Here is a 72089-nt window from a genome sequence, read left to right on the forward strand (position 1 = left end):
GCTTAATGATGGCTAATCATTTGAATCAGGTGTGTTGTAAGAAGGAAACATCTAGAACATAGAGGCTAGTGGACCTCCAGGAACTGAGTGAGACACCCCTGCTTTAGAGTAACTCCAATCCAAATGTTGACCAGGTGAGATCTTCCTGTCTTTCCCTTTCAAAATAAAAGCACAGCACAATTTTAAAATAAAAGCCTGTGACGGACTGGAAACGCCAGTTAAACCTCTCAGCTTCACACAGCCTTTACAATAACTCCAGTCCAAATTTTGACCAGGTGAGATCTTCCCATCTCTGCCTTTCAAAATAAAAGCACAGCACAATTTTAAAATAAAAGCCTGTGACGGACTGGAAACGCCAGTTAAACCTCTCAGCTTCACTCAGCCTTTAGAGTAACTCCAATCCTCTATGTTTTAGATGTTTCCCTGTTCCAAATCACCTGATTCAAATGATCAGGCTTGTTATAATGCTTCTGCAGAGCTTCATGATAAGCTGATCATTTGAATCAGGTGTGGTGGAAGAGGTAAACATCTAAAACACAGAGGATAGTGGACCTCCAGGAACTGAGTTTGACACCCCTGGTTTGGGGTAACTCCAATCCAAATTTTGACAGGGTGAAATCTACCTGTCTTTGCCTTTCAAAATAAAAGCAGAGCACAATTTCAAAATAAAAGCCTGCGACACACTGGAAATGCCAGTTAAACCTCTCAGCTTCACACAGCCTTTATAGTAACTCCAATCCAAATTTTGACCAGGTGAGATCTTCCTGTCTCTGCCTTTCAAAATTACTTTAAAGCACAATTTGCCAGTTAAACCTCTCAGCTTCACACAGCCTTTAGAGTAACTCCATTCGAAATTTTGACCAGGTGAGATCTTCTTGTCTCTGCCTTTCAAAATAAAAGCACAGCACAATTTCAAAATAAAAGCCTGTGATGGGCCTGAAAAAGCCAGTTAAACCTCTCAGCTTCACACAGCCTTTACAATAACTCCAATCCAAATTTTGACCAGGTGACATCTTCCTGTCTCTGCCTTTCAAAATAAAAGCACAGCACAATTTCTAAATAAAAGCCTGCGACAGACTGGAAACGCCAGTTAAACATCTCAGCTTCACACAGCTTTTACAGTAACTTCAATCCAAATTTTGACCAGGTGAGATCTTCCTTTCTCTGCCTTTCAAAATAAAAGCACAGCACGATTTCAAAATAAAAGCCAGTGACGGACCGGAAAATGTCACCAAAACCTCTCAGCTTCACACAGCCGTTAGAATAAACACGCCTCTCCGGACATGCACACATCCCGAGCCCCTCCCACGATTTCCGCACCAGCGGGAATTGTCTAGTTATTATTCCGTTTTATTCTTAACGTTTCCGCCGTTTTTTCGGTCGCTAACTCGTCCTAGGGCTTTGAGAAAACCACAATAAATTATATATCAAAACGTGCGGCTTCTTCAGGAATCGCGGGCTATGACTTTTCTAAGAAATTCGTCATTTTTTCGCAGAATTATTCGCAAAAAACTGCGAAAAAAGTCCCATAGAAAATGAATGGGGAGTGAAAAAAATCGGCACAAAAAATCCACTATTTTCAAAACGCCACTCCTTCGCCATACGTTCACCTAGAAACTTCATTTAACCATCAAAACGCAGTGATTTTTCTTGTCTCCGCAGGAATGTATTTTATGTCAGGCTGAGATTTACAGTTTTTGATCAGTGAGTCCTCAAAAAAGTGAAAATTCTCAAAATCTGCTCTGGTTAGAGTGCGGCATGTCAGTTGGTAGAGTGGAGGAGAGGAGAGAAATCCGCCTGAAAATTTCCAAATCGCATTGCCCTCACGACCAAACCATAAAAGTTAGGGGAATGAAATTTGGTCAGATCGTAAACAATTTTCCTGGGATTCAAATGAATCCAAGTTTGAAGACCTAGCTCTTTCTGAAGTGAAATGGCAGGCAGCAGTTTAGACAAAAGTCGCACCGTTCTCTCCATAAGAACCAATGTAAACTGAATCATCTGCCTCATGGAGGGACAGTGTTTTTTAAATCGCTGTAACTCGGTCATTTCTCACAATATTTGGAAAATAATTACATTTATGGAAAGCCACGGCCTTCCTCTCGCTCACGGTCATTTCGGTTTTCAGCCAGCATTCACGGTTAGCCCACAATTAGCGCCAGAACGAGACGTTGCGCGCTGCTGCTGAGAAGCACTTTTCTGCTGTCTGTGGCAGGCACCGTTGCTATGGGGCCCATAGCAACCGCCCTTACACACGCGCAGGCATGCTCCCACGCACACACACAGACTCATTGGTGTGCCACACCCACCTTCACGCCCAATACCTACACAGAAGCTGAATTTCAGCCTGAAAATCAGTTCAACCTCTCAGCTTCACACAGCCTTTACAGCAGGGGTGTCAAACAAAGTTCCAACACACCTGATTCAAATGATCAGGCTCGTTATCAGGCTTCTGCTGAGCTTCATGATAGCTAATCATTTGAATCAGGTGTGTTGTAAGAAGGAAACATCTAGAACACAGAGGATAGTGGACCTCCAGGAACTGAGTTTGACACCCCTGCTTTAGAGTAACTCCAATCCAAATGTTGACCAGGTGAGATCTTCCTGTCTCTGCCTTTCAAAATAAAAGCACAGTACAATTTCAAAATAAAAGCCTTCGACGAACTTCAAATGCCAGTTAAACCTCTCAGCTTCATACAGTCTTTACAGTAACTCCAATCCTCTATGTTTTATGTGTTTCCCTCTTCCAACACACCTGATTAAAATGATCAGGCTTGTTATAATGCTTCTGCTGAGCTTAATGATCAGCTGATTATTTGAATCAGGTGTGCTGGAAGAGGGAAACATATAAAACATAGAGGATAGTGGACCTCCAGGAACTGAGTTTGACACCCCTGCTTTAGAGTAACTCCAATCCAAATGTTGACCAGGTGAGATCTTCCTGTCTTTCCCTTTCAAAATAAAAGCACAACACAATTTCAAAATAAAAGCCTGCGATGAGCCTGAAAACACCAGTTAAACCTCTCAGCTTCACACAGCCTTTACAGTAACTTCAATCCAAATTTTGACCAGGTGAGATCTTCCTGTCTCTCCCTTTCAAAATAAAAGCACAGCACAATTTCAAAATAAAAGCCTGTGACGGACTGGAAACGCCAGTTAAACCTCTCAGCTTCACTCAGCCTTTAGAGTAACTCCAATCCTCTATGTTTTAGATGTTTCCCTGTTCCAAATCACCTGATTCAAATGATCAGGCTTGTTATAATGCTTCTGCAGAGCTTCATGATAAGCTGATCATTTGAATCAGGTGTGTTGGAAGAGGTAAACATCTAAAACACAGAGGATAGTGGACCTCCAGGAACTGAGTTTGACACCCCTGGTTTGGGGTAACTCCAATCCAAATTTTGACAGGGTGAAATCTACCTGTCTTTGCCTTTCAAAATAAATGCAGAGCACAATTTCAAAATAAAAGCCTGCGACACACTGGAAATGCCAGTTAAACCTCTCAGCTTCACACAGCCTTTATAGTAACTCCAATCCAAATTTTGACCATGTGAGATCTTCATGTCTCTGCCTTTGAAAATAAAAGCACAGCACAATTTCAAAATAAAAGCCTGTGACGGACCAAAAAATAACCCTCTCCTGCCCAGCTCCGGACATGCACACATCCCGAGCCCCTCCCACGATTTCCGCGTGCGGGAATTGTCTAGTTATATTTTCTTCACGTTTCCGCCGTTTTTCGGTCGCTAACTCGTCCTAGGGCTTTGAGAAAATCAAAACAAATTATATATCAAAACGTGCGGCTTCATCGGGAATCCCGGGCTATGACTTTTCTAAGACATTCGTCATTTTTTCGCAGAATTATTCGCAAAAAACTGCCAAAAAAGTCCCATAGGAAATGAATGGGGACCGAAAAAAATCGGCTCAAAAAATCCCCTTTTTTCCAAACGCCACTGCTTCGCCATACGTTCACCTAGAAACTTCATTTAACCATCAAAACGCAGTAATTTTTCTTGTCTCCGCAGGAATGTATTTTCTGTCAGGCTGAGATTTACAGTTTTTGATCAGTGAGTCCTCAAAAAAGTGAAAATTTTCAAAATCTGCTCTGTTTAGAGTGCGGCATGTCAGTTGGTAGAGTGGAGGAGAGGTGAAAAATTCGCCTGAAAATTTCACGATCGCATCGCCCTCACGACCAAACTATAAATGTTAGGGGAATGAAATTTGGTCAGATTGTAAACAATTTTCCTGGGATTCAAATGAATCCAAGTTTGAAGACCTAGCTCTTTCTGACGTGAAATGGCAGGCAGCAGTTTAGACCAAAGTCGCACCGTTCTCTCCATAAGAACCAATGTAAACTGAATCATCTGCCTCATGGAGGGACAGTGTTTTTTAAATCGCTGTAACTCGGTCATTTCTCACAAGATTTGGAAAATAATTACATTTATGGAAAGCCACAGCCTTCCTCTCGCTCACGGTCATTTTAGTTTTCAGCTACCATTAACGGTTCGCCCACAATTAGCGCCAGAACGAGATGTTGCGCGCTGCTGCTGAGAAGCACTTTTTTGCTGTCTGTGGCAGGCACCGTTGCTATGGGGGCCCATAGCAACCGCTCTTACACACGCGCAGGCATGGTCGCACGCACACACACAGACTCATTGGTGTGCCACACCCACCTTCACACCCAATACCTCCACAGGAGCTGCATTTCAGCCTGAAAATCAGTTCAACCTCTCAGCTTCACACAGCCTTTACAGCAGGGGTGTCAAACTCACTTCCAACACACCTGATTCAAATGATCAGGCTCGTTATCAGGCTTCTGCTGAGCTTAATGATAGTGTATCATTTGAATCAGGTGTGTTGTAAGAAGGAAACATCTAAAACATAGAGGATAGTGGTCCTCCAGAAACTGAGTTTGACACCCCTGCTTTAGAGTAACTCCAATCCAAATGTTGACCAGGTGAGATCTTCCTGTCTTTCCCTTTCAAAATAAAAGCACAGCACAATTTCAAAATAAAAGCCTGCGATGGGCCTGAAAACACCAGTTAAACCTCTCAGCTTCACACAGCCTTTAGAGCAGGGGTGTCAAACTCAGTTCCAACACACCTGATTCAAATGATCAGGCTCGTTATCAGGCTTCTGCTGAGCTTGATGATGAGCTGCTTATTTGAATCAGGTGTGTTGTAAGAAGGAAACATCTAGAACATAGAGGATAGTGGACCTCCAGGAACTGACTTTGACACCCGTGCTTTAGAGTAACTCCAATCCAAATGTTGACCAGGTGAGATCTTCCTGTCTTTGCCTTTCAAAATAAAAGCACAGCACAATTTCAAAATAAAAGCCTTCGACGGACTGAAAGCGCCAGTTAAACCTCTCAGCTTCACACAGCCTTTTGAGTAACTCCAATCTAAATTTTGACCAGGTGACATCTTCCTGTCTCTGCCGTTCAAAATAAAAGCACAGCACAATGTCAAAATAAAAGCCTGCAAGGTACTGGAAATGCCTGTTAAACCTCTCAGCTTCACACAGCCTTTACAGTAACTTAAATCCAAATGTTCACCAGGTGAGATCTTCCCATCTCTTCCTTTCAAAATAAAAGCACAGCACAATTTCAAAATAAAAGCCTGCGATGGACGGACTGGAAAACGCCAGTTAATCCTCTCAGCTTCACACAGCCTTTACAGTAACTCCAATCCAAATTTTGACCAGGTGAGATCTTGCTGTCTCTTGCTTTCAAAATAAAAGCACGGAACAACTTCAAAATAAATGCCTGTTATGGGCTGGAAAACGCGGAAATACGCCTCTCCGGACATGCACACATCCCGAGCCCCTCCCACGATTTCCGCGAGCGGGAATTGTCTAGTTAGGGGCTCGGGCTTCGACACGAGCCACTATTGTTCTCCTGTGAAAAAAGCGTTTATTATTAGGGGCTCGGGCTTCGACACGAGCCACTCTCCTCTCCATTGCAAAGCAATGGGAGGAGAGTGGCTCGTGGCGAAGCCACGAGCCACTATTGTTCTCCTGCTGCGTTTATTAGGGGCTCGGGGCTGCAGTATGCAGCCCGAGCCACTATTGTTCTCCTGTTGCGTTTATTATTATTTTTCACGTTTCCGCCGTTTTTCGATTCGTAACTCGTCCTAGGCCTTTGAGAAAACCAAAACAAATTATATATCAAAACGTGCGGCTTCATCGGGAATAGTGTGCTATGACTTTTCTAAGAAATTCGTCATTTTATCGCAGAATTATTCGCAAAAAACTGCGAAAAAAATCCCATAGGAAATGAATGGGGACTGAAAAAAAATGGGCTTGAAAAGTCCACTGTTTTCCAAACGCCACTGCTTCGCCATACGTTCACCTAGAAACTTCATTTAACCATCAAAACGCAGTGATTTTTCTTGTCTTCGCAGGAATATATTTTATATCAGGCTGAGATTTACAGTTTTTGATCAGTGAGTCCTCAAAAAAGTGAAAATTTTCAAAATCTGCTCTGGTTAGAGTGCGGCATGTCAGTTGGTAGAGTGGAGGAGAGGAGAAAAATCCGCCTGAAAATTTCCCGATCGCATCGCCCTTACGACCAAACCATAAATGTTAGGGGAATGAAATTTGGTCAGATTGTAGACAATTTTCCTGGGATTCAAATGAATCCAAGTTTGAAGGTCTAGCTCTTTCTGAAGGGAAATGGCAGGCAGCAGTTTAGAGCAAAGTCGCACCGTTCTCCCCATTAGAACCAATGTAAACTGAATCATCTGCCTCATGGAGGGACAGTGTTTTTTAAATCGCTGTAACTCGGTCATTTCTCACAATATTTGGAAAATAATTACATTTATGGAAAGCCACAGCCCTCCTCTCGCTCACGGTCATTTCGGTTTTCACCAAGCATTCACGGTTAGCCCACAATTAGCGCCAGAACGAGACGTTGCGCGCTGCTGCTGAGAAGCACTTTTTTGCTGTCTGTGGCAGGCACCGTTGCTATGGGGCCCATAGCAACCGCCCTTACACACGCGCAGGCATGGTCCCACGCACACACACAGACTCATTGGAGTGCCACACCCACCTTCACACCCAATACCTCCACAGGAGCTGCATTTCAGCCTGAAAATCACTGAAACCTCTGAGCTTCACACAGCCTTTAGAGCAGGGGTGTCAAACTCAGTTCCAACACACCTGATACAAATGATCAGTCTCGTTATCAGGCTTCTGCTGAGCTTAATGATAGCTAATCATTTGAATCAGGTGTGTTGTAAGAAGGAAACATCTAGAACACAGAGGATAGTGGTCCTCCAGGAAGTGAGTTTGACACCCCTGCTTTACAGTAACTCCAATCCAAATTTTGACCAGGTGAGATCTTCCTGTCTCTGCCTTTCAAAATAAAAGCACATCAAAATTTCAAAATAAAAGCCTGCGACAGACTGGAAACGCCACTTAAACCTCTCAGCTTCATACAGCCTTTAGAGCAGGGGTGTCAAACTCAGTTCCAACACACCTGATTCAAATGATCAGTCTCGTTATCAGGCTTTTGCTGAGCTTAATGATAGCTAATCATTTGAATCAGGTGTGTTGTAAGAAGGAAACATCTAGAACACAGAGGATAGTGGTCCTCCAGGAAGTGAGTTTGACACCCCTGCATTACAGTAACTCCAATCCAAATGTTGACCAGGTGAGATCTTCCTGTCTCTGCCTTTCAAAATAAAAGCACAGCACAATTTCAAAATAAAAGCCTGCCACAGACTGGAAACGCCAGTCAAACCTCTCAGCTTCACACAGCCTTTAGAGTGACTCCAATCCAAATTTTGACCAGATGACATCTTCCTGTCTTTCCCTTTCAAAATAAAACCACAGCACAATTTCAAAATAAAAGCCTGCGATGGTCCTGAAAACACCAGTTAAACCTCTCAGCTTCACACAGCCTTTACAATAACTCCAATCCAAATTTTGACCAGGTGAGATCTTCCTGTCTCTGCCTTTCAAAATAAAAGCACAGCACAATTTCAAAATTAAAGCCTGCAACAGACTGGAAATGCCTTACACACGCGCAGGCATGGTCGCACGCACACACACAGACTCATTGGAGTGCCACACCCACCTTCACACCCAATACCTCCACAGGAGCTGCATTTCAGCCTGAAAATCAGTTCAACCTCCCAGCTTCACACGGCCTTTAGAGTAACTCCAATCCAAATTTTGACCAGGTGAGATCTTCCTGTCTCTGCCTTTCCAAATAAAAGCACAGCACAATGTCAAAATAAAAGCCTGCAAGGTACAGGAAACGCCACTTAAACCTCTCAGCTTCATACAGCCTTTAAAGCAGGGGTGTCAAACTCAGTTCCAACACACCTGATACAAATGATCAGGCTCGTTATCAGGCTTCTGCTGAGCTTCATGACAGCTAATCATTTGAATCAGGTGTGTTGTAAGAAGGAAACATCTAGAACATAGAGGATCGTGGTCCTCCAGGAACTGAATTTGACACGACTGCTCTACAGTAACTCCAATCCAAATTTTGACCAGGTGAGATCTTCCTGTCTCTGCCTTTCAAAATAAAAGCACAGCACACTTTCAAAATAAAAGCCTGTGATGGACCAGAAAACGCCGAAATACGTCTCTAAGGACATGCACACATCCCGAGCCCCTCCCACGATTTCCGCGAGCGGGAATTGTCTAGTTATTAGGGGCTCGGGCTTCGACACGAGCCACTCTCCTCTCCATTGCAAAGCAATGGGAGGAGAGTGGCTCGTGGCGAAGCCACGAGCCACTATTGTTCTCCTGTTGGCGTTTATTATTCTTCCTCACGTTTCCGCCGTTTTTCGATTCGCTTCTCGTCCTAGGCCTTTGAGAAAACCAAAGCAAATTATACATCAAAACGTGCGGCTTCATCGGGAATAGTGTGCTATGACTTTTCTAAGACATTCGTCATTTTGTCGCAGAATTATTCGCAAAAAACTGCGAAAAAAGTCCCATAGGAAATGAATGGGGACGGAAAAAAATTGGCTGAAAAAATCCACTTTTTTCCAAACGCCACTGCTTCGCCATACGTTCACCTAGAAACTTCATTTAACCATCAAAACGCAGGGATTTTTCTTGTCTCCGCAGGAATGTAGTTTATGTCAGGCTGAGATTTACAGTTTTTGATCAGTGAGTCCTCAAAAAAGTGAAAATTCTCAAAATCTGCTCTGGTTAGAGTGCGGCATGTCAGTTGGTAGAGTGGAGGAGAGGTGAAAAATCCGCCTGAAAATTTCACGATCGCATCGCCCTCACGACCAAACGATAAATGTTAGGGGAATGAAATTCGGTCAGATTGTAGACAATTTTCCTGGGATTCAAATGAATCCAAATTTGAAGACCTCGCTCTTTCTGAAGTGAAATGGCAGGCAGCAGTTCAGAGCAAAGTCGCACCGTTCTCCCCATTAGAACCAATGTAAACTGGATCATCTGCCTCATGGAGGGACAGTGTTTTTTAAATCGCTGTAACTCGGTCATTTCTCACAATATATGGAAAATAATTACATTTATGGAAAGCCACAGCCCTCCTCTCGCTCACGGTCATTTCGGTTTTCAGGTAGCATTCACGGTTAGCCCACAATTAGTGCCAGAACGAGACGTTGCGTGCTGCTGCTGAGAAGCACTTTTCTGCTGTCTGTGGCAGGCACCGTTGCTATGGGGCCCATAGCAACCGCCCTTACACACGCGCAGGCATGCTCCCACGCACACACACAGACTCATTGGAGTGCCACACCCACCTTCACAGCCAATACCTCCACAGGAGCTGCATTTCAGCCTGAAAATCAGTTCAAACTCTCAGCTTCACACAGCCTTGAGAGCAGGGGTGTCAAACTCAGTTCCAACACACCTGATTCAAATGATCAGGCTCGTTATCAGGCTTCTGCTGAGCTAAATAAAAATCTGAAACACAAACATGTAAAACTGCAAAGAAAAATAAATCTAATGAATAAAACTGAAATATAAATGCTAAATATTAATTTCCATCAGAAATACAATAACAAAATACATAAATAAATAAAATATATTAAAATGATAAAACAAATCCAAAATGCATATAACAGAAATGAAATAAAATAAAGCTGAAAATGCAATAACTTTTATAAAAATCACAACAATACACAAAATAAAAGTAAGAAACAGTTCAAAAAAACACAATAGTGCAACATAAAAATACTAATTACTTTTATAATTAAAAATAACTACAATAAAATATTCACAATAAAATCAAAAATAGGAAAATTAAAAAATCCAAAAGTCAAATATTGAATCACAAAAAATAAAATGAAAAATGTAAAGAATGAAATTAAAGCAAAAAATATAAATGCTAAATATTAATTAAATATTTTTAAAACTGTCATTAAATTAATCATTAAATAAAACAGCAAAAAATGGTATAGTAAATAAAATGCATCAAAATAATAACATTAATAAATAAAAAATACACTTAATTAAAATAATAATAAAGTCAGTCTGAAAACAAAAGGTGATGTTAAATGTGTTCGATCAGCCCCCAGGAGAGCAACGCCTGTTTATGGAAGTTTAATAATTGAATTGGTATTTTTGTCAATTTTATAATTACATTTAAGTAAAAAATGAATTCCTCCTATTTTTTTGAGTACATAATTTGGTATTGCATTCCACATTTTAACATTTTCTCTTTTGAGGCAACATAACCAATTAATTTTGAACATATTATTCATATTATTAATAGATAGAGATAGATAGATAGATAGATAGATAGATAGATAGATAGATAGATAGATAGATAGACAGATACTTTATTAATCTCCAAAGAGAAATTCACAGTTCCAGCAGCATGAAAGGTAAGAAGAAAAACAAAAACAAAAACATGAGAGCATGCAAGTTGCAAATAAGACTGTGAAAAGGAGAATCATCATCACTGAGTGGGCTTGAACCACCAACCCTTCAATTTACAGCCAAACACATTAACCAATTGCACCACAGATACCATATATAAACTTGTTCATGTTATTAGTCATTAGTTCATTTCATCCTCTTCTGTTCACGTATGGTTGTAATACTCTTTCTATGACTCTTTGCCTGTGTCCGAAATGGCATATTTATGTACTCCATAATACATACTCAATGAGTATATACTGTATACTATGTACTATAAGTATGATTAGAATGCCAACCGTTCACACTGTAGTATACTACTACGTTTCCCATAATGCATTTCAAACCTCCAGCGACAATAACCGGAAGTACGGCTATCTACTGACACACACACACACACACTGCAGACAGAACCTTCTGGAAAAAATGCCTCTCCCGACAGGCGCCCGGCAACAGCCTAGCAACACCAATCAGCGGTGGCATGGAGGCCACTCATTGGAGTGCCACACCCACCTTCACACCCAATACCTCCACAGGAGCTACATTTCAGCCTGAAAATCAGTTCAACCTCTCAGCTTCACACAACCATTGTTGCAGGGGTGTCAAACTCAGTTCCAACACACCTGATTCAAATGATCGGGCTCGTTATCAGGCTTCTGCTGGGATTAATGATGAGCTGATTATTTGAATCAGGTGTGTTGGAAGAAGGAAACATCTAAAACATAGAGGATAGTGAACCTCCAGGAACTGAGTTTGACATCCCTGCTTTAGAGTAACTCCAATCCAAATGTTGACAAGGTGAGATCTTCCTGTCTTTGCCTTTCAAAATAAAAGCACAGCACAATTGCAAAATAAAAGCCTGTGACAGACTGGAAACGCCAGTGAAACCTCTCAGCTTCACTCAGCCTTTTGAGTAACTCCAATCCAAATGTTGACAAGGTGAGATCTTCCTGTCTTTGCCTTTCAAAATAAAAGCACAGCACAATTTCAAAATAAAAGCCTGCAACAGACCAAAAAATGCCAGTTAAACCTCTCAGCTTCACACAGCCTTTGGAGTAACTCCAATCCAAATTTTGACCAGGTGAGATCTTCAGGTCTCTGCCTTTCAAAATTACTTTACAGCACAATTTGCCAGTTAAACCTCTCACCTTCACACAGCCTTTTGAGTAACTCCAATCCAAATTTTGACCAGGTGAGATCTTCCTGTCTCTGCCTTTCAAATTAAAAGCACTGCACAATTTGCCAGTTCAACCTCTCAGCTTCACACAGCGTTTAGAGTATCTCCAGTCCAAATTTTGACCAGGTGAGATCTTCATGTCTCTGCCTTTGAAAATAAAAGCACAGCACAATTTTAAAATAAAAGTCTGTGACGGACCGGAAAATGTCACCAAAACCTCTCAGCTTCACACAGCCGTTAGAATAAATACGCCTCTCCGGACATGCACACATCCCGAGCCCCTCCCACGATTTCCGCACCAGCGGGAATTGTCTAGTTATATTTTATTAATCACGTTTCCGCCGTTTTTCGATTCGCTTCTCCTCCTAGGGCTTTGAGAAAATCAAAGCAAATTATATATCAAAACGTGCGGCTTCATCGGGAATAGTGTGCTATGACTTTTCTAAGACATTCGTCATTTTTTCGCAGAATTATTCGCAAAAAACTGCGAAAAAAGTCCCATAGAAAATGAATGGGGAGTGAAAAAATTCGGCTCAAAAAATCCACTTTTTTCCAAACGCCACTGCTTCGCCATACGGTCACCTAGAAACTTCATTTAACCATCAAAACGCAGTGATGTTTCTTGTCTTCGCAGGAATGTATTTTATGTCAGGCTGAGATTTATAGTTTTTCGTCAGTGAGTCCTCAAAAAAGTGAAAATTCTCAAAATCTGCTCTGGTTAGAGTGCGGCATGTCAGTTGGTAGAGTGGAGGAGAGGAGAAAAATCCGCCTGAAAATTTCACGATCGCATCGCCCTCACGACCAAACGATAAATGTTAGGAGAATGAAATTTGGTCAGATTGTAGACAATTTTCCTGGGATTCAAATGAATCCAAGTTTGAAGACCTAGCTCTTTCTGAAGGGAAATGGCAGGCAGCAGTTTAGACCAAAGTCGCACCGTTCTCCCCATAAGAACCAATGTAAACTGAATCATCTGGCTCATGGAGGGACAGTGTTTTTTAAATCGCTGTAACTCGGTCATTTCTCTCAATATTTGGAAAATAATCATATCTATGGATAGCCACAGCCTTCCTCTCGCTCACGGTCATTTTAGTTTTCAGCTCGCATTAACGGTTCGCCCACAATTAGCGCCAGAACGAGACGTTGCGCGGTGCTGCTGAGAAGCACTTTTCTGCTGTCTGTGGCAGGCACCGTTGCTATGGGGGCCCATAGCAACCGCCCTTACACACGCGCAGGCATGCTCGCACGCACACACACAGACTCATTGGTGTGCCACACCCACCTTCACACCCAATACCTCCACAGGAGCTGCATTTCAGCCTGAAAATCACTGAAACCTCTCAGCTTCACACAGCCTTGAGAGCAGGGGTGTCAAACTCAGTTCCAACACACCTGATTCAAATGATCAGGCTCGTTATCAGGCTTCTGCTGAGCTTAATGATGAGCTGATTATTTGAATCAGGTGTGTTGGAACAGGGAAACATCTAAAACATAGAGGATAGTGGACCTCGAGGAACTGAGTTTGACACCCCTGCTTTAGAGTAACTCCAATCCAAATGTTGACCAGGTGAGATCTTCATGTCTTTCCCTTTCAAAATAAAAGCACAGCACAATTTCAAAATAAAAGCCTGTGATGGGCCTGAAAACACCAGTTAAACCTCTCAGCTTCACACAGCCTTTACAATAACTCCAATCCAAATTTTGACCAGGTGAGATCTCCCTGTCTCTGCCTTTCAAAATAAAAGCACAGCACAATTTCTAAATAAAAGCCTGCGATGGGCCTGAAAACACCAGTTAAACCTCTCAGCTTCACACAGCCTTTACTCCAATCCAAATTTTGACCAGGTGAGATCTTCCTGTCTCTGCCTTTCAAAATAAAAGCACAGCACAATTTCAAAATAAAAGCCTGCAACAGACCAAAAAATGCCAGTTAAACTTCTCAGCTTCACACAGCCTTGAGAGTAACTCCAATCCAAATTTTGACCAGGTGAGATCTTCTTGTCTCTGCCTTTCAAAATAAAAGCACAGCACAATTTCAAAATAAAAGCCTATGACGGACCAAAAAATAACCCTTTCCTGCCCAGCTCCGGACATGCACACATCCCGAGCCCCTCCCACGATTTCCGCGAGCGGGAATTGTCTAGTTAGGGGCTCGGGCTTCGACACGAGCCACTCTCCTCTCCATTGCAAAGCAATGGGAGGAGAGTGGCTCGTGGCGAAGCCACGAGCCACTATTGTTCTCCTGCTGCGTTTATCTTTTATTATTAACGTTTCCGCCGTTTTTCGGTCGCTAACTAGTCCTAGGGCTTTGAGAAAACCAAAACAAATTATATATCAAAACGTGCGGCTTCATCGGGAATCCCGGGCTATGACTTTTCTAAGAAATTCGTCATTTTTTCGCAGAATTATACGCAAAAAACTGCGCAAAAAGTCCCATAGAAAATGAATGGGGACTGAAAAAAATCGGCTCAAAAAATCCACTTTTTTCCAAACGCCACTGCTTCGTCATACGTTCACCTAGAAACTTCATTTAACCATCAAAATGCAGTGATTTTTCTTGTCTTCGTAGGAATGTATTTTATGTCAGGCTGAGATTTATAGTTTTGATCAGTGAGTCCTCAAAAAAGTGAAAATTCTCAAAATCTGCTCTGGTTAGAGTGCGGCATGTCAGTTGGTAGAGTGGAGGAGAGGAGAAAAATCCGCCTGAAAATTTCACGATCGCATCGCCCTCACGACCAAACGATAAATGTTAGGGGAATGAAATTTGGTCAGATTGTAGACAAATTTCCTGGGATTCAAATGAATCCAAGTTTGAAGACCTAGCTCTTTCTGAAGAGAAATGGCAGGCAGCAGTTTAGACCAAAGTCGCACCGTTCTCCCCATTAGAACCAATGTAAACTGAATCATCTGGCTCATGGAGGGACAGTGTTTTTAAAATCGCTGTAACTCGGTCATTTCTCACAATATTTGGAAAATAATTACATTTATGGAAAGCCACAGCCCTCCTCTCGCTCACGGTCATTTCGGTTTTCAGCTAGCATTCACGGTTAGCCCACAATTAGCGCCAGAACGAGACGTTGCGCGCTGCTGCTGAGAAGCACTTTTTTGCTGTCTGTGGCAGGCACCGTTGCTATGGGGCCCATAGCAACCGCCCTTACACACGCGCAGGCATGGTCGCACGCACACACACAGACTCAGTGGACTGCCACACCCACCTTCACACCCAATACCTCCACAGGAGCTGCATTTCAGCCTGAAAATCAGTTCAACCTCTCGGCTTCACACAGCCTTTACAGCAGGGGTGTCAAACTCAGTTCCAACACACCTGATTCAAATGATCAGGCTCGTTATCAGGCTTCTGCTGATTATTTGAATCAGGTGTGTTGGAAGAAGGAAAGATCTAGAACATAGAGGATAGTGGACCTCCAGGAACTGAGTTTCACACCGCTGCTTTACAGTAACTCCAATCGAAATGTTGACCAGGTGAGATCTTCCTGTCTTTGCCTTTCAAAATAAAAGCACAGCACAATTTCAAAATAAAAACCTGTGACGGACTGGAAACGCCAGTTAAACCTCTCAGCTTAACAGAGCCTTCATAGCAGGGGTGTAAAACTCAGTTCGAACACACCTGATTCAAATGATCAGGCTCGTTATCAGGCTTCTGCTGAGCTTGATGATGAGCTGATTATTTGAAACAGGTGTGTTGGAAGAGGGAAACATCTAAAACATAGAGGATAGTGGACCTCCAGGAACTGAGTTTGACACCCCTGCTTTAGAGTAACTCCAATCCAAATGTTGACCAGGTGAGATCTTCATGTGTTTCACTTTCAAAATAAAAGTAAAGCAAAATTTCAAAATAAAAGCCTGTGATGGGCCTGAAAACACCAGTTAAACCTCTCAGCTTCACACAGTCTTTATAGTAACTCCAATCCAAATTTTGACCAGGTGAGATCTTCCCGTCTTTGCCTTTCAAAATAAAAGCACAGCAAAATTTGCCAGTTAAACCTCTAAGCTTTAGAAAGCCTTTTGAGTAACTCGAATCGAAAGTTTGACTAGGTGAGATCTTCCTGTCTCTGCCTTTCAAAATAAAAGCACAGCACAATTTCAAAATAAAAGCCTGTGATGGACCAAAAAATAACCCTCTCCTGCCCAGCTCCGGACATGCACACATCCCGAGCCCCTCCCACGATTTCCGCGTGCGGGAATTGTCTAGTTATATTTTCTTCACGTTTCCGCCATTTTTCGGTCGCTAACTCGTCCTAGGGCTTTGAGAAAATCAAAACAAATTATATATCAAAACGTGCGGCTTCATCGGGAATCCCGGGCTATGACTTTTCTAAGAAATTCGTCATTTTTTCGCAGAATTATTCGCAAAAAACTGCGACAAAAGTCCCATAGGAAATGAATGGGGAGTGAAAAAAATCGGCTCAAAAAATCAACTTTTTTCCAAACGCCACTGCTTCGCCATACGGTCACCTAGAAACTTCATTTAACCATCAAAACGCAGTGATTTTTCTTGTCTTCGCAGGAATGTATTTTATGTGAGGCTGAGATTTACAGTTTTTCATCAGTGAGTCCTCAAAAAAGTGAAAATTCTCAAAATCTGCTCTGGTTAGAGTGCGGCATGTCAGTTGGTAGAGTGGAGGAGAGGTGAAAAATTCGCCTGAAAATTTCCCGATCGCATCGCCCTCACGACCAAACCATAAGAGATAGGACAATGAAATTTGGTCAGATTGTAAACAATTTTCCTGAGATTCAAATGAATCCAAGTTTGAAGATCTCGCTCTTTCTGAAGTGAAATGGCAGGCAGCAGTTTACACCAAAGTCGCACCGGTCTCTCCATAAGAACCAATGTAAACTGAATCATCTGCCTCATGGAGGGACAGTGTTTTTTAAATCGCTGTAACTCGGTCATTTCTCACAATATTTGAAAAATAATTACATTTATGGAAAGCCACAGCCTTCCTCTCGCTCACGGTCATTTTAGTTTTCAGCTAGCATTCACGGTTAGCCCACAGTTAGCGCCAGAACGAGACGTTGCGCGCTGCTTCTGAAAAGCACTTTTTGCTGTCTGTGGCAGGCACCGTTGCTATGGGGCCCATAGCAACCGCCCTTACACACGCGCAGGCATGCTCCCACGCACACACACAGACTCATTGGTGTGCCACACCCACCTTCACACCCAATACCTCCACAGGAGCTGCATTTCAGCCTGAAAATCAGTTCAACCTCTCAGCTTCACACAGCCTTTAGAGCAGGGGTGTCAAACTCAGTTATAACACACCTGATTCAAATGATCAGGCTCGTTATCAGGCTTCTGCTGAGCTTAATGATGGCTAATCATTTGAATCAGGTGTGTTGTAAGAAGGAAACATCTAGAACATAGAGGCTAGTGGACCTCCAGGAACTGAGTGAGACACCCCTGCTTTAGAGTAACTCCAATCCAAATGTTGACCAGGTGAGATCTTCCTGTCTTTCCCTTTCAAAATAAAAGCACAGCACAATTTTAAAATAAAAGCCTGTGACGGACTGGAAACGCCAGTTAAACCTCTCAGCTTCACACAGCCTTTACAATAACTCCAGTCCAAATTTTGACCAGGTGAGATCTTCCCATCTCTGCCTTTCAAAATAAAAGCACAGCACAATTTTAAAATAAAAGCCTGTGACGGACTGGAAACGCCAGTTAAACCTCTCAGCTTCACTCAGCCTTTAGAGTAACTCCAATCCTCTATGTTTTAGATGTTTCCCTGTTCCAAATCACCTGATTCAAATGATCAGGCTTGTTATAATGCTTCTGCAGAGCTTCATGATAAGCTGATCATTTGAATCAGGTGTGGTGGAAGAGGTAAACATCTAAAACACAGAGGATAGTGGACCTCCAGGAACTGAGTTTGACACCCCTGGTTTGGGGTAACTCCAATCCAAATTTTGACAGGGTGAAATCTACCTGTCTTTGCCTTTCAAAATAAAAGCAGAGCACAATTTCAAAATAAAAGCCTGCGACACACTGGAAATGCCAGTTAAACCTCTCAGCTTCACACAGCCTTTATAGTAACTCCAATCCAAATTTTGACCAGGTGAGATCTTCCTGTCTCTGCCTTTCAAAATTACTTTAAAGCACAATTTGCCAGTTAAACCTCTCAGCTTCACACAGCCTTTAGAGTAACTCCATTCGAAATTTTGACCAGGTGAGATCTTCTTGTCTCTGCCTTTCAAAATAAAAGCACAGCACAATTTCAAAATAAAAGCCTGTGATGGGCCTGAAAAAGCCAGTTAAACCTCTCAGCTTCACACAGCCTTTACAATAACTCCAATCCAAATTTTGACCAGGTGACATCTTCCTGTCTCTGCCTTTCAAAATAAAAGCACAGCACAATTTCTAAATAAAAGCCTGCGACAGACTGGAAACGCCAGTTAAACATCTCAGCTTCACACAGCTTTTACAGTAACTTCAATCCAAATTTTGACCAGGTGAGATCTTCCTTTCTCTGCCTTTCAAAATAAAAGCACAGCACGATTTCAAAATAAAAGCCAGTGACGGACCGGAAAATGTCACCAAAACCTCTCAGCTTCACACAGCCGTTAGAATAAACACGCCTCTCCGGACATGCACACATCCCGAGCCCCTCCCACGATTTCCGCACCAGCGGGAATTGTCTAGTTCTCTTTTCTTCACGTTTCCGCCGTTTTTCGATTCGCTTCTCCTCCTAGGGCTTTGAGAAAACCAAAGCAAATTATATATCAAAACGTGCGGCTTCATCGGGAATAGTGTGCTATGACTTTTCTAAGAAATTCGTCATTTTATCGCAGAATTATTCGCAAAAAACTGCCAAAAAAGTCCCATAGGAAATGAATGGGGACCAAAAAAAATCGGCTCAAAAAATCCACTTTTTTCCAAACGCCACTGCTTCGCCATACGTTCACCTAGAAACTTCATTTAACCATCAAAACGCAGTGATTTTTCTTGTCTTCGCAGGAATGTATTTTATGTCAGGCTGAGATTTACAGTTTTTGATCAGTGAGTCCTCAAAAAAGTGAAAATTCTCAAAATCTGGTCTGGTTAGAGTGCGTGATGTCAGTTGGTAGAGTGGAGGAGAGGAGAAAAATCCGCCTGAAAATTTCACGATCGCATCGCCCTCATGACCAAACGATAAATGTTAGGGGAATGAAATTTGGTCAGATTGTAGACAAATTTCCTGGGATTCAAATGAATCCAAGTTTGAAGACCTAGCTCTTTCTGAAGTGAAATGGCAGGCAGCAGTTTAGACCAAAGTCGCACCGTTCTCTCCATAGGAACCAATGTAAACTGAATCATCTGCCTCATGGAGGGACAGTGTTTTTTAAATCGCTGTAACTCGGTCATTTCTCACAATATTTGGAAAATAATTACATTTCTGGTTAGCCACAGCCTTCCTCTCGCTCACGGTCATTTCGGTTTTCAGCTAGCACTCACGGTTAGCCCACAGTTAGCGCCAGAACGAGACGTTGCGCGCTGCTGCTGAGAAGCACTTTTCTGCTGTCTGTGGCAGGCACCGTTGCTATGGGGGCCCATAGCAACCGCCCTTACACACGCGCAGGCATGTTCGCACGCACACACACAGACTCATTGGTGTGCCACGCCCACCTTCACACCCAATACCTCCACAGGAGCTGCATTTCAGCCTGAAAATCAGTTCAACCTCTCAGCTTCACACAGCCTTTAGAGCAGGGGTGTCAAACTCAGTTCCAACACACCTGATTCAAATGATCAGGCTCGTTATAATGCTTCTGCTGAGCTTAATGATGAGCTGATTATTTGAATCAGGTGTGTTGTCAGAAGGAAACATCTAGAACATAGAGGATAGTGGACCTCCAGGAACTGAGTTTGACACCCCTGCTTTGGGGTAACTCCAATCCAAATTTTGACCAGGTGAGATCTTCCCATCTCTGCCTTTCAAAATAAAAGCACAGCACAATTTTAAAATAAAAGCCTGTGACGGACTGGAGACGCCAGTTAAACCTCTCAGCTTCACACAGCCTTTAGAGCAGGGGTGTCAAACTCAGGTCCAACACACCTGATTCAAATGATCAGGCTCGTTATAATGCTTCTGCTGGGATTAATGATTAGGTGATTATTTGAATCAGGTGTGTTGTAAGAAGGAAACATCTAGAACATAGAGGATAGTGGACCTCCAGGAACTGAGTTTGACACCCCAGCTTTTGAGTAACTCCAATCCAAATGTTGACCAGGTGAGATCTTCCTGTCTTTCTCTTTCAAAATAAAAGCACAGCACAATTTCAAAATAAAAGCCTGCGATGGGCTAGAGAACACCAGTTAAAACTCTCAGCTTCACACAGCCTTTACAATAACTCCAATCCAAATGTTGACCAGGTGAGATTTTCCTGTCTCTGCCTTTCACAATAAAAGCACAGCACAATTTCAAAATAAAAGCCTGTGACGGACTAGAAACGCCAATTGAACCTCTCAGCTTCACACAGCCTTTAGAGTAACTCCAATCCAAATTTTGACCAGGTGAGATCTTCTTGTCTCTGCCTTTCAAAATAAAAGCACAGCACAATTTCAAAATTAAAGCCTGCGATGGGCCTGAAAACACCAGTTAAACCTCTCAGCTTCACACAGCCTTTACAATAACTCCAATCCAAATGTTGACCAGGTGAGATTTTCCTGTCTCTGCCTTTCACAATAAAAGCACAGCACAATTTCAAAATAAAAGCCTGTGACGGACTAGAAACGCCAATTGAACCTCTCAGCTTCACACAGCCTTTTGAGTAACTCCAATCCAAATTTTGACCAGGTGAGATCTTCCTGTCTCTGCCTTTCAAAATTACTTTACAGCACAATTTGCCAGTTAAACCTCTCAGCTTCACACAGCCTTTAGAGTAACTCCAATCCAAATTTTGACCAGATGAGATCTTCCTGTCTCTGCCTTTCAAAATAAAAGCACAGCACAATTTCAAAATAAAAGCCTGCGACAGACTGGAAATCCCAGTTAAACCTCTCAGCTTCACACAGCCTTTACAGTTACTCCAATTAAAATGTTGACCAGGTGAGTTCTTCCTGTCTGTGCCTTTCAAAATAAAAGAACAGCACAATTTCAAAATAAAAGCCTATGATGGACTGGAAACGCCAGTTAAACCTCTCTGCTTCACACAGCCTTTAGAGTAACTCCAATCTAAATTTTGACCAGGTCTGATCTTCTTGTCTCTTCCTCTCAAAATAAAAGCACAGCACAATTTGCCTGTTACACTTCTCAGCTTCACACAGCCTTTACAGTAACTCCAATCCAAATTTTGACCAGGTGAGATCTTCTTGCCTCTCGTGCGCTGCTCCGGACATGCACACATCCCAAGCCCCTCCCACGATTTCCGCGAGCGGGAATTGTCTAGTCTTTTTTTCTTCACGTTTCCGCCATTTTTCGATTCGCTTCTCGTCCTAGGCCTTTGAGAAAACCAAAGCAAATTATACATCAAAACGTGCGGCTTCATCGGGAATAGTGTGCTATGACTTTTCTAAGAAATTCGTCATTTTTTCGCAGAATTATTCGCAAAAAACTGCGCAAAAAGTCCCATAGGAAATGAATGGGGAGTGAAAAAAATCGGCTCAAAAAATCCACTTTTTTCCAAACGCCACTGCTTCGCCATACGTTCACCTAGAAACTTCATTTAACCATCAAAACGCAGTGATTTTTCTTGTCTCCGCAGGAATGTAGTTTATGTCAGGCTGAGATTTACAGTTTTTGATCAGTGAGTCCTCAAAAATGTGAAAATTCTCAAAATCTGCTGTGTTTAGAGTGCGGCATGTCAGTTGGTAGAGTGGAGGAGAGGTGAAAAATTCGCCTGAAAATTTCCCGATCGTATCGCCCTCACGACAAAACGATAAATGTTAGGGGAATGAAATTTGGTCAGATTGTAGACAATTTTCCTGGGATTCAAATGAATCCAAGTTTGAAGACCTAGCTTTTTCTGAAGGGAAATGGCAGGCAGCAGTTTAGAGCAAAGTTGCACCGTTCTCCCCATAAGAACCAATGTAAACTGAATCATCTGGCTCATGGAGGGACAGTGTTTTTTAAATCGCTGTAACTCGGTCATTTCTCTCAATATTTGGAAAATAATCATATCTATGGATAGCCACAGCCTTCCTCTCGCTCACGGTCATTTTAGTTTTCAGCTCGCATTAACGGTTCGCCCACAATTAGCGCCAGAACGAGACGTTGCGCGGTGCTGCTGAGAAGCACTTTTCTGCTGTCTGTGGCAGGCACCGTTGCTATGGGGGCCCATAGCAACCGCCCTTACACACACGCAGGCATGCTCGCACGCACACACACAGACTCATTGGTGTGCCACACCCACCTTCACACCCAATACCTCCACAGGAGCTGCATTTCAGCCTGAAAATCAGTTAAACCTCTCAGCTTCACACAGCCTTGAGAGCAGGGGTGTCAAACTCAGTTCCAACACACCTGATTCAAATGATCAGGCTCGTTATCAGGCTTCTGCTGAGCTTAATGATGAGCTGATTATTTGAATCAGGTGTGTTGGAAGAGGGAAACATCTAGAACACAGAGGATAGTGGACCTCGAGGAACTGAGTTTGACACCCCTGCTTTACAGTAACTCCAATCCAAATGTTGACCAGGAGAGATCTTCATGTCTTTCCCTTTCAAAATAAAAGCACAGCACAATTTCAAAATAAAAGCCTGTGATGGGCCTGAAAACACCAGTTAAACCTCTCAGCTTCACACAGCCTTTACAATAACTCCAATCCAAATTTTGACCAGGTGAGATCTCCCTGTCTCTGCCTTTCAAAATAAAAGCACAGCACAATTTCTAAATAAAAGCCTGCGATGGTACTGAAAACACCAGTTAAACCTCTCAGCTTAAAACAGCCTTTACTCCAATCCAAAGTTTAATCAGGTCTGATCTTCCTGTCTCTGCCTTTCAAAATAAAAGCACAGCACAATTTCAAAATAAAAGCCTGCAACAGACCAAAAAATGCCAGTTAAACCTCTCAGCTTCACACAGCCTATAGAGTAACTCCAATCCAAATTTTGACCAGGTGAGATCTTCTTGTCTCTGCCTTTCAAAATAAAAGCACAGCACAATTTCAAAATAAAAGCCTGCGACAGACTGGAAACACCAGTTAAACCTCTCAGCTTCACACAGCCTTGAGAGTAACTCCAATTGAAATTTTGACCAGGTGAGATCTTCTTGTCTCTGCCTTTCAAAATAAAACACAGCACAATTTCAAAATAAAAGCCTGCGACAGACTGGAAATGCCAGTTTAAACTCTCAGCTTCACATCGCCTTTTGAGTAACTCCAATCAAAAGTTTGACCAGGTGAGCTCTTACTGTCTCTGCCTTTCAAAATAAAAGCACAGCACACTTTCAAAATAAAAACCTGTGACGGACCGGAAAATGCCGAAATATGCCTCTCCGGACATGCACCCATCCCGAGCCCCTCCCACGATTTCCGCACCAGCGGGAATTGTCTAGTCTTTTCTTCTTCACGTTTCCGCCGTTTTTCGGTCGCTAACTCGTCCTAGGGCTTTGAGAAAACCAAAACAAATTATATATCAAAATGTGCGGCTTCATCGGGAATAGTGTGCTATGACTTTTCTAAGAAATTCGTCATTTTATCGCAGAATTATTCGCAAAAAACTGCGCAAAAATTCCCATAGAAAATGAATGGGGAGTGAAAAAAATCGGCTGAAAAAATCCACTTTTTTCCAAACGCCACTGCTTCGCCATACGTTCACCTAGAAACTTCATTTAACCATCAAAATGCAGTGATTTTTCTTGTCTCCGCAGGAATGTAGTTTATGTCAGGCTGAGATTTACAGTTTTTCATCAGTGAGTCCTCAAAAAAGTTAAAATTCTCAAAATCTGCTCTGGTTAGAGTGCGGCATGTCAGTTGGTAGAGTGGAGGAGAGGAGAGAAATCCGCCTGAAAATTTCCCGATCGCATCGCCCTCACGACCAAACGATAACAGACAGGAGAATGAAATTTGGTCAGATTGTAGACAAATTTCCTGGGATTCAAATGAATCCAAGTTTGAAGATCTAGCTCTTTCTGAAGTGAAATGGCAGGCAGCAGTTTAGACCAAAGTTGCACCGTTCTCTCCATAAGAACCAATGTAAACTGAATCATCTGCCTCATGGAGGGACAGTGTTTTTTAAATCGCTGTAACTCGGTCATTTCTCACAATATTTGGAAAATAATTACATTTATGGAAAGCCACAGCCTTCCTCTCGCTCACGGTCATTTTAGTTTTCAGCTACCATTCACGGTTAGCCCACAATTAGCGCCAGAATGAGACGTTGCGCGCTGCTGCTGAGAAGCACTTTTCTGCTGTCTGTGGCAGGCACCGTTGCTATGGGGGCCCATAGCAACCGCCCTTACACACGCGCAGGCACGCTCCCACGCACACACACAGACTCATTGGTGTGCCACACCCACCTTCACACCCAATACCTCCACAGGAGCTGCATTTCAGCCTGAAAATCACTGAAACCTCTCAGCTTCACACAGTCTTGAGAGCAGGGGTGTCAAACTCAGTTCCAACACACCTGATTCAAATGATCAGGCTCGTTATCAGGCTTCTGCTGAGCTTGATGATGAGGTGATCATTTGAATCAGGTGTGTTGTAAGAAGGAAACATCTGGAACATAGAGGATAGTGGACCTCCAGGAACTGAGTTTGACACACCTGCTTTAGAGTAACTCCAATCCAAATGTTGACCAGGTGAGATCGTCCTGTCTTTGCCTTTCAAAATAAAAGCACAGCACAATTTCAAAATAAAAGCCTGCGACGGACTGGAAACGCCAGTTAAACCTCTCAGCTTCACACAGCCTTTAGAGCAGGGGTGTCAAACTCAGTTCCAACACACCTGATTCAAATGATCAGGCTCGTTATCAGGCTTCTGCTGAGCTTAATGATAGCTAATCATTTGAATCAGGTGTGTTGTAAGAAGGAAACATCTGGAACACAGAGGATAGTGGACCTCCAGGAACTGAGTTTCACACCCCTGCTTTACAGTAACTCCAATCCAAGGTCAGATCTTCCGGTCGTTACCTTTCAAAATAAAAGCACAGCACGATTTCAAAATAAAAGCCTGCGACAGACTGGAAACGCCAGTTAAACCTCTCAGCTTCACACAGCCTTTACAGTAACTCCAATCCAAATGTTGACCAGGTGAGATCTTCCTGTCTCTGCCTTTCAAAATTACTTTAAAGCACAATTTGCCAGTTAAACCTCTCAGCTTCACACAGCCTTTAGAGTAACTCCAATCGAAATTTTGACCAGGTGAGATCTTCCTGTCTCTGCCTTTCAAAATTACTTTAAAGCACAATTTGCCAGTTAAACCTCTCAGCTTCACACAGCCTTTAGAGTAACTCCAATCGAAATTTTGACCAGGTGAGATCTTCTTGTCTCTGCATTTCAAAATAAAAGCACAGCACAATTTCAAAATAAAAGCCTGCGACGGACTGGAAACGCCACTTAAACCTCTCAGCTTCACACAGCCTTTTGAGTAATTCCAATTCAAATTTTGACCAGGTGAGATCTTCCTGTCTCTGCCTTTCAAAATAAAAGCACAGCACAATTTCAAAATAAAACCCTGCAACAGACCAAAAAATGCCAGTTAAACCTCTCAGCTTCACACAGCCTTTAGAGTAACTCCAATTCAAATTTTGACCAGGTCAGATCTTCCTGTCTCTGCCTTTCAAAATAAAAGCACAGCACAATTTGCCAGTTAAACCTCTCAGCTTAACACAGCCTTTACAGTAACTCCAATCCAAATTTTGACCAGGTGAGATCTTCCTGTCTCTGCCGTTCAAAATAAAAGCACAGCACAATTTGCCAGTTAAACCTCTCACCTTCACACAGCCTTTTGAGTAACTCCAATTCAAATTTTGACCTGGTGAGATCCGGACATGCACACATCCCGAGCCCCTCCCACGATTTCCGCGAGCGGGAATTGTCTAGTTAGGGGCTCGGGCTTCGGCACGAGCCACTCTCCTCTCCATTGCAAAGCAATGGGAGGAGAGTGGCTCGTGGCGAAGCCACGAGCCACTATTGTTCTCCTGCTGCGTTTATTATTATATTTTCTTCACGTTTCCGCCATTTTTCGGTCGCTAACTCGTCCTAGGGCTTTGAGAAAATCAAAACAAATTATACATCAAAACGTGCGGCTTCATCGGGAATCCCGGGCTATGACTTTTCTAAGAAATTTGTCATTTTTTCGCAGAATTATTCGCAAAAAACTGCGACAAAAGTCCCATAGAAAATGAATGGGGACTGAAAAAAATCGGTTGAAAAAATCCACTTTATTCCAAACGCCACTGCTTCGCCATACGTTCACCTAGAAATTTCATTTAACCATCAAAACGCAGTGATTTTTCTTGTCTCCGCAGGAATGTATTTTATGTCAGGCTGACATTTACAGTTTTTGATCAGTGAGTCCTCAAAAAAGTGAAAATTCTCAAAATCTGCTCTGGTTAGAGTGCGTGATGTCAGTTGGTAGAGTGGAGGAGAGGAGAAAAATCCGCCTGAAAATTTCACGATCGCATCGCCCTCACGACCATACGATAAATGGTAGGGGAATGAAATTTGGTCAGATTGTAGACAAATTTCCTGGGATTCAAATGAATCCAAGTTTGAAGACCAAGCTCTTTCTGAAGTGAAATGGCAGGCAGCAGTTTAGACCAAAGTCGCACCGTTCTCTCCATAGGAACCAATGTAAACTGAATCATCTGCCTCATGGAGGGACAGTGTTTTTTAAATCGCTGTAACTCGGTCATTTCTCACAATATTTGGAAAATAATTACATTTATGGTTAGCCACAGCCTTCCTCTCGCTCATGGTCATTTTGGTTTTCAGCTAGCACTCACGGTTAGCCCACAGTTAGCGCCAGAACGAGACGTTGCGCGCTGCTGCTGAGAAGCACTTTTCTGCTGTCTGTGGCAGGCACCGTTGCTATGGGGCCCATAGCAACCGCCCTTACACACGCGCAGGCATGCTCCCACGCACACACACAGACTCATTGGTGTGCCACACCCACCTTCACACCCAATACCTCCACAGGAGCTGCATTTCAGCCTGAAAATCAGTTCAACCTCTCAGCTTCACACAGCCTTTAGAGCAGGGGTGACAAACTCACTTCCAACACACCTGATTCAAATGATCAGGCTCGTTATCAGGCTTCTGCTGAGCTTCATGATAGCCTATCATTTGAATCAGGTGTGTTGTAAGAAGGAAACATCTAGAACACAGAGGATAGTGGACCTCCAGGAACTGAGTTTGACACCACTGCTTTACAGTAACTCCAATCCAAATTTTGACCGGGTGAGACCAATCCGTCTCTGCCTTTCAAAATAAAAGCACAGCAAAATTTCAAAATAAAAGCCTGTGACGGACTGGAAACGCCAGTTAAACCTCTCAGCTTCATACAGCCTTTAAAGTAACTCCAATCTAAATTTTGACCAGGTGAGATCTTCCTGTCTCTGCCTTTCAAAATAAAAGCACAGCACAATTTCAAAATAAAAGCCTGCGACGGACTGGAAACGCCAGTTCAACCTCTCAGCTTCACACAGCCTTTACAGCAGGGGTGTCAAACTCACTTCCAACACACCTGATTCAAATGATCAGGCTCGTTATCAGGCTTTTGCTGAGCTTAATGATAGTGTATCATTTGAATCAGGTGTGTTGTAAGAAGGAAACATCTAGAACACAGAGGATAGTGGTCCTCCAGAAACTGAGTTTGACACCCCTGCTTTAGAGTAACTCCAATCCAAATGTAGACCAGGTGAGATCTTCCTGTCTTTCACTTTCAAAATAAAAGCACAGCACAATTTCAAAATAAAAGCCTGCGATGGGCCTGAAAACACCAGTTAAACCTCTCAGCTTCACACAGCCTTTAGAGCCGGGGTGTCAAACTCAGTTCCAACACACCTGATTCAAATGATCAGGCTCGTTATCAGGCTTCTGCTGAGCTTGATGATGAGCTGATTATTTGAATCAGGTGTGTTGGAAGAAGGAAAGATCTAGAACATAGAAGATAGTTGACCTCCAGGAACTGACTTTGACACACCTGCTTTAGAGTAACTCCAATCCAAATGTTGACCAGGTGAGATCTTCCTTTCTTTGCCTTTCAAAATAAAAGCACAGCACAATTTCAAAATAAAAGCCTTCGACGGACTGAAAACGCCAGTTAAACCTCTCAGCTTCACACAGCCTTTTGAGTAACTCCAATCTAAATGTTGACCAGGTGACATCTTCCTGTCTCTGCCGTTCAAAATAAAAGCACAGCACAATGTCAAAATAAAAGCCTGCAAGGTACTGGAAATGCCTGTTAAACCTCTCAGCTTCACACAGCCTTTACAGTAACTTAAATCCAAATGTTCACCAGGTGAGATCTTCCCATCTCTTCCTTTCAAAATAAAAGCACAGCACAATTTCAAAATAAAAGCCTGCGATGGACGGACTGGAAAACGCCAGTTAATCCTCTCAGCTTCACACAGCCTTTACAGTAACTCCAATCCAAATTTTGACCAGGTGAGATCTTGCTGTCTCTTGCTTTCAAAATAAAAGCACGGAACAACTTCAAAATAAATGCCTGTTATGGGCTGGAAAACGCGGAAATACGCCTCTCCGGACATGCACACATCCCGAGCCCCTCCCACGATTTCCGCGAGCGGGAATTGTCTAGTTAGGGGCTCGGGCTTCGACACGAGCCACTCTCCTCTCCATTGCAAAGCAATGGGAGGAGAGTGGCTCGTGGCGAAGCCACGAGCCACTATTGTTCTCCTGCTGCGTTTATTATTAGGGGCTCGGGCTTCGGCACGAGCCACTCTCCTCTCCATTGCAAAGCAATGGGAGGAGAGTGGCTCGTGGCGAAGCCACGAGCCACTATTGTTCTCCTGCTGCGTTTATTATTATATTTTCTTCACGTTTCCGCCGTTTTTCGGTCGCTAACTCGTCCTAGGGCTTTGAGAAAATCAAAACAAATTATATATCAAAACGTGCGGCTTCATCGGGAATCCCGGGCTATGACTTTTCTAAGACATTCGTCATTTTTTCGCAGAATTATTCGCAAAAAACTGCCAAAAAAGTCCCATAGGAAATGAATGGGGACCGAAAAAAATCGGCTCAAAAAATCCCCTTTTTTCCAAACGCCACTGCTTCGCCATACGTTCACCTAGAAACTTCATTTAACCATCAAAACGCAGTAATTTTTCTTGTCTCCGCAGGAATGTATTTTCTGTCAGGCTGAGATTTACAGTTTTTGATCAGTGAGTCCTCAAAAAAGTGAAAATTTTCAAAATCTGCTCTGTTTAGAGTGCGGCATGTCAGTTGGTAGAGTGGAGGAGAGGTGAAAAATTCGCCTGAAAATTTCACGATCGCATCGCCCTCACGACCAAACTATAAATGTTAGGGGAATGAAATTTGGTCAGATTGTAAACAATTTTCCTGGGATTCAAATGAATCCAAGTTTGAAGACCTAGCTCTTTCTGACGTGAAATGGCAGGCAGCAGTTTAGACCAAAGTCGCACCGTTCTCTCCATAAGAACCAATGTAAACTGAATCATCTGCCTCATGGAGGGACAGTGTTTTTTAAATCGCTGTAACTCGGTCATTTCTCACAATATTTGGACAACAATTACATTTATGGAAAGCCACAGCCTTCCTCTCGCTCACGGTCATTTCGGTTTTCAGCTACCATTCACGGTTAGCCCACAATTAGCGCCAGAACGAGACGTTGCGCGCTGCTGCTGAGAAGCACTTTTCTGCTGTCTGTGGCAGGCACCGTTGCTATGGGGGCCCATAGCAACCGCCCTTACACACGCGCAGGCATGGTCCCACGCACACACACAGACTCATTGGTGTGCCACACCCACCTTCACACCCAATACCTCCACAGGAGCTGCATTTCAGCCTGAAAATCAGTTAAACCTCTCAGCTTCACACAGCCTTTCGAGCAGGGGTGTCAAACTCAGTTCCAACACACCTGATTCAAATGATCAGTCTCGTTATCAGGCTTCTGCTGAGCTTAATGATAGCTAATCATTTGAATCAGGTGTGTTATAAGAAGGAAACATGTACAACACAGAGGATAGTGGACCTCCAGGAACTGAATTAGACACCCCTGCTATAGAGTAACTCCAATCCAAATATTGACCAGGTCAGATCTTCCTTTCTCTGTCTTTCAAAATAAACGCACAGCACACTTTGAAAATAAAAGCCTTCCACACACCGGAAAACACCAGTTGAACCCCTCAGCTTCACACAGCCGTTACAGTAACTCCAATCCAAATGTTGACCAGGTGAGATCTTCCTGTCTTTGCCTTTCAAAATAAAAGCACAGCAAAATTTCAAAATAAAAGCCTGTGAAAGACTGGAAATGCCAGTTAAACCTCTCAGCTTCACACAGCCTTTACAGTAACTCCAATCCAAATTTTGACCAGGTGAGATCTTCCTGTCTCTGCCTTTCAAAATAAAAGCACAGCACAATTTCTAAATAAAAGCCTGTGAAAGACTGGAAATGCCAGTTAAACCTCTCAGCTTCACACAGCCTTTACAGTAACTCCAATCCAAATTTTGACCAGGTGACATCTTCCTGTCTCTGCCTTTCAAAATAAAAGCACAGCACAATTTCAAAATAAAAGCCTGTGACGGACCAAAAAATAACCCTCTCCTGCCCAGCTCCGGACATGCACACATCCCGAGCCCCTCCCACGATTTCCGCGTGCGGGAATTGTCTAGTTAGGGGCTCGGGCTTCGACACGAGCCACTCTCCTCTCCATTGCAAAGCAATGGGAGGAGAGTGGCTCGTGGCGAAGCCACGAGCCACTATTGTTCTCCTGCTGCGTTTATTATATTTTATTAATCACGTTTCCGCCGTTTTTCGATTCGCTTCTCCTCCTAGGGCTTTGAGAAAATCAAAGCAAATTATATATCAAAACGTGCGGCTTCATCGGGAATAGTGTGCTATGACTTTTCTAAGACATTCGTCATTTTTTCGCAGAATTATTCGCAAAAAACTGCGACAAAAGTCCCATAGAAAATGAATGGGGAGTGAAAAAATTCGGCTCAAAAAATCCACTTTTTTCCAAACGCCACTGCTTCGCCATACGGTCACCTAGAAACTTCATTTAACCATCAAAACGCAGTGATGTTTCTTGTCTTCGCAGGAATGTATTTTATGTCAGGCTGAGATTTATAGTTTTTCGTCAGTGAGTCCTCAAAAAAGTGAAAATTCTCAAAATCTGCTCTGGTTAGAGTGCGGCATGTCAGTTGGTAGAGTGGAGGAGAGGAGAAAAATCCGCCTGAAAATTTCACGATCGCATCGCCCTCACGACCAAACGATAAATGTTAGGAGAATGAAATTTGGTCAGATTGTAGACAATTTTCCTGGGATTCAAATGAATCCAAGTTTGAAGACCTAGCTCTTTCTGAAGGGAAATGGCAGGCAGCAGTTTAGACCAAAGTTGCACCGTTCTCCCCATAAGAACCAATGTAAACTGAATCATCTGGCTCATGGAGGGACAGTGTTTTTTAAATCGCTGTAACTCGGTCATTTCTCTCAATATTTGGAAAATAATCATATCTATGGATAGCCACAGCCTTCCTCTCGCTCACGGTCATTTTAGTTTTCAGCTCGCATTAACGGTTCGCCCACAATTAGCGCCAGAACGAGACGTTGCGCGGTGCTGCTGAGAAGCACTTTTCTGCTGTCTGTGGCAGGCACCGTTGCTATGGGGGCCCATAGCAACCGCCCTTACACACGCGCAGGCATGCTCGCACGCACACACACAGACTCATTGGTGTGCCACACCCACCTTCACACCCAATACCTCCACAGGAGCTGCATTTCAGCCTGAAAACCTCTCAGCTTCACACAGCCTTGAGAGCAGGGGTGTCAAACTCAGTTCCAACACACCTGATTCAAATGATCAGGCTCGTTATCAGGCTTCTGCTGAGCTTAATGATGAGCTGATTATTTGAATCAGGTGTGTTGGAACAGGGAAACATCTAAAACATAGAGGATAGTGGACCTCGAGGAACTGAGTTTGACACCCCTGCTTTAGAGTAACTCCAATCCAAATGTTGACCAGGTGAGATCTTCATGTCTTTCCCTTTCAAAATAAAAGCACAGCACAATTTCAAAATAAAAGCCTGTGATGGGCCTGAAAACACCAGTTAAACCTCTCAGCTTCACACAGCCTTTAGAGCAGGGGTGTCAAACTCAGTTCCAACACACCTGATTCAAATGATCAGGCTCGTTATCAGGCTTCTGCTGAGCTTGATGATGAGGTGATCATTTGAATCAGGTGTGTTGGAAGAGGGAAACATCTAGAACATAGAGGATAGTGGACCTCCAGGAACTGACTTTGACACACCTGCTTTAGAGTAACTCCAATCCAAATGTTGACCAGGTGAGATCTTCCTGTCTTTGCCTTTCAAAATAAAAGCACAGCACAATTTCAAAATAAAAGCCTTCGACGGACTGAAAGCGCCAGTTAAACCTCTCAGCTTCACACAGCCTTTTGAGTAACTCCAATCTAAATTTTGACCAGGTGACATCTTCCTGTCTCTGCCGTTCAAAATAAAAGCACAGCACAATGTCAAAATAAAAGCCTGCAAGGTACTGGAAATGCCTGTTAAACCTCTCAGCTTCACACAGCCTTTACAGTAACTTAAATCCAAATGTTCACCAGGTGAGATCTTCCCATCTCTTCCTTTCAAAATAAAAGCACAGCACAATTTCAAAATAAAAGCCTGCGATGGACGGACTGGAAAACGCCAGTTAATCCTCTCAGCTTCACACAGCCTTTACAGTAACTCCAATCCAAATTTTGACCAGGTGAGATCTTGCTGTCTCTTGCTTTCAAAATAAAAGCACGGAACAACTTCAAAATAAATGCCTGTTATGGGCTGGAAAACGCGGAAATACGCCTCTCCGGACATGCACACATCCCGAGCCCCTCCCACGATTTCCGCGAGCGGGAATTGTCTAGTTAGGGGCTCGGGCTTCGACACGAGCCACTCTCCTCTCCATTGCAAAGCAATGGGAGGAGAGTGGCTCGTGGCGAAGCCACGAGCCACTATTGTTCTCCTGCTGCGTTTATTATTATATTTTCTTCACGTTTCCGCCATTTTTCGGTCGCTAACTCGTCCTAGGGCTTTGAGAAAATCAAAACAAATTATATATCAAAACGTGCGGCTTCATCGGGAATCCCGGGCTATGACTTTTCTAAGACATTCGTCATTTTTTCGCAGAATTATTCGCAAAAAACTGCCAAAAAAGTCCCATAGGAAATGAATGGGGACCGAAAAAAATCGGTTCAAAAAATCCCCTTTTTTCCAAAAGCCACTGCTTCGCCATACGTTCACCTAGAAACTTCATTTAACCATCAAAACGCAGTAATTTTTCTTGTCTCCGCAGGAATGTATTTTCTGTCAGGCTGAGATTTACAGTTTTTGATCAGTGAGTCCTCAAAAAAGTGAAAATTTTCAAAATCTGCTCTGTTTAGAGTGCGGCATGTCAGTTGGTAGAGTGGAGGAGAGGTGAAAAATTCGCCTGAAAATTTCACGATCGCATCGCCCTCACGACCAAACTATAAATGTTAGGGGAATGAAATTTGGTCAGATTGTAAACAATTTTCCTGGGATTCAAATGAATCCAAGTTTGAAGACCTAGCTCTTTCTGACGTGAAATGGCAGGCAGCAGTTTAGACCAAAGTCGCACCGTTCTCTCCATAAGAACCAATGTAAACTGAATCATCTGCCTCATGGAGGGACAGTGTTTTTTCAATCGCTGTAACTCGGTCATTTCTCAGAATATTTGGAAAATATTTACATTTATGGAAAGCCACAGCCTTCCTCTCGCTCACGGTCATTTTAGTTTTCAGCTACCATTAACGGTTCGCCCACAATTAGCGCCAGAACGAGATGTTGCGCGCTGCTGCTGAGAAGCACTTTTTTGCTGTCTGTGGCAGGCACCGTTGCTATGGGGGCCCATAGCAACCGCTCTTACACACGCGCAGGCATGGTCGCACGCACACACACAGACTCATTGGTGTGCCACACCCACCTTCACACCCAATACCTCCACAGGAGCTGCATTTCAGCCTGAAAATCAGTTCAACCTCTCAGCTTCACACAGCCTTTACAGCAGGGGTGTCAAACTCACTTCCAACACACCTGATTCAAATGATCAGGCTCGTTATCAGGCTTCTGCTGAGCTTAATGATAGTGTATCATTTGAATCAGGTGTGTTGTAAGAAGGAAACATCTAGAACACAGAGGATAGTGGTCCTCCAGAAACTGAGTTTGACACCCCTGCTTTACAGTAACTCCAATCCATATGTTGACCAGATGAGATCTTTCTTTCTCTGCCTTTCAAAATAAAAGCACAGCACAATTTCAAAATAAAAGCCTGCGACAGACTGGAAACGCCGGTTCAACCTCTCAGCTTCACACAGCCTTTAGAGCAGGGGTGTCAAACTCAGTTCCAACACACCTGACTCAAAAGATCAGGCTCGTTATCAGGCTTCTGCTGAGCTTCATGATGGCTAATCATTTGAATCAGGTGTGTTGTAAGAGGGAAACATCTAAAACATAGAGGATAGTCGACCTCCAGGAACTGAGTTTGACACCCCTGCTTTAGAGTAACTCCAATCCAAATGTTGACCAGGTGAGATCTTCCTGTCTTTCCCTTTCAAAATAAAAGCACAGCACAATTTCAAAATAAAAGCCTGCGATGGGCCTGAAAACACCAGTTCAACCTCTCAGCTTCACACAGCCTTTAGAGCAGGGGTGTCAAACTCAGTTCCAACACACCTGATACAAATGATCAGGCTCGTTATCAGGCTTCTGCTGAGCTTGATGATGAGCTGCTTATTTGAATCAGGTGTGTTGTAAGAAGGAAACATCTAGAACATAGAGGATAGTGGACCTCCAGGAACTGACTTTGACACACCTGCTTTAGAGTAACTCCAATCCAAATGTTGACCAGGTGAGATCTTCCTGTCTTTGCCTTTCAAAATAAAAGCACAGCACAATTTCAAAATAAAAGCCTTCGACGGACTGAAAGCGCCAGTTAAACCTCTCAGCTTCACACAGCCTTTTGAGTAACTCCAATCTAAATTTTGACCAGGTGACATCTTCCTGTCTCTGCCGTTCAAAATAAAAGCACAGCACAATGTCAAAATAAAAGCCTGCAAGGTACTGGAAATGCCTGTTAAACCTCTCAGCTTCACACAGCCTTTACAGTAACTTAAATCCAAATGTTCACCAGGTGAGATCTTCCCATCTCTTCCTTTCAAAATAAAAGCACAGCACAATTTCAAAATAAAAGCCTGCGATGGACGGACTGGAAAACGCCAGTTAATCCTCTCAGCTTCACACAGCCTTTACAGTAACTCCAATCCAAATTTTGACCAGGTGAGATCTTGCTGTCTCTTGCTTTCAAAATAAAAGCACGGAACAACTTCAAAATAAATGCCTGTTATGGGCTGGAAAACGCGGAAATACGCCTCTCCGGACATGCACACATCCCGAGCCCCTCCCACGATTTCCGCGAGCGGGAATTGTCTAGTTAGGGGCTCGGGCTTCGGCACGAGCCACTCTCCTCTCCATTGCAAAGCAATGGGAGGAGAGTGGCTCGTGGCGAAGCCACGAGCCACTATTGTTCTCCTGCTGCGTTTATTATTATATTTTCTTCACGTTTCCGCCGTTTTTCGGTCGCTAACTCGTCCTAGGGCTTTGAGAAAATCAAAACAAATTATATATCAAAACGTGCGGCTTCATCGGGAATCCCGGGCTATGACTTTTCTAAGACATTCGTCATTTTTTCGCAGAATTATTCGCAAAAACTGCCAAAAAAGTCCCATAGGAAATGAATGGGGACCGAAAAAATCGGCTCAAAAAATCCCCTTTTTTCCAAACGCCACTGCTTCGCCATACGTTCACCTAGAAACTTCATTTAACCATCAAAACGCAGTAATTTTTCTTGTCTCCGCAGGAATGTATTTTCTGTCAGGCTGAGATTTACAGTTTTTGATCAGTGAGTCCTCAAAAAAGTGAAAATTTTCAAAATCTGCTCTGTTTAGAGTGCGGCATGTCAGTTGGTAGAGTGGAGGAGAGGTGAAAAATTCGCCTGAAAATTTCACGATCGCATCGCCCTCACGACCAAACTATAAATGTTAGGGGAATGAAATTTGGTCAGATTGTAAACAATTTTCCTGGGATTCAAATGAATCCAAGTTTGAAGACCTAGCTCTTTCTGACGTGAAATGGCAGGCAGCAGTTTAGACCAAAGTCGCACCGTTCTCTCCATAAGAACCAATGTAAACTGAATCATCTGCCTCATGGAGGGACAGTGTTTTTTAAATCGCTGTAACTCGGTCATTTCTCACAAGATTTGGAAAATAATTACATTTATGGAAAGCCACAGCCTTCCTCTCGCTCACGGTCATTTTAGTTTTCAGCTACCATTAACGGTTCGCCCACAATTAGCGCCAGAACGAGATGTTGCGCGCTGCTGCTGAGAAGCACTTTTTTGCTGTCTGTGGCAGGCACCGTTGCTATGGGGGCCCATAGCAACCGCTCTTACACACGCGCAGGCATGGTCGCACGCACACACACAGACTCATTGGTGTGCCACACCCACCTTCACACCCAATACCTCCACAGGAGCTGCATTTCAGCCTGAAAATCAGTTCAACCTCTCAGCTTCACACAGCCTTTACAGCAGGGGTGTCAAACTCACTTCCAACACACCTGATTCAAATGATCAGGCTCGTTATCAGGCTTCTGCTGAGCTTAATGATAGTGTATCATTTGAATCAGGTGTGTTGTAAGAAGGAAACATCTAAAACATAGAGGATAGTGGTCCTCCAGAAACTGAGTTTGACACCCCTGCTTTAGAGTAACTCCAATCCAAATGTTGACCAGGTGAGATCTTCCTGTCTTTCCCTTTCAAAATAAAAGCACAGCACAATTTCAAAATAAAAGCCTGCGATGGGCCTGAAAACACCAGTTAAACCTCTCAGCTTCACACAGCCTTTAGAGCAGGGGTGTCAAACTCAGTTCCAACACACCTGATTCAAATGATCAGGCTCGTTATCAGGCTTCTGCTGAGCTTGATGATGAGCTGCTTATTTGAATCAGGTGTGTTGTAAGAAGGAAACATCTAGAACATAGAGGATAGTGGACCTCCAGGAACTGACTTTGACACACCTGCTTTAGAGTAACTCCAATCCAAATGTTGACCAGGTGAGATCTTCCTGTCTTTGCCTTTCAAAATAAAAGCACAGCACAATTTCAAAATAAAAGCCTTCGACGGACTGAAAGCGCCAGTTAAACCTCTCAGCTTCACACAGCCTTTTGAGTAACTCCAATCTAAATTTTGACCAGGTGACATCTTCCTGTCTCTGCCGTTCAAAATAAAAGCACAGCACAATGTCAAAATAAAAGCCTGCAAGGTACTGGAAATGCCTGTTAAACCTCTCAGCTTCACACAGCCTTTACAGTAACTTAAATCCAAATGTTCACCAGGTGAGATCTTCCCATCTCTTCCTTTCAAAATAAAAGCACAGCACAATTTCAAAATAAAAGCCTGCGATGGACGGACTGGAAAACGCCAGTTAATCCTCTCAGCTTCACACAGCCTTTACAGTAACTCCAATCCAAATTTTGACCAGGTGAGATCTTGCTGTCTCTTGCTTTCAAAATAAAAGCACGGAACAACTTCAAAATAAATGCCTGTTATGGGCTGGAAAACGCGGAAATACGCCTCTCCGGACATGCACACATCCCGAGCCCCTCCCACGATTTCCGCGAGCGGGAATTGTCTAGTTAGGGGCTCGGGCTTCGGCACGAGCCACTATTGTTCTCCTGCTGCGTTTATTATTATATTTTCTTCACGTTTCCGCCGTTTTTCGGTCGCTAACTCGTCCTAGGGCTTTGAGAAAATCAAAACAAATTATATATCAAAACGTGCGGCTTCATCGGGAATCCCGGGCTATGACTTTTCTAAGACATTCGTCATTTTTTCGCAGAATTATTCGCAAAAAACTGCCAAAAAAGTCCCATAGGAAATGAATGGGGACCGAAAAAAATCGGCTCAAAAAATCCCCTTTTTTCCAAACGCCACTGCTTCGCCATACGTTCACCTAGAAACTTCATTTAACCATCAAAACGCAGTAATTTTTCTTGTCTCCGCAGGAATGTATTTTCTGTCAGGCTGAGATTTACAGTTTTTGATCAGTGAGTCCTCAAAAAAGTGAAAATTTTCAAAATCTGCTCTGTTTAGAGTGCGGCATGTCAGTTGGTAGAGTGGAGGAGAGGTGAAAAATTCGCCTGAAAATTTCACGATCGCATCGCCCTCACGACCAAACTATAAATGTTAGGGGAATGAAATTTGGTCAGATTGTAAACAATTTTCCTGGGATTCAAATGAATCCAAGTTTGAAGACCTAGCTCTTTCTGACGTGAAATGGCAGGCAGCAGTTTAGACCAAAGTCGCACCGTTCTCTCCATAAGAACCAATGTAAACTGAATCATCTGCCTCATGGAGGGACAGTGTTTTTAAATCGCTGTAACTCGGTCATTTCTCACAATATTTGGACAACAATTACATTTATGGAAAGCCACAGCCTTCCTCTCGCTCACGGTCATTTCGGTTTTCAGCTACCATTCACGGTTAGCCCACAATTAGCGCCAGAACGAGACGTTGCGCGCTGCTGCTGAGAAGCACTTTTCTGCTGTCTGTGGCAGGCACCGTTGCTATGGGGCCCATAGCAACCGCCCTTACACACGCGCAGGCATGGTCCCACGCACACACACAGACTCATTGGTGTGCCACACCCACCTTCACACCCAATACCTCCACAGGAGCTGCATTTCAGCCTGAAAATCAGTTAAACCTCTCAGCTTCACACAGCCTTTCGAGCAGGGGTGTCAAACTCAGTTCCAACACACCTGATTCAAATGATCAGTCTCGTTATCAGGCTTCTGCTGAGCTTAATGATAGCTAATCATTTGAATCAGGTGTGTTATAAGAAGGAAACATGTACAACACAGAGGATAGTGGACCTCCAGGAACTGAATTAGACACCCCTGCTATAGAGTAACTCCAATCCAAATATTGACCAGGTCAGATCTTCCTTTCTCTGTCTTTCAAAATAAACGCACAGCACACTTTGAAAATAAAAGCCTTCCACACACCGGAAAACACCAGTTGAACCCCTCAGCTTCACACAGCCGTTACAGTAACTCCAATCCAAATGTTGACCAGGTGAGATCTTCCTGTCTTTGCCTTTCAAAATAAAAGCACAGCAAAATTTCAAAATAAAAGCCTGTGAAAGACTGGAAATGCCAGTTAAACCTCTCAGCTTCACACAGCCTTTACAGTAACTCCAATCCAAATTTTGACCAGGTGAGATCTTCCTGTCTCTGCCTTTCAAATAAAAGCACAGCACAATTTCTAAATAAAAGCCTGTGAAAGACTGGAAATGCCAGTTAAACCTCTCAGCTTCACACAGCCTTTACAGTAACTCCAATCCAAATTTTGACCAGGTGACATCTTCCTGTCTCTGCCTTTCAAATAAAAGCACAGCACAATTTCAAAATAAAAGCCTGTGACGGACCAAAAAATAACCCTCTCCTGCCCAGCTCCGGACATGCACACATCCCGAGCCCCTCCCACGATTTCCGCGTGCGGGAATTGTCTAGTTAGGGGCTCGGGCTTCGACACGAGCCACTCTCCTCTCCATTGCAAAGCAATGGGAGGAGAGTGGCTCGTGGCGAAGCCACGAGCCACTATTGTTCTCCTGCTGCGTTTATTAGGGGCTCGGGCTTCGGCACGAGCCACTCTCCTCTCCATTGCAAAGCAATGGGAGGAGAGTGGCTCGTGGCGAAGCCACGAGCCACTATTGTTCTCCTGCTGCGTTTATTATTATATTTTCTTCACGTTTCCGCCATTTTTCGGTCGCTAACTCGTCCTAGGGCTTTGAGAAAATCAAAACAAATTATATATCAAAACGTGCGGCTTCATCGGGAATCCCGGGCTATGACTTTTCTAAGAAATTTGTCATTTTTTCGCAGAATTATTCGCAAAAAACTGCGACAAAAGTCCCATAGAAAATGAATGGGGACTGAAAAAAATCGGTTGAAAAAATCCACTTTATTCCAAACGCCACTGCTTCGCCATACGTTCACCGAGAAATTTCATTTAACCATCAAAACGCAGTGATTTTTCTTGTCTCCGCAGGAATGTATTTTATGTCAGGCTGACATTTACAGTTTTTGATCAGTGAGTCCTCAAAAAAGTGAAAATTCTCAAAATCTGCTCTGGTTAGAGTGCGTGATGTCAGTTGGTAGAGTGGAGGAGAGGAGAAAAATCCGCCTGAAAATTTCACGATCGCATCGCCCTCACGACCATACGATAAATGTTAGGGGAATGAAATTTGGTCAGATTGTAGACAAATTTCCTGGGATTCAAATGAATTCAAGTTTGAAGACCAAGCTCTTTCTGAAGGGAAATGGCAGGCAGCAGTTTAGAGCAAAGTCGCACCGTTCTCTCCATAAGAACCAATGTAAACTGGATCATCTGCCTCATGGAGGGACAGTGTTTTTTAAATCGCTGTAACTCGGTCATTTCTCAGAATATTTGGAAAATAATTACATTTATGGAAAGCCACGGCCTTCCTCTCGCTCACGGTCATTTCGGTTTTCAGCTACCATTCACGGTTAGCCCACAATTAGCGCCAGAACGAGACGTTGCGCGCTGCTGCTGAGAAGCACTTTTCTGCTGTCTGTGGCAGGCACCGTTGCTATGGGGGCCCATAGCAACCGCCCTTACACACGCGCAGGCATGCTCCCACGCACACACACAGACTCATTGGTGTGCCACACCCACCTTCACACCCAATACCTCCACAGGAGCTGCATTTCAGCCTGAAAATCAGTTCAACCTCTCAGCTTCACACAGCCATTGTTGCAGGGGTGTCAAACTCAGTTCCAACACACCTGATTCAAATGATCAGGCTCGTTATCAGGCTTCTGCTGAGCTTGATGATGAGCTGATTATTTGAAACAGGTGTGTTGGAAGAGGGAAAGATCTAGAACATAGAGGATAGTTGACCTCCAGGAACTGAGTTTGACACCCCTGCTTTAGAGTAACTCCAATCCAAATGTTGACCAGGTGAGATCTTCCTTTCTTTACCTTTCAAAATAAAAGCACAGCACAATTTCAAAATAAAAGCCAGCTATGGGCCTGAAAACACCAGTTAAACCTCTCAGCTTCACACAGCCTTTACAATAACTCCAATCCAAATTTTGACCAGGTGAGATCTTCCTGTCTCTGCCTTTCAAATACAAGCACAGCACAATTTCTAAATAAAAGCCTGCGACAGACTGGAAATGCCAGTTCAACATCTCAGCTTCACACAGCCTTTAGAACAGGGGTGTCAAACTCAGTTCCAACACACCTGATACAAATGATCAGGCTCGTTATCAGGCTTCTGCTGAGCTTAATGATGGCTAATCATTTGAATCAGGTGTGTTGTAAGAAGGAAACATCTGGAACATAGAGGATAGTGGACCTCCAGGAACTGAGTTAGACACCCCTGCTTTAGAGTAACTCCAATCCAAATTTTGACCAGGTCTGATCTTCCTGTCTCTGTCTTTCAAAATAAAAGCACAGCACAATTTCAAAATAAAAGCCTGCAACAGACCAAAAAATGCCAGTTAAACCTCTCAGCTTCACACAGCCTTTAGAGTAACTCCAATCCAAATTTTGACCAGGTGAGATCTTCAGGTCTCTGCCTTTCAAAATTACTTTACAGCACAATTTGCCAGTTAAACCTCTCAGCTTCACACAGCCTTTTGAGTAACTCCAATCCAAATTTTGACCAGGTGAGATCTTCTTGTCTCTGCCTTTCAAAATAAAAGCACAGCACAATTTCAAAATTAAAGCCTGCGACAGACTGGAAACACCAGTTAAACCTCTCACCTTCACACAGCCTTTACAGTAACTCCAATTGAAATTTTGACCAGGTGAGATCTTCTTGTCTTTGCCTTTCAAAATAAAAGCACAGCACAATTTCTAAATAAAAGCCTGCGACTGACTGGAAACGCCAGTTAAACCTCTCACCTTCACACAGCCTTTAGAGTAAATATGCCTATCCCATGCTGCTCCGGACATGCACACATCCCGAGCCCCTCCCACGATTTCCGCGAGCGGGAATTGTCTAGTTAGGGGCTCGGGCTTCGACACGAGCCACTCTCCTCTCCATTGCAAAGCAATGGGAGGAGAGTGGCTCGTGGCGAAGCCACGAGCCACTATTGTTCTCCTGTGAAAAAAGCGTTTATTATTATTATCTTTTATTCACGTTTCCGCCGTTTTTCGGTCGCTAACTCGTCCTAGGGCTTTGAGAAAATCAAAACAAATTATACATCAAAACGTGCGGCTTCATCGGGAATCCCGGGCTATGACTTTTCTAAGAAATTTGTCATTTTTTCGCAGAATTATTCGCAAAAAACTGCGACAAAAGTCCCATAGAAAATGAATGGGGACTGAAAAAATCGGTTGAAAAAATCCACTTTATTCCAAACGCCACTGCTTCGCCATACGTTCACCTAGAAATTTCATTTAACCATCAAAACGCAGTGATTTTTCTTGTCTCCGCAGGAATGTATTTTATGTCAGGCTGACATTTACAGTTTTTGATCAGTGAGTCCTCAAAAAAGTGAAAATTCTCAAAATCTGCTCTGGTTAGAGTGCGTGATGTCAGTTGGTAGAGTGGAGGAGAGGAGAAAAATCCGCCTGAAAATTTCACGATCGCATCGCCCTCACGACCATACGATAAATGGTAGGGGAATGAAATTTGGTCAGATTGTAGACAAATTTCCTGGGATTCAAATGAATCCAAGTTTGAAGACCTAGCTCTTTCTGAAGTGAAATGGCAGGCAGCAGTTTAGACCAAAGTCGCACCGTTCTCTCCATAGGAACCAATGTAAACTGAATCATCTGCCTCATGGAGGGACAGTGTTTTTAAATCGCTGTAACTCGGTCATTTCTCACAATATTTGGAAAATAATTACATTTATGGTTAGCCACAGCCTTCCTCTCGCTCACGGTCATTTTGGTTTTCAGCTAGCACTCACGGTTAGCCCACAGTTAGCGCCAGAACGAGACGTTGCGCGCTGCTGCTGAGAAGCACTTTTCTGCTGTCTGTGGCAGGCACCGTTGCTATGGGGGCCCATAGCAACCGCCCTTACACACGCGCAGGCATGTTCACACGCACACACACAGACTCATTGGTGTGCCACGCCCACCTTCACACCCAATACCTCCACAGGAGCTGCATTTCAGCCTGAAAATCAGTTAAACCTCTCAGCTTCACACAGCCTTTAGAGCAGGGGTGTCAAACTCAGTTCCAACACACCTGATTCAAATGATCAGGCTCGTTATCAGGCTTCAGCTGGGATTAATGATGAGCTGATTATTTGAATCAGGTGTGTTGTAAGAAGGAAACATCTAGAACACAGAGGATAGTGGACCTCCAGGAACTGAGTTTGACACCACTGCTTTACAGTAACTCCAATCCAAATTTTGACCGGGTGAGACCAATCCGTCTCTGCCTTTCAAAATAAAGCACAGCAAAATTTCAAAATAAAAGCCTGTGACGGACTGGAAACGCCAGTTAAACCTCTCAGCTTCATACAGCCTTTAAAGTAACTCCAATCTAAATTTTGACCAGGTGAGATCTTCCTGTCTCTGCCTTTCAAAATAAAAGCACAGCACAATTTCAAAATAAAAGCCTGCGACGGACTGGAAACGCCAGTTCAACCTCTCAGCTTCACACAGCCTTTACAGCAGGGGTGTCAAACTCACTTCCAACACACCTGATTCAAATGATCAGGCTCGTTATCAGGCTTTTGCTGAGCTTAATGATAGTGTATCATTTGAATCAGGTGTGTTGTAAGAAGGAAACATCTAGAACACAGAGGATAGTGGTCCTCCAGAAACTGAGTTTGACACCCCTGCTTTAGAGTAACTCCAATCCAAATGTAGACCAGGTGAGATCTTCCTGTCTTTCACTTTCAAAATAAAAGCACAGCACAATTTCAAAATAAAAGCCTGCGATGGGCCTGAAAACACCAGTTAAACCTCTCAGCTTCACACAGCCTTTAGAGCAGGGGTGTCAAACTCAGTTCCAACACACCTGATTCAAATGATCAGGCTCGTTATCAGGCTTCTGCTGAGCTTGATGATGAGCTGATTATTTGAATCAGGTGTGTTGGAAGAAGGAAAGATCTAGAACATAGAAGATAGTTGACCTCCAGGAACTGACTTTGACACACCTGCTTTAGAGTAACTCCAATCCAAATGTTGACCAGGTGAGATCTTCCTTTCTTTGCCTTTCAAAATAAAAGCACAGCACAATTTCAAAATAAAAGCCTTCGACGGACTGAAAACGCCAGTTAAACCTCTCAGCTTCACACAGCCTTTTGAGTAACTCCAATCTAAATGTTGACCAGGTGACATCTTCCTGTCTCTGCCGTTCAAAATAAAAGCACAGCACAATGTCAAAATAAAAGCCTGCAAGGTACTGGAAATGCCTGTTAAACCTCTCAGCTTCACACAGCCTTTACAGTAACTTAAATCCAAATGTTCACCAGGTGAGATCTTCCCATCTCTTCCTTTCAAAATAAAAGCACAGCACAATTTCAAAATAAAAGCCTGCGATGGACGGACTGGAAAACGCCAGTTAATCCTCTCAGCTTCACACAGCCTTTACAGTAACTCCAATCCAAATTTTGACCAGGTGAGATCTTGCTGTCTCTTGCTTTCAAAATAAAAGCACGGAACAACTTCAAAATAAATGCCTGTTATGGGCTGGAAAACGCGGAAATACGCCTCTCCGGACATGCACACATCCCGAGCCCCTCCCACGATTTCCGCGAGCGGGAATTGTCTAGTATTTCCATTACTACCCCCAATATCATTTTTTCTTCACGTTTCCGCCGTTTTTTCGGTCGCTAACTCGTCCTAGGGCTTTGAGAAAACTAAAGCAAATTATATATCAAAACGTGCGGCTTCTTCGGGAATAGTGTGCTATGACTTTTCTAAGAAATTCGTCATTTTTTCGCAGAATTATTCGCAAAAAACTACGAAAAAAGTCTCATAGGAAATGAATGGGGAATGAAAAAAATCGGCTTGAAAAATCCACTGTGTTCCAAACGCCACTGCTTCGCCATACATTCACCTAGAAACTTCATTTAACCATCAAAACGCAGTGATTTTTCTTGTCTTCGCAGGAATGTATTCTATGTCAGGCTGAGATTTACAGTTTTTGATCAGTGAGTCCTCAAAAAAGTGAAAATTCTCAAAATCTGCTCTGGTTAGAGTGCGGCATGTCTGTTGGTAGAGTGGAGGAGAGGAGAAAAATCCGCCTTAAAATTTCACGATCGCATTGCCCTCACGACCAAACGATAAGAGATTGGAGAATGAAATTTGGTGAGATTGTAGACAATTTTCCTGGGATTCAAATGAATCCAAGCTTTAAGACCCAGCTCTTTCTGAAGTGAAATGGCAGGCAGCAGTTTAGACCAAAGTCGCACCGTTCTCTCCATAGGAACCAATGGAAACTGAATCATCTGCCTCATGGAGTGACAGTGCTTTTTAAATCGCTGTAACTCGGTCATTTCTCACAATATTTGGAAAATAATCATATGTATGGATAGCCACAGCCTTCCTCTCGCTCACGGTCATTTTGGTTTTCAGCTAGCACTCACGGTTAGCCCACAGTTTGCGCCAGAACGAGACGTTGCGCGCTGCTGCTGAGAAGCACTTTTCTGCTGTCTGTGGCAGGCACCGTTGCTATGGGGCCCATAGCAACCACCCTTACACACGCGCAGGCATGTTCGCACGCACACACACAGACTCATTGGTGTGCCACACCCACCTTCACACCCAATACCTCCACAGGAGCTGCATTTCAGCCTGAAAATCAGTTCAACCTCTCAACTTCACACAGCCTTTAGAGCAGGGGTGTCAAACTCAGTTCCAACACACCTGATTCAAATGATCAGGCTCGTTATCAGGCTTCTGCTGAGCTTGATGATGAGCTGATTATTTGAAACAGGTGTGTTGTAAGAAGGAAACATCTGGAACATAGAGGATAGTGGACCTCCAGGAACTGAGTTAGACACCCCTGCTTTAGAGTAACTCCAATCCAAATTTTGACCAGGTGAGATCTTCTTGTCTCTGCCTTTCAAAATAAAAGCACAGCACAATTTCAAAATAAAAGCCTGTGACGGACTGAAAACTCCAGTTAAACCTCTCAGCTTCACACAGCCTTTACTCCAATCCAAAGTTTAACCAGGTCTGATCTTCCTGTCTCTGTCTTTCAAAATAAAAGCACAGCACAATTTCAAAATAAAAGCCTGCAACAGACCAAAAAATGCGAGTTAAACCTCTCAGCTTCACACAGCCTTTAGAGTAACTCCAATCCAAATTTTGACCAGGTGAGATCTTCAGGTCTCTGCCTTTCAAATTTACTTTACAGCACAATTTGCCAGTTAAACCTCTCAGCTTCACACAGCCTTTTGAGTAACTCCAATCCAAATTTTGACCAGGTGAGATCTTCTTGTCTCTGCCTTTCAAAATAAAAGCACAGCACAATTTCAAAATAAAAGCCTGCGACAGACTGGAAACACCAGTTAAACCTCTCACCTTCACACAGCCTTTACAGTAACTCCAACTGAAATTTTGACCAGGTGAGATCTTCTTGTCTTTGCCTTTCAAAATAAAAGCACAGCACAATTTCTAAATAAAAGCCTGCGGCAGACTGGAAACGCCAGTTAAACCTCTCACCTTCACACAGCCTTTAGAGTAAATATGCCTATCCCATGCTGCTCCGGACATGCACACATCCCGAGCCCCTCCCACGATTTCCGCGAGCGGGAATTGTCTAGTTAGGGGCTCGGGCTTCGACACGAGCCACTCTCCTCTCCATTGCAAAGCAATGGGAGGAGAGTGGCTCGTGGCGAAGCCACGAGCCACTATTGTTCTCCTGCTGCGTTTATCTTTTCTTTTTCTTCACGTTTCCGCCGTTTTTCGGTCGCTAACTAGTCCTAGGGCTTTGAGAAAACCAAAACAAATTATATATCAAAACGTGCGGCTTCATCGGGAATAGTGTGCTATGACTTTTCTAAGACATTCGTCATTTTTTCGCAGAATTATTCGCAAAAAACTGCGAGAAAAGTCCCATAGAAAATGAATGGGGAGTGAAAAAAATCGGCTCAAAAAATCCACTATTTTCAAAACGCCACTCCTTCGCCATACGTTCACCTAGAAACTTCATTTAACCATCAAAACGCAGTGATTCTTCTTGTCTCCGCAGGAATGTAGTTTATGTCAGGCTGAGATTTACAGTTTTTGATCAGTGAGTCCTCAAAAAAGTGAAAATTCTCAAAATCTGCTCTGGTTAGAGTGCGTGATGTCAGTTGGTAGAGTGGAGGAGAGGTGAAAAATCCGCCTGAAAATTTCCCGATCGCATCGCCCTCACGACCAAACGATAAATGTTAGGTGAATGAAATTTGGTCAGATTGTAGACAATTTTCCTGGGATTCAAATGAATCCAAGTTTGAAGACCTAGCTCTTTCTGAAGTGAAATGGCAGGCAGCAGTTTAGACCAAAGTCGCACCGTTCTCTCCATAGGAACCAATGTAAACTGAATCATCTGCCTCATGGAGGGACAGTGTTTTTTAAATCGCTGTAACTCGGTCATTTCTCACAATATTTGAAAAATAATTACATTTATGGAAAGCCACGGCCTTCCTCTCGCTCACGGTCATTTCAGTTTTCAGCTAGCATTCACGGTTAGCCCACAATTAGCGCCAGAACAAGACGTTGCGCGCTGCTGCTGAGAAGCACTTTTTTGCTGTCTGTGGCAGGCACCGTTGCTATGGGGCCATAGCAACCGCCCTTACACACGCGCAGGCATGCTCCCACGCACACACACAGACTCATTGGTGTGCCACACCCACCTTCACGCCCAATACCTGAACAGAAGCTGAATTTCAGCCTGAAAATCAGTTCAAACTCTCAGCTTCACACAGCCTTTAGAGCAGGGGTGTCAAACTCAGTTCCAACACACCTGATTCAAATGATCAGGCTCGTTATCAGGCTTCTGCTGAGCTTCATGATAGCCTATCATTTGAATCAGGTGTGTTATAAGAAGGAAACATCTAGAACACAGAGGATAGTGGACCTCCAGGAACTGAGTTTGACACCCCTGCTTTGGGGTAACTCCAATCCAAATTTTGACCAGGTGAGATTTTCCCATCTCTGCCTTTCAAAATAAAAGCACAGCACAATTTTAAAATTAAAGCCTGTGACGGACTGGAAACGCCAGTTAAACCTCTCAGCTTCACACAGCCTTCACAGTAACTCCAATCCAAATTTTGACCAGGTGAGATCTTCCTGTCTCTGCCTTTCAAAATAAAAACACAGCACAATTTGCCAGTTAAACTTCACAGTTTCACACAGCCTTTACAGTAACTGCAATCCAAATTTTGACCAGGTGAGATCTTCCTGTCTCTCCTTCAAAATAAAAGCCCACCACAATTTCAAAATAAAAGCCTGCGACGGACTGAAAACTCCAGTTAAACCTCTCAGCTTCACACAGCCTTTAGAGTAACTCCAATCCAAATGTTGACCAGGTGAGATCTTCCGGTCTTTCCCGTTCAAAATAAAAGCACAGCACAATTTCAAAATAAAAGCCCGCGATGGGCCTGAAAACACCAGTTAAACCTCTCAGCTTCACACAGCCTTTAAAATAACTCCAATTTTGACCAGGTGAGATCTTCCTGTCTCTGCCTTTCAAAATAAAAGCACAGCACAATTTCAAAATAAAAGCCTGTGACGGACCAAAAAATACCCCTCTCCTGCCCAGGTCCGGACATACACACATCCCGAGCCCCTCCCACGATTTCCGCGAGCGGGAATTGTCTAGTTAGGGGCTCGGGGCTGCAGCATGCAGCCCGAGCCACTATTGTTCTCCTGCTGCGTTTATTATATTTTCTTCAACTTCCGCCGTTTTTCGATTCGTAACTCGTCCTAGGCCTTTGAGAAAACCAAAATAAATTATATATCAAAACGTGCGGCTTCATCGGGAATAGTGTGCTATGACTTTTCTAAGACATTCGTTATTTTATCGCAGAATTATTCGCAAAAAACTGCGAAAAAAGTCCCATAGGAAATGAATGGGGACGGAAAAAAATCGGCTCAAAAAATCCACTTTTTTCCAAACGCCACTGCTTCGCCATACGTTCACCTAGAAACTTCATTTAACCATCAAAACGCAGTGATTTTTCTTGTCTCCGCAGGAATGTATTTTATGTCTGGCTGAGATTTACAGTTTTTGATCAGTGAGTCCTCAAAAAAGTGAAAATTCTCAAAATCTGCTCTGGTTAGAGTGCGGCATGTCAGTTGGTAGAGTGGAGGAGAGGAGAGAAAACCGCCTGAAATTTCACGATCGCATCGCCCTCACGACCAAACCATAAAAGTTAGGGGAATGAAATTTGGTCAGATTGTAAACAATTTTCCTGGGATTCAAATGAATCCAAGTTTGAAGACCTAGCTCTTTCTGAAGTGAAATGGCAGGCAGCAGTTTAGACCAAAGTCGCACCGTTCTCTCCATAAGAACCAATGTAAACTGAATCATCTGCCTCATGGAGGGACAGTGTTTTTTAAATCGCTGTAACTCGGTCATTTCTCACAATATTTGGAAAATAATTACATTCATGGAAAGCCACAGCCCTCCTCTCGCTCACGGTCATTTCGGTTTTCAGCTAGCATTCACGGTTAGCCCACAATTAGCGCCAGAATGAGACGTTGCGCGCTGCTGCTGAGAAGCACTTTTCTGCTGTCTGTGGCAGGCACCGTTGCTATGGGGGCCCATAGCAACCGCCCTTGCACACGCGCAGGCATGGTCGCACGCACACACACAGACTCATTGCTGTGCCACACCCACCTTCACACCCAATACCTCCACAGGAGCTGCATTTCAGCCTGAAAATCAGTTAAACCTCTCAGCTTCACACAGCCTTTAGAGCAGGGGTGTCAAACTCAGTTCCAACACACCTGATTCAAATGATCAGGCTCGTTATCAGGCTTCTGCTGAGCTTAATGATGAGCTGACTATTTGAATCAGGTGTGTTGTAAGAAGGAAACATCTAAAACATAGAGGATAGTGGACCTCCAGGAACTGAGTTTGACACCCCTGCTTTAGAGTAACTCCAATCCAAATGTTGACCAGGTGAGATCTTCCTGTCTTTGACTTTCAAAATAAAAGCACAGCACAATTTCAAAATAAAAGCCTGCGACGGACTGGAAACGCCACTTAACCCTCTCTGCTTCATACAGCCTTTAGAGCAGGGGTGTCAAACTCACTTCCAACACACCTGATTGAAATGATCAGGCTCGTTATCAGGCTTCTGCTGAGCTTAATGATAGCTAATCATTTGAATCAGGTGTGTTGTAAGAAGGAAACATCTAGAACATAGAGGATAGTGGTCCTCCAGGAAGTGAGTTTGACACCCCTGCTTTACAGTAACTCCAATCCAAATTTTGACCAGGTGAGATCTTCCTTTCTCTGCCTTTCAAAATAAAAGCACATAAAAATTTCAAAATAAAAGCCTGCGATGAACCGGAAAACGCCAGTTTAACCTCTCAACTTCACACAGCCTTACGGGTAACTCCAATCCAAATGTTGACCAGGTGAGATCTTCCTGTCTCTGCCTTTCAAAATAAAAGCACAGCACAATTTGCCAGTTAAGCATCTCACCTTCACACAGCCTTTACAGTAACTCCAATCCAAATTTTGACCAGGTGACATCTTCCTGTCTCTGTTTTTCAAAATAAAAGCACAGCAGAATTTCAAAATACAAGCCTACGACGGACCGGAAAACGCCGAAATACGCCTCTCCGGACATGCACCCATCCCGAGCCCCTCCCACGATTTCCGCGAGCGGGAATTGTCTAGTATTTCCATTACTACCCCAATATCATTTTTTCTTCACGTTTCCGCCGATTTTCGGTCGCTAACTCGTCCTAGGGCTTTGAGAAAACCAAAACAAATTATACATCAAAACGTGCGGCTTCATCGGGAATAGTGTGCTATGACTTTTCTAAGAAATTCGTCATTTTTTCGCAGAATTATTCGCAAAAAACTGCGAAAAAAGTCCCATAGGAAATGAATGGGGAGTGAAAAAAATCGGCTCAAAAAATCCACTTTCTTCCAAACGCCACTCCTTCGCCATACGTTCACCGAGAAACTTCATTTAACCATCAAAACGCAGGGATTTTTCTTGTCTTCGCAGAAATGTATTTTATGTCAGTCTGAGATTTACAGTTTTTCATCAGTGAGTCCTCAAAAAAGTGAAAATTCGCAAAATCTGCTCTGGTTAGAGTGCGGCATGTCAGTTGGTAGAGTGGAGGAGAGGTGAAAAATCCGCCTGAAAATTTCCCGATCGCATCGCCCTCACGACCAAACCATAAATGTTAGGGGAATGAAATTTGGTCAGATTGTAGACAATTTTCCTGGGATTCAAATGAATCCAAGTTTGAAGACCTATCTCTTTCTGAAGGGAAATGGCAGGCAGCAGTTTAGACCAAAGTCGCACCGTTCTCCCCATTAGAACCAATGTAAACTGGATCATCTGCCTCATGGAGGGACAGTGTTTTTTAAATCGCTGTAACTCGGTCATTTCTCACAATATTTGGAAAATAATTACATTTATGGTTAGCCACAGCCTTCCTCTCGCTCACGGTCATTTCGGTTATCAGCTAGCATTCACGGTTAGCCCACAGTTAGCGCCAGAACGAGACGTTGCGCGCTGCTGCTGAGAAGCACTTTTCTGCTGTCTGTGGCAGGCACCGTTGCTATGGGGGCCCATAGCAACCGCCCTTACACACGCGCAGGCAGAGTCTCACGCACACACACAGACTCATTGGTGTGCCACACCCACCTTCACACCCAATACCTCCACAGGAGCTGCATTTCAGCCTGAAAATCAGTTCAACCTCTCAGCTTCACACAGCCATTGTTGCAGGGGTGTCAAACTCAGTTCCAACACACCTGATTCAAATGATCAGGCTCGTTATCAGGCTTCTGCTGAGCTTGATGATGAGGTGATTATTTGAAACAGGTGTGTTGGAAGAGGGAAACATCTAAAACATACAGGATAGTTGACCTCCAGGAACTGAGTTTGACACCCCTGCTTTAGAGTAACTCCAATCCAAATATTGACCAGGTGAGATCTTCCTGTCTTTGCCTTTCAAAATAAAAGCACAGCACAATTTCAAAATAAAAGCCTGTGATGGGCCTGAAAACACCAGTTAAACCTCTCAGCTTCACACAGCCTTTACAATAACTCCAATCCAAATTTTGACCAGGTGAGATCTTCCTGTCTCTGCCTTTCAAAATAAAAGCACAGCACAATTTCAAAATAAAAGCCTGCGACAGACCGGAAAACGTTGAAATATGCCTCTCCGGACATGCACCCATCCCGAGCCCCTCCCACGATTTCCGCACCAGCGGGAATTGTCTAGTCTTTTATTCACGTTTCCGCCGTTTTTCGGTCGCTAACTCGTCCTAGGGCTTTGAGAAAACCAAAACAAATTATATATCAAAACGTGCGGCTTCATCGGGAATCCCGGGCTATGACTTTTCTAAGACATTCGTCATTTTTTCGCAGAATTATTCGCAAAAAACTGCGAAAAAAGTCCCATAGGAAATGAATGGGGACGGAAAAAAATCGGCTCAAAAAATCCACTTTTTTCCAAACGCCACTGCTTCGCCATACGTTCACCTAGAAAAGTCATTTAACCATCAAAACGCAGGGATTTTTCTCATCTCCGCAGGAATGTATATTATGTGAGGCTGAGATTTACAGTTTTTCATCAGTGAGTCCTCAAAAAAGTGAAAATTCTCAAAATCTGCTCTGGTTAGAGTGCGGCATGTCAGTTGGTAGAGTGGAGGAGAGGAGAAAAATCCGCCTGAAAATTTAACGATCGCATCGCCCTCACGACCAAACCATAAATGTTAGGGGAATGAAATTTGGTCAGATTGTAAACAATTTTCCTGGGATTCAAATGAATCCAAGTTTGAAGACGTAGCTCTTTCTGAAGTGAAATGGCAGGCAGCAGTTTAGAGCAAAGTCGAAACGTTCTCTCCATAGGAACCAATGTAAACTGAATCATCTGCCTCATGGAGGGACAGTGTTTTTTAAATCGCTGTAACTCGGTCATTTCTCACAAGATTTGGAAAATAATTACATTTATGGAAAGCCACAGCCTTCCTCTCGCTCACGGTCATTTTAGTTTTCAGCTACCATTAACGGTTCGCCCACAATTAGCGCCAGAACGAGATGTTGCGCGCTGCTGCTGAGAAGCACTTTTTTGCTGTCTGTGGCAGGCACCGTTGCTATGGGGGCCCATAGCAACCGCTCTTACACACGCGCAGGCATGGTCGCACGCACACACACAGACTCATTGGTGTGCCACACCCACCTTCACACCCAATACCTCCACAGGAGCTGCATTTCAGCCTGAAAATCAGTTCAACCTCTCAGCTTCACACAGCCTTTACAGCAGGGGTGTCAAACTCACTTCCAACACACCTGATTCAAATGATCAGGCTCGTTATCAGGCTTCTGCTGAGCTTAATGATAGTGTATCATTTGAATCAGGTGTGTTGTAAGAAGGAAACATCTAAAACATAGAGGATAGTGGTCCTCCAGAAACTGAGTTTGACACCCCTGCTTTAGAGTAACTCCAATCCAAATGTTGACCAGGTGAGATCTTCCTGTCTTTCCCTTTCAAAATAAAAGCACAGCACAATTTCAAAATAAAAGCCTGCGATGGGCCTGAAAACACCAGTTAAACCTCTCAGCTTCACACAGCCTTTAGAGCAGGGGTGTCAAACTCAGTTCCAACACACCTGATTCAAATGATCAGGCTCGTTATCAGGCTTCTGCTGAGCTTGATGATGAGCTGCTTATTTGAATCAGGTGTGTTGTAAGAAGGAAACATCTAGAACATAGAGGATAGTGGACCTCCAGGAACTGACTTTGACACACCTGCTTTAGAGTAACTCCAATCCAAATGTTGACCAGGTGAGATCTTCCTGTCTTTGCCTTTCAAAATAAAAGCACAGCACAATTTCAAAATAAAAGCCTTCGACGGACTGAAAGCGCCAGTTAAACCTCTCAGCTTCACACAGCCTTTTGAGTAACTCCAATCTAAATTTTGACCAGGTGACATCTTCCTGTCTCTGCCGTTCAAAATAAAAGCACAGCACAATGTCAAAATAAAAGCCTGCAAGGTACTGGAAATGCCTGTTAAACCTCTCAGCTTCACACAGCCTTTACAGTAACTTAAATCCAAATGTTCACCAGGTGAGATCTTCCCATCTCTTCCTTTCAAAATAAAAGCACAGCACAATTTCAAAATAAAAGCCTGCGATGGACGGACTGGAAAACGCCAGTTAATCCTCTCAGCTTAACACAGCCTTTACAGTAACTCCAATCCAAATTTTGACCAGGTGAGATCTTGCTGTCTCTTGCTTTCAAAATAAAAGCACGGAACAACTTCAAAATAAATGCCTGTTATGGGCTGGAAAACGCGGAAATACGCCTCTCCGGACATGCACACATCCCGAGCCCCTCCCACGATTTCCGCGAGCGGGAATTGTCTAGTTAGGGGCTCGGGCTTCGACACGAGCCACTCTCCTCTCCATTGCAAAGCAATGGGAGGAGAGTGGCTCGTGGCGAAGCCACGAGCCACTATTGTTCTCCTGTGGCGTTTATTATTATTAGGGGCTCGGGCTTCGACACGAGCCACTCTCCTCTCCATTGCAAAGCAATGGGAGGAGAGTGGCTCGTGGCGAAGCCACGAGCCACTATTGTTCTCCTGTCAAAAAAGCGTTTATTATTATTATCTTTTATTCACGTTTCCGCCGTTTTTCGGTCGCTAACTAGTCCTAGGGCTTTGAGAGAACCAAAACAAATTATATATCAAAACGTGCGGCTTCATCGGGAATCCCGGGCTATGACTTTTCTAAGAAATTTGTCATTTTTTCGCAGAATTATTCGCAAAAAACTGCGAAAAAAGTCCCATAGGAAATGAATGGGGAGCGAAAAAAATCGGCTCAAAAAATCCACTTTTTTCCAAACGCCACTGCTTCGCCATACGTTCACCTAGAAACTTCATTTAACCATCAAAACGCAGTGATTTTTCTTGTCTCCACAGGAATGTATTTTATGTCAGGCTGAGATTTACAGTTTTTCATCAGTGAGTCCTCAAAAAAGTGAAAATTCTCAAAATCTGCTCTGGTTAGAGTGCGGCATGTCAGTTGGTAGAGTGGAGGAGAGGTGAAAAATCCGCCTGAAAATTTGCCGATCGCATCGCCCTCACGACCAAACGATAAATGTCAGGGGAATGAAATTTGGTCAGATTGTAGACAAATTTCCTGGGGTTCAAATGAATCCAAGTTTGAAGACCTAGCTCTTTCTGAAGTGAAATGGCAGGCAGCAGTTTAGACCAAAGTCGCACCGTTCTCTCCATAGGAACCAATGTAAACTGAATCATCTGGCTCATGGAGGGACAGTGTTTTTTAAATCGCTGTAACTCGGTCATTTCTCACAATATTTGGAAAATAATTACATTTCTGGTTAGCCACAGCCTTCCTCTCGCTCACGGTCATTTTACTTTTCAGCTAGCACTCACGGTTAGCCCACAGTTAGCGCCAGAACGAGACGTTGCGCGCTGCTGCTGAGAAGCACTTTTCTGCTGTCTGTGGCAGGCACCGTTGCTATGGGGGCCCATAGCAACCGCCCTTACACACGCGCAGGCATGGTCGCACGCACACACACAGACTTATTGGAGTGCCACACCCACCTTCACACCCAATACCTCCACAGGAGCTGCATTTCTGCCTGAAAATCAGTTAAACCTCTCAGCTTCACACAGCCTTTAGAGCAGGGGTGTCAAACTCAGTTCCAACACACCTGATTCAAATGATCAGGCTCGTTATCAGGCTTCTGCTGCGCTTGATGATGAGGTGATTATTTGAATCAGGTGTGTTGGAAGAGGGAAACATCTAAAACATAGAGGATAGTGGACCTCCAGGAACTGAGTTTGACACCCCTGCTTTAGAGTAACTCCAATCCAAATTTTGACCAGGTGAGATCTTCCTGTCTCTGCCTTTCAAAATAAAAGCACAGCACAATTTCAAAATAAAAGCCTGCAACGGACTGGAAACGCCAGTTAAACTTCTCAGCTTCACAGAGCCTTTACAGTAACTCCAATCCAAATGTTGACCAGGTGAGATCTTCCTGTCTCTTCCTTTCAAAATAAAAGCACAGCACAATTTCAAAATAAAAGCCTGCAACAGACCAAAAAATGCCAGTTAAACCTCTCAGCTTCACACAGCCTTTAGAGTAACTCCAATCCAAATTTTGACCAGGTGAGATCTTCAGGTCTCTGCCTTTCAAAATTACTTTACAGCACAATTTGCCAGTTAAACCTCTCAGCTTCACACAGCCTTTTGAGTAACTCCAATCCAAATTTTGACCAGGTGAGATCTTCTTGTCTCTGCCTTTCAAAATAAAAGCACAGCACAATTTCAAAATAAAAGCCTGCAACAGACTGGAAATGCCAGTTAAACCTCTCAGCTTCACACAGCCTTTAGAGTAACTCCAATACAAATGTTGACCGGGTCAGATCTTCCTGTCTCTGCCTTTCAAAATAAAAGCACATCACAATTTACCAGTTAAACCTCTCAGCTTCACACAGCCTTTCGAGTAACTCCAATCCAAATTTTGACCAGGTGACATCTTCCTGTCTCTTCCTCTCAAAATAAAAGCACAGCACAATTTGAACATAAAAGCCTGTGACGGACTGGAAACGCCAGTGAAACCTCTCAGCTTCACACAGCCTTTACAGTAACTCCAATCCAAATTTTGACCAGGTGAGATCTTCCTGTCTCTGCCTTTCAAAATAAAGCACAGCACAATTTGCCAGTTAAACTTCTCAGTTTCACACAGCCTTTACAGTAACTCCAATCCAAATTTTGACCAGGTGAGATCTTCCTGTCTCTCCTTCAAAATAAAAGCACAGCACAATTTCAAATAAAAGCCTGCGACGGACTGAAAACTCCAGTTAAATCTCTCAGCTTCACACAGCCTTTACTCCAATCCAAATTTTAACCAGGTCTGATCTTCCTGTCTCTGCCTTTCAAAATAAAAGCACAGCACAATTTCAAAATAAAAGCCTGTGACGGACCAAAAAATACCCCTCTCCTGCCCAGCTCCGGACATGCACACATCCCGAGCCCCTCCCACGATTTCCGCGTGCGGGAATTGTCTAGTTCTCTTTTATTATTCTTCACGTTTCCGCCGTTTTTCGGTCGCTAACTCGTCCTAGGCCTTTGAGAAAACCAAAGCAAATTATATATCAAAACGTGCGGCTTCATCGGGAATCCCGGGCTATGACTTTTCTAAGAAATTCGTCATTTTATCGCAGAATTATTCGCAAAAAACTGCGAAAAAAGTCCCATAGGAAATGAATGGGGAGTGAAAAAAATCGGCTTAAAAAATCAACTTTTTTCCAAACGCCACTGCTTCGCCATACGTTCACCTAGAAACTTCATTTAACCATCAAAATGCAGTGGTTTTTCTTGTCTTCGTAGGAATGTATTTTATGTCAGGCTGAGATTTATAGTTTTTGATCAGTGAGTCCTCAAAAAAGTGAAAATTCTCCAAATCTGCTCTGGTTAGAGTGCGGCATGTCAGTTGGTAGAGTGGAGGAGAGGTGAAAAATCCGCCTGAAAATTTCCCCATCGCATCGCCCTCACGACCAAACGATAAACGTTAGGGGAATGAAATTTGGTCAGATTGTAGACAAATTTCCTGGGATTCAAATGAATCCAAGTTTGAAGACCAACCTCTTTCTGAAGTGAAATGGCAGGCAGCAGTTTAGACCAAAGTTGCACCGTTCTCTCCATAGGAACCAATGTAAACTGAATCATCTGGCTCATGGAGGGACAGTGTTTTTTAAATCGCTGTAACTCGGTCATTTCTCACAATATTGGGAAAATAATCATATATACGGACAGCCACGGCCTTCCTCTCGCTCACGGTCATTTCGGTTTTCAGCTAGCATTAACGGTTAGCCCACAATTAGCGCCAGAACGAGACGTTGCGCGCTGCTGCTGAGAAGCACATTTCTGCTGTCTGTGGAAGGCACCGTTGCTATGGGGCCCATAGCAACCGCCCTTACACACGCGCAGGCATGGTCTCACGCACACACACAAACTCATTGGTGTGCCACACCCACCTTCACACCCAATACTTCCACAGGAGCTGCATTTCAGCCTGAAAATCAGTTCAACCTCTCAGCTTCACACAGCCTTTCGAGCAGGGGTGTCAAACTCAGTTCCGACACACCTGATTCAAATGATCAGGCTCGTTATCAGGCTTCTGCTGAGCTTGATGATGAGCTGATTATTTGAATCAGGTGTGTTGGAAGAGGGAAACATGTAAAACACAGAGGATAGTGGACCTCCAGGAACTGAGTTAGACACCTCTGCTTTAGAGTAACTCCAATCCAAATGTTGACCAGGTGAGATCTTCCTGTCTTTCCCTTTCAAAATAAAAGCACAGCACAATTTCAAAATAAAAGCCTGTGATGGGCCTGAAAACACCAGTTAAACCTCTCAGCTTCACACAGCCTTTAGAGCAGGGGTGTCAAACTAAGTTCCAACACACCTGATACAAATGATCAGGCTCGTTATCAGGCTTCTGCTGAGCTTTATGATAGCCTATCATTTGGATCAGATGTGTTGTCAGAAGGAAACATCGAGAACATAGAGGATAGTGGTCCTCCAGGAACTGAGTTTGACACCCCTGCTTTAGAGTAACTCCAATCCAAATTTTGACCAGGTGAGATCTTCCTGTCTCTGCCTTTCAAAATAAAAGCACATCACAATTTCAAAATAAAAGCTGGTGACTGACCGGAAAACGCCAATTTAACCTCTCAGCTTCACACAGCCTTTAGAGGAACTCCAATTCAACTTTTGACCAGGTGAGATCTTCTTGTCTCTGCCTTTCAAAATAAAAGCACAGCACAATTTCAAAATAAAAGCCTGAGATGGGCCTGAAAACACCAGTTCAACCTCTCAGCTTCACACAGCCTTTACAATAACTCCAATCCAAATTTTGACCAGGTGAGATCTTCCTGTCTCTGTCTTTCAAAATAAAAGCACAGCACAATTTGCCAGTTAAACTTCTCAGTTTCACACAGCCTTGACAGTAACTCCAATCCAAATTTTGACCAGGTGAGATCTTCCTGTCTCTGCCTTTCAAAATAAAAGCACAGCAAAATTTCAAAATAAAAGCCTGCGATGAACCGGAAAACGCCAGTTTAACCTCTCAACTTCACACAGCCTTGCGAGTAACTCCAATCCAAATGTTGACCAGGTGAGATCTTCTTGTCTCTGCCTTTCAAAATAAACGCACAGCACAATTTCAAAATAAAAGCCTGCGACAGACTGGAAACACCAGTTAAACCTCTCACCTTCACACAGCCTTTAGAGTAAATATGCCTATCCCGCGCTGCTCCGGACATGCACACATCCCGAGCCCCTCCCACGATTTCCGCGTGCGGGAATTGTCTAGTTATTCTTCACGTTTCCGCTGTTTTTCGGTCGCTAACTAGTCCTAGGGCTTTGAGAAAACCAAAACAAATTATACATCAAAACGTGCGGCTTCATCGGGAATCCCGGGCTATGACTTTTCTAAGAAATTCGTCATTTTTTCGCAGAGTTATTCGCAAAAAACTGCGAAAAAAGTCCCATAGAAAATGAATGGGGAGTGAAAAAAATCGCCAGAAAAAATCCACTTTTTTCCAAACGCCACTGCTTCGTCATACGTTCACCTAGAAACTTCATTTAACCATCAAAACGCAGGGATTTTTCTTGTCTCCACAGGAATGTATTTTATGTCAGGCTGAGATTTATAGTTTTTCGTCAGTGAGTCCTCAAAAAAGTGAAAATTCTCAAAATCTGCTCTGGTTAGAGTGCGGCATGTCAGTTGGTAGAGTGGAGGAGAGGAGAAAAATCCGCCTGAAAATTTCACGATCGCATCGCCCTCACGACCAAACGATAAATGTTAGGAGAATGAAATTTGGTCAGATTGTAGACAATTTTCCTGGGATTCAAATGAATCCAAGTTTGAAGACCTAGCTCTTTCTGAAGGGAAATGGCAGGCAGCAGTTTAGACCAAAGTCGCACCGTTCTCCCCATAAGAACCAATGTAAACTGAATCATCTGGCTCATGGAGGGACAGTGTTTTTTAAATCGCTGTAACTCGGTCATTTCTCTCAATATTTGGAAAATAATCATATCTATGGATAGCCACAGCCTTCCTCTCGCTCACGGTCATTTTAGTTTTCAGCTCGCATTAACGGTTCGCCCACAATTAGCGCCAGAACGAGACGTTGCGCGGTGCTGCTGAGAAGCACTTTTCTGCTGTCTGTGGAAGGCACCGTTGCTATGGGGGCCCATAGCAACCGCCCTTACACACGCGCAGGCATGCTCGCACGCACACACACAGACTCATTGGTGTGCCACACCCACCTTCACACCCAATACCTCCACAGGAGCTGCATTTCAGCCTGAAAATCACTGAAACCTCTCAGCTTCACACAGCCTTGAGAGCAGGGGTGTCAAACTCAGTTCCAACACACCTGACTCAAATGATCAGGCTCGTTATCAGGCTTCTGCTGAGCTTAATGATGAGCTGATTATTTGAATCAGGTGTGTTGGAAGAGGGAAACATCTAAAACATAGAGGATAGTGGACCTCGAGGAACTGAGTTTGACACCCCTGCTTTAGAGTAACTCCAATCCAAATGTTGACCAGGTGAGATCTTCATGTCTTTCCCTTTCAAAATAAAAGCACAGCACAATTTCAAAATAAAAGCCTGTGATGGGCCTGAAAACACCAGTTAAACCTCTCAGCTTCACACAGCCTTTACAATAACTCCAATCCAAATTTTGACCAGGTGAGATCTCCCTGTCTCTGTCTTTCAAAATAAAAGCACAGCACAATTTCTAAAAAAAAGCCTGCGATGGGCCTGAAAACACCAGTTAAACCTCTCAGCTTCACACAGCCTTTACTCCAATCCAAAGTTTAACCAGGTCTGATCTTCCTGTCTCTGGCTTTCAAAATAAAAGCACAGCAGAATTTCAAAATAAAAGCCTGCAACAGACCAAAAAATGCCAGTTAAACCTCTCAGCTTCACACAGCTTTCAGAGTAACTCCAATCCAAATTTTGACCAGGTGAGGTCTTCCTGTCTCTGCCTTTCAAAATAAAAGCACAGCACAATTTCAAAATAAAAGCCTGCGACAGACTGGAAATGCCAGTTAAACATCTCAGCTTCACACAGCCTTTAGAGTATCTCCAATCCAAATTTTGACCAGGTGAGATCTTCCTGTCTCTGCCTTTCAAAATTACTTTACAGCACAATTTGCCAGTTAAACCTCTCAGCTTCACACAGCCTTTTGAGTAACTCCAATCCAAATTTTGACCAGGTGAGATCTTCTTGTCTCTGCCTTTCAAAATAAAAGCACAGCACAATTTCAAAATAAAAGCCTGCGACAGACTGGAAACACCAGTTAAACCTCTCAGCTTAACTCAACCTTTACAGTAACTCCAATCCAAAGTTTGACCAGGTGAGATTTTCCTGTCTCTGCCTTTCAAAATAAAAGCACAGCACAATTTCAAAATAAAAGCCTGTGACGGACCAAAAAATACCCCTCTCCTGCCCAGCTCCGGACATGCACACATCCCGAGCCCCTCCCACGATTTCCGCACCAGCGGGAATTGTCTAGTTAGGGGCTCGGGCTTCGACACGAGCCACTCTCCTCTCCATTGCAAAGCAATGGGAGGAGAGTGGCTCGTGGCGAAGCCACGAGCCACTATTGTTCTCCTGTTGCGTTTATTATTCCGTTTTATTTTTCACGTTTCCGCCGTTTTTCGGTCGCTAACTAGTCCTAGGGCTTTGAGAAAACCAAAATAAATTATATATCAAAACGTGCGGCTTCATCGGGAATAGTGTGCTATGACTTTTCTAAGACATTCGTCATTTTTTCGCAGAATTATTCGCAAAAAACTGCGAAAAAAGTCCCATAGAAAATGAATGGGGTGTGAAAAAAATCGGTTGAAAAAATCCACTTTTTTCCAAACGCCACTGCTTCGCCATACGTTCACCTAGAAACTTCATTTAACCATCAAAACGCAGTGATTTTTCTCGTCCCTGCAGGAATGTAGTTTATGTCAGGCTGAGATTTACAGTTTTTGATCAGTGAGTCCTCAAAAAAGGGAAAATTCTCAAAATCTGCTCTGGTTAGAGTGCAGCATGTCAGTTGGTAGAGTGGAGGAGAGGTGAAAAATTCGCCTGAAAATTTCACGAACGAATCGTCCTCACGACCAAACGATAAATGTTAGGGGAATGAAATTTGGTCAGATTGTAAACAATTTTCCTGGGATTCAAATGAATCCAAGTTTGAAGACGTAGCTCTTTCTGAAGTGAAATGGCAGGCAGCAGTTTAGACCAAAGTCGCACCGTTCTATCCATAAGAACCAATGTAAACGGAATCATCTGGCTCATGGAGGGACAGTGTTTTTTAAATCGCTATAACTTGGTCATTTCTCACAATATCTGGAAAAAAATTACATTTATGGTTAGCCACAGCCTTCCTCTTGCTCACGGTCACTTTAGTTTTCAGCTAGCATTCACGGTTAGCCCACAATTAGCGCCAGAACGCGACGTTGAGCGCTGCTGCTGAGAAGCACTTTTCTGCTGTCTGTGGCAGGCACCGTTGCTATGGTGGCCCATAGCAACCGCCCTTACACACGCGCAGGCATGGTCGCACGCACACACAAAGACTCATTGGTGTGCCACACCCACCTTCACACCCAATACCTCCACAGGAGCTGCATTTCAGCCTGAAAATCAGTTCAACCTCTCAGCTTCACACAGCCTTTAGAGCAGGGGTGTCAAACTCACTTCCAACACACCTGATACAAATGATCAGGCTCGTTATCAGGCTTCTGCTGAGCTTAATGATAGCAATTCATTTGAATCAGGTGTGTTGTAAGAAGGAAACATCTAGAACACAGAGGATAGTGGTCCTCCAGGAACTGAGTGTGACACACCTGCTTTAGAGTAACTCCAATCCAAATTTTGACCAGGTGAGATCTTCCTTTCTCTGCCTTTCAAAATAAAAGCACAGCACAATTTGCCAGTTAAACCTCTCAGCTTCACATAGCCTCTACAGTAACTCTAATCCAAATTTTGACCAGATCTTCCCTTCATGCTGTCAGTAAGATCAGCACAGTCAAACTGGCGCACCCACTGTGCCTCTTTCACTTCCTCCTGTAATTTCAAAATTCATTTTTCACAAATAATTCTACAAAATGTGGGTCAATCGATCTTGGGTCGCTTTTCACCAACCTTCAGCACCTTATTGTCTTCCCAGTCATGATTCTAAATAGATGGAAAATTCCAAGATAAACATATCAAAACTACACTAAATGTTTATTGATATAGTCGGTGGTCTTCCAAATATCCATTTTTTGTCAGTTTGTAAAGGATGCTGCTGATGCAAGCCGCAAGAGTTTCACAAGTTCATGGTGACAATAAGTGAAATTTGGAAAAAGAAAACTCTTAATATGTCTTCAAATATGCATCTCTGTCTCTGTTCAACTGTTGGGATTTTTTTTTATTACAGTCGAGATCTCAGTTAGTTCCGATATTATTTCGAGAAACATTAAACAGGTTAAGGTACTGAAAATATGTTCAGCTAATTTGAAAGTTCCATGTTTGAAAGCTTACCATTATCATAAAAATGCCACAGTCGTTTGCATGTGTCTGTCTCGGAAGCTCCTGCACCACGATAGTAGAACAAATATCAAAATGTATCTAATACAATTTATTTTAAAAAGCATGGTATCATGATATTCCTTTGATGGGCAAAGTCAGTTTATATGGGGGTGTATACTAATACTAAAAAAGTTTTGAGCAAAATAGTTACAATATTCACTGCAGGCTACCCTCTTTTTGGGACACAGCAACTGAGGACACTTGATTCCCATAAATGCAGTTGTATCTTCTGAAGAAATAATGCAATCTTGAAGACTGTTACCTCTATGTCTTTTCCTGTTTGTCAAATAAATGAATATTAATTGATCAAAATAATTGTAAAATACAATAAAATAAGTAAATAAGATATATTAAATGAATACACAAATGAATCAAAAATACTTGTAGTTAAAAATAATAATATAATAAAGCTTAAAATAAGTAAATGAAAACAATGATAAACAAAATATAATTCAGGCAAACATTAAGTGAAAAATTCAAAAATAATTTAAAAATAAAAATGCAAAATTTAATGTTCTTCATTAGAAATGTCATTAAAATGACATAAAACTAACAATAATGCAAAACAAAATGAAAATTATTTTAAAACTTAAAAAACAACAAAATATTCATGATAAAATAAAAAAGAATTAAATAAAAATCTGAAACACAAACATGTAAAACTGCAAAGAAAAATAAATCTAATGAATAAAACTGAAATATAAATGCTAAATATTAATTTCCATCATAAATACAATAACAACATACATAAATAAATAATATATATTAAAATGATAAAACAAATCCAAAATGCATGTAACAGAAATGAAATAAAATAAAGCTGAAAATACAATAAGTTTTCTAAAAATCACAACAATACACAAAATAAAAGTAAAAAACAGGTAAAAAAACCACAATAGTGCAAAATAAAAATACTAATTACTTTTATAATTAAAAATAACTACAATAAAATATTCACAATAAAATAAAAAATAGTACAATTAAAAAATCCAAAAGTCAAATATTAAATCACAAAAAATAAAATGAAAAATGTAAAGAATAAAATTAAAGCAAAAAATATAAATGCTAAATATTAATTAAATGGTTTTTAAAAATGTAATTAAATTAATCATTAAATAAAACAACAAAAAATGGTAAAGTAAATAAAATGTATCAAAAATAATAGCATTAATAAATAAAAAATACACTTAATTAAAATAATAATAAAGTAAGTCTGAAAACAAAAGGTGAAGTTAAATGTGTTAGATCAGCCCCCAGGAGAGCAACGCCTGTTTATGGAAGTTTGATAATTCAATTGGTATTTTTGTCAATTTTATAATTACATTTAAGTAAAAAATGAATTCCTCCTATTGTTTTTGAATACATAATTTGGTATTGCATTCCACATTTTAACATTTTCTCTTATGAGGTGACATAACCAATTAATTTTGAACATATTATTCATATCATGAATAGAGAGAGATAGATAGATAGATACTTTATTAATCTCCAAAGAGAAATTCACAGTTCCAAAAGCATGAAAGGTAAGAAGAAAAAACAAAACAAAACAAAAAAACATGAGAGCATGCAAGTTACAAATAAGACTATGAAAAGCAAAGTTGTCATCTCTGGGTGGGCTTAAACCACCAACCTTTTAGTTAACAACCAAACAGAGACCACATATAAAGTTGTTCATGTTATTAGTCATTAGTTAATTTCATCCTCTTCTGTTCACATATGGTTGTAATACTCTCTTTCTATGACTCTTTGGCTGTGTCCGAAATGGCATACTAACATACTACATGCTACATACTCAATGAGTATATACTGTATACTATGTACTATAAGTATGATTAGAATGCCAACCGTTCACACTGTTGTATACTACTACGTTTCCCATAATGCATTTCAAACCTCTGACGACACAAACCGTAAGTACGGCTATTTTCTGACACACACACACACTGCAGACAGAACATTCTGGAAAAAAGCCTCTCCCACCGGGCGCCCGGCAACAGCCTAGCAACACCAATCAGCGGTGGCGTCGAGGCCTCGGTGCACGTTCATTGGCACTTCTTTCAAATAAAGCCGCTGGCCGCTAGCCGCCAACGCCCTTTCTTCGGTTCCATTCAGAGGTAAGGCTGCGTACTTTTTCTCCTCCCTGCTAGCTTTAGCATAGGCTGATTCTGCACCATATCCTATTAAATATTATGCTCCAACTGAATCTAAATGCTAAGTGTAACAGTAGAAATACATACTGAATGCTGAAGTGGAAAGACAAACGACAATATTTTTGGTATATTTCAATGTCTGCATTGGTCATGTTCAAGTTGCTATCATTAGCTTATTCAAAGGCTAGCTAGCCGTTAGCTGGATAGATAGCTTTTGGATAGCTAGATAGCTTTGTCTTTGTCTTTGTAAAATGTTGCTGCAACGGATAAAATAACCTTTTCTGCCTCATAAGTTTGTTTGGAAAATAGCGTGGTTAAACCGGAGCTTTCATGCATTTTTCCAGTCTCTTGGTGAGGGAGTGTGAAGCGCCTTTCTCCCTCAACTTCTTCTAGCTTTGTTTGACTGTAAACTTGAGTTGCACAGTTCAGTTTTGTGCTCTAAATGAATAGGGATGCTGACGGTCAGAGCAGAAAAATGTAAACTTGATGCTGATGTGTAGAAATAATGATTAAAGAAGATGTAGTAGTATTTGCTTTGGTCATGTTCAAGTTGCTATATGTGCTTTGGGACGTTTTAATTTGCATCTATGTAGAACGGTTGTCTTAGTAAAATGGTGCTGTGATATCTCTTCTACCTCATTGTGTTTTCTGTAAAATAGTGTGGTTAAACAGGAGCTTTGCTATAACTGTTTTAGTCTTGCAAAATGGTGCTGTGTGCACTTTCACGGGAATTTTGATGTTTAAATTAATTAAGGTGCCAGTGCTTTGTTCCATCATGTTAGAATCAGTTCTATAAGTCATTTAGGACATCATGATGAGTATAATATCGTTTATTTATGGCATGTTGCATGATTAAATGTTTCAGTGCTTCCATTCGGTAGGCATTGTCTGATCTTTACCCTTGTTGTGTTTTAAAATCGTTGTTTCAGTTTCTGAGTCAGCAGTGACAGTAGATTTTTTTTCTCTGATAAAAAAATACATTGCGAGGACATTCGATGTGTTGTGTGTACATGTTTTTCTGCTCATATTGGTGATTACTGTTTTATAGCAGTGGTTTCAGACAAGTCACAGTGTTTGGTTTTTTTTCTTTTAAGATTTTCGCTAAGCTGTAAGTGTCTTATTCTTGTAAAATGTACTTTATACTGCTAACTTCTCTTCAGCTGGTGCGGTCACCATGGCGACCAACTGCCAGGCTCACACAGGGGTGTCACTAGGTTTTAAGGACAGGGGAGGCTTAGCCCCCATGAGAAATTGCTTTTCCACTTTTTGGACCAATTTTGATTTTTTTCAGAGATACTTCACTGTTTAAATGTTTTAGGCCACAGTGGCCATGACTTTTGCTCACAACACAATAATTCAGGGCTGTCAACTTGTGATCAGACCTCAGAGTGAGATTTGGTTTATGTGAGATGCTGATGGGGGTCTGGGGGCCCTCCCCCAGAAAATTTTGACAATTATTGATCCCATTTCCTGCATTCTGGTGTATTTTAAGAGCATTTTGTTAAAATCTTGTTATAGAGACAACATTAAGGGATAATAAAAAAACATTGAGATTTAAAAAACTGAGAAAAAAAAAACAGCAACAGCAGGCAATATTAAAAATGTTTCTTCATGTAAAATATGGATGAAGGTTCTGTGGCTGGATGTGCACAACACATTTCAGTATTTTCCATAAATATATGCATAATTGAAATAACTCCATCAACCAGTTTTAACATTTGTCTTTATAGGATTCTAATGCACTCAACAGCTTCAAGTTGACCACATCAGCCAACTATAGAATGAAAAGTGCTTAAGCAAAAACAAAACATCTTTATAACTTAAATTATCTATTCACTGAACAGAATTACAATCAGACACTAAACTCTGTCCCACAGGAGCAGGGTTACATGGACTAAACCCAGGACTAAATGAATGAATAACTTATTAACTCAGCCCAAAAATAAATAACAAAGTCTGTAAATTCAGAATAAATGGCACAACTGTATACAGGAAGAGAACAGGAAAAAATGAATTTTTGTGAGCCATGTTGTACTCCCTGAGGCTTCAGAAAATTCACCAGTTACTTGTAGTGCAGTTTGTATCTGCGATTTATCTTTGAGGAATAAAACTGTGTCATTAGCTAGCTGTGAAATCTTTATCTCACGATTGAAAATGACTAAACCGTGAATATTGGGGTTGCAGGAAATATTTAAGAATAGGAGTTCAGCCACAACCAAAACCAAGAAACAGGAAATGGGACATCCTTGGCGTACACCTCTTGAGACAGAAAACCTCCTAGACATTCTGGGATATAAAATCACCGAGCTATTTATGTCATTATAAAACATAGTGATACTATTAATAAATTTATCACCAAAGCCAACAATTGTATAATGAAAGAGTGTTCAATTGAATCAAATGCCTTGTAGAAATCTTGGAAAACCTTCAGTGCTTTTGAGTTTATATAATCTGAGGTAATCAATTACATCTTATATTAATCTGATATTAGAAATAATGTGACGCTTTGCCATGAAGCCATTTTGATTTTCACTTATCTCTCCTAAATTATTTTTCAGTCGTTTAGCATAGACTTTTGCTCAGATTTTATAATCAGTATTTAAAAGTGAAACAGGTCTCCAGTTTTCTGTCAATAAGGGATCTTTACCTGGCTTAGGAATCAAGGTTATCAGACCTTGCTTCATGGTTGTTGTCATTTCTTGTCTGCTAATGCATTCGTTATAAATCAGTAAAAGATGTTGCTTTATCAAATCCCAGAAGCAAAGGTAAAATTCGACTGTGAGGCCATCACTTCCAGGTGATTTTTCTCAATCTCTTGAATGAACAGCATCAGTGATTTCTGAACCCAGAATGTCAGCTTCACGTCTCTTTAAAGCTCTCTGAAATAAAGGGTGTAAAATTTTGTATGTGCTTCATAAATTTATCACATTTTGTTTGATTAAATTCAGATGTATACAGGTTGCTATAAAACAAGGTAATATAATTGGAGATGATATTTATGGAGTCACAGGAGTGCCAAATCAAAATCTAAATAAATAAATAAATGTGCAAATATAAAGAGAGAAAAATAAATAAATACATGTGGAAATATAAAGAGAAATAAATAAAAAATAAATAAATGTGGAAATATAAAGAGAAATAAATAAATAAAAGAAAAACTTTGTCTTTACTTTTACCTTTTCTGTTTTTCCTTTTATTTATTTATTTAATTATATCTTTATATTTCCACATTTATTTATTTATTTATTTCTCTTTATATTTCCACATTTATTTATTTCTCTTTGTTTCCACATTTATTTATTGATTTCTCTTTATATTTCCACATTTATTTATTTATTTATTTATTTATATTTTGAGTTGGCACTCCTGTGACTCCATAGCTATTAGGATCCAAGCATACCAGCTCATTTATATTAAGAGATGTAATATTATTTCTTTTTCTGTTTCTTTTCTGTAATGCAAAAAAAGTAACTTGAGTTTTTCTCGCCTTCTTCTAACCACTTAGCTCTAGATCTGATGAAAGCGCCTTGCGCTAAGTTCACATACATTCTGTCAAGCTCTTCTGTGAGGTTTTTTTAGTGTGCTTAGGTCTTCTTCAGATAAATCCTGTTTGGAACTTAATAACTGTAGCTGGTTTATTAGAAAATTCATTTTTTCATCTTTTAGTTTTTCTATTTCTTTACTACGTTTAATTGCAACTTCTCTCATTTTAAATTTAAAGTATTCCCATTTTTAAATTTGATTCATTTCTCTTTTACCGAATATATCCTGAGCAAGTAATTGTACCCCTTCTTTAAATTGTTTATCATCTAATATATTATTGTTTAATTTCCAATAGCCTCTTATGTTAGAATTCTCTTTTGATCCTGTTAATCTTAAACTTATTAATTTATGATCAGACAGTGGAGCATGAGTATGAGAAATATCTAAAATAAACTGTAAACTCTGTGATGAGATTAACCAAAGGCCAGTTCTTGTCTGTAAACTTCTGCTGGTGTTAGACCACGTGCAGTCTGTGACATTGGGGTTCATAAATCTCCACACATCTGTTACCAAAAGATGATCACTTATAAATGAGGTGGGTTTAAAGCCCAGTAATGATGCAGATCTTGGAGGATGTTCGTCCATGTCATCATCTGCAGCATCATTAAAGTCTCCTCCTATGATAATAGTAGAATCTTTGTATTTTTCCTTTAAATTGTCCAAAGCTGAAGACAGTTCAGTAAACATGTCCTTTGCTTGCGATGCTCTGTTTGGTCCATAAACATTACAAATGATAGACATCAAATCATCCACCTTCAAAACTACAATGATCCAGCAGCCTTTGTTTGAAGCTTTGGTTTCCAGAATATCACCATTAAATCTGTTTAAAAGTACTGCCACTCCAGCTGAATAATTGTATACAGGCAGTTATAGTAGCAGTAGCAGCAGTACATGCATCTGCTGATGTGGGATTATTTCTGCCTTTTCAGCTTTTTAAAACACAGAAAATACACAAAGGATTTATCATTTCTTCACTATGTTGAAGCCTTAGTTTATACTGTGGTGAATATTTGTCTCTGTAAAATAGTGCTCTGACAGATGAAATATCTCTTGTACCGTGTAGTGTTTGCTTAAAAAGTAGTGTGGTTAAATGTAACATTGTCTACATTTTCTAGCAATTTTGATGTTAAAATTAATTAAGGTGCCAGTGCTTTATTCCATTATCTTACAATCAGTTCTATCAGTCAATTTGGACATCATGATGACTATAATATCGTTTAAGACATGTTGCATGAGGAAATGTTAACATACCATTAATTACAGTGTCATATTAATTCTCTGTGCTGTGTTAAAGACCAGTTCAGCTACTTTTGCTGCAGACATGTTGAGATTCTTCTTCTTTGTGAGAAAACATGCAGTAGTGCTTTAATTTAGTAGCCATTGTCTGGTCTTTAGCCCTTTTGTGTTTTGAATTAGTTGTTTCAGTTTGAGTCAGCAGTGTAAGTAGATTTTTCCCTCTGATGGAAAAACACATAGTGAGGACATTAGATGTGTCTTGTACATGCATGTTTTGCTGCTCATATTGGTACTTACTGTTTCATAGCAGTGCTTTCAGATAACTGGGTTTTTTTTTTCCACCAGCCTTTGGACAGCCTTTTGGAGAGCCTCTGGATTGCCCTTGGACATCCTTTGGTCGACCACCTTCGCTGCATCACTTCGTATCCTTTCATCCGTCCATCCATCCTTTCATCCATCCATCTGTTTTGTGTGCCTTGTTCTCTCTCTCTGTCTCTCTCTCTCCCTGTGTTTGTCTGTCTCTCTTGTGCTCTTGTGCTGTCTTCCAGGATGCCTAGGAAGGGGAGACGCTCCCAGGCCCAGAAGCAGCGCTGGAGGAAGCCGGACGCGTCTGAGATGTCCACCCCTCCTGTCGACGCACCCCACTGCTCCCGCTCTCCCCAGTACAAGGTATGTTTACACCCGAACTGACATGCTGACTTGTGCAATACAGAATGTGCTAAGTTGGACACATTCATGGCATCCGCACGATGTTGAATTAAATAAGTGTATTATTTGGTCACAGAAGGTTGGTTCCACCCTGCCAGCCGGACGGTTCTGGGAAGAGCGGCAGGCGCGTGCAAACCTTATTGCACGTAAGTAGTCAGCTGTTTTTATCATGAAATATCTTCACAAATCATATTTAGTGTACCACCAACAATTACCCGTTGAACACAGATTCTGCTGTTCTCATACAATAATAGAAAATGCTGATTGTTGTATGAGCTCTTTGTTTGAAATCCGTTTTTAAATCCTCTTTTGCTCTGTCTTCTTGTGAACAGGCCGTGGCACCGGTTACCGCCACAAAGCTTTGAAATGGCCAACTTCACCCTTTACTGGGCGCAACCACA

The 72089-nt window shown here is 42.3% G+C and overlaps 2 long non-coding RNA genes across 2 annotated transcripts in view; both read left to right on the plus strand.

Moving 5' to 3' along the window:
- The first annotated feature begins 11774 nt into the window (after positions 1-11774).
- LOC127532948 (uncharacterized) lies at positions 11775-56753 on the plus strand. Its single transcript, XR_007940584.1, has 2 exons — positions 11775-11932; positions 56571-56753. It is a non-coding gene; the product is annotated as an uncharacterized LOC127532948 (long non-coding RNA).
- Positions 56754-70398: 13645 nt separating this feature from the next.
- The window catches only part of LOC127532164 (uncharacterized), a 1937-nt gene continuing 246 nt past the window's right edge, over positions 70399-72089 (plus strand). Inside the window, exons 1-3 of the long non-coding RNA XR_007939460.1 lie at positions 70399-71649; positions 71765-71834; positions 72021-72089. The exon at positions 72021-72089 is cut by the window's right edge and continues 35 nt beyond it. This is a non-coding gene — a long non-coding RNA (uncharacterized LOC127532164). The remainder of the gene's footprint in view (positions 71650-71764; positions 71835-72020) is intronic.

This window comes from Acanthochromis polyacanthus, chromosome 2 (genome assembly GCF_021347895.1).
Source record: "Acanthochromis polyacanthus isolate Apoly-LR-REF ecotype Palm Island chromosome 2, KAUST_Apoly_ChrSc, whole genome shotgun sequence".
Classification (NCBI taxonomy): domain Eukaryota; kingdom Metazoa; phylum Chordata; class Actinopteri; family Pomacentridae; genus Acanthochromis; species Acanthochromis polyacanthus.